Source organism: Rhamphochromis sp. 'chilingali' (assembly GCF_963969265.1).
Source record: "Rhamphochromis sp. 'chilingali' genome assembly, chromosome: 10".
NCBI classification, from domain to species: Eukaryota; Metazoa; Chordata; class Actinopteri; order Cichliformes; family Cichlidae; genus Rhamphochromis; species Rhamphochromis sp. 'chilingali'.
The window spans coordinates 22,028,808-22,100,896 of NC_137937.1; the positions used below are offsets into that span (position 1 = coordinate 22,028,808).

A 72,089-nucleotide genomic window follows, 5' to 3' on the forward strand; every position below is an offset into this window, starting at 1 on the left:
GTGACATTATCTAAGCTGCCCAACAAACACACTAAGGGGGAAGTTGGAATGTTACATTTCAGACACTTCGATAAGTCTTCACATATCTCGCGCCAAAACTTCTGAACTGGTGGACAGAACCAAAGAGCATGGATATAATTGTCCGGTGAATTGGTTTGGCAGTGTGAGCAGTTGTTGGTAGACGTAAAGCCCATCTTGAACATCCGATGACCTGTATAGTGCACTCTATGTAATATTTTGTATTGAATTAATTGAAGACTGGGATTTCTAATTAGATGAAAGGTTTTTAAGCAAATCTGAGACCAGAAGTTTAGGTCTAAGTTAACTGATAAATCCGCTTCCCATTTTGCAATAGGAAGTGATATTGATTCATCTGTTTTAGAAAGCATTCTGTATATTTTGGATAGTAATTTGGGGGTTTTAAGAGTAAGAAATTGAACCACACTTGGTGGTATTTGTAGTTCAACTTGACCCGGTTTAAATTTCTTTTTTACTATGGATTTAATTTGTTGATATTCTAAAAATCTTTTCTTGTTGATCCCATATTGTGTAACTAGTCCATCAAATGAAATAAATTCTGTTCCTTCTGGTATATGTTCTAAATATTTGATTCCTTTACCACTCCAATCTGAAAAGTTTATCATATTATTGTTTTGTAATATGTCAGGGTTGTTCCAGATAGGTGTACGTTTGCATGGGATTAATGAAGACGCCGTCAATTTTAGAAACTCCCACCATGCTGTCAGAGAAGAGCTGATGTTGACGCTTTGGAAGCATTCATGTCGTTGGATGTTTGAGCTGATAAATGGTAGGTCTGAGATCTCTAGATTATTGCAAAGTGCTTGTTCTACATCTAGCCAAGGTTCATCTAAGAGGGTATGTTTTAGCCATCCTGAGATAAACTGAAGCCTGTTGGCTAAGAAGTAGTGCTGAAAGTTAGGTAGTTCTAATCCTCCTTTATCCTTGGTCTTTTGTAGTGTTTTTAAGCTTATACGTGGGGGTTTATTTTTCCAAAGGAATTTGGACATACATGAATCTAGAGATCTGAACCAATCTTGTGGCGGTTTAGTTGGGATCATTGAGAATAAATAATTTATTTTTGGTAAGACCATCATTTTTATAGCGGCAACCCTTCCCATGAGTGATATGGGTAGACATTTCCACCTGGCCAGATCATCTTCTACCTTCTTTAAAAGTGGGATATGGTTTAATTTAGTTAGATCTGCAAGCTTGGGAGAAACATTAATACCTAAATATTTTCTATTTCCCGATTGCAGTGGTGTAGAAGAGGAATTATGGAGGGAGCAATTAATCGGTAAGACTGTAGATTTTGACCAGTTAATTGAGTAATTTGATATTCTTGCAAAAGAGTTTATCAATTCAATCACCCCAGAGATATTGGTTTGTGAATTTTGGAGAAAGAGTAACACATCATCCGCATAAAGGCTGATTTTATGTTCCACGTTCTTGCATTTTATGCCCTTAATTACTGAATTCTGTCTAATTGCTGCTGCTAGTGGTTCAATAAAAATTGCAAACAGCGAAGGGGAGAGTGGGCATCCCTGCCTGGTGCCCCTCAAGAGACAGAAGCTGGAGGATGTCTGGTCATTTGTTCTGACACAAGCTGTTGGGGAATTATATAATATTTTTAACCAGTTGATGAAAGAGGATCCAAAACCAAATTTGTGTAAAGTTGCAAATAGAAATTTCCAGTTAACTCTGTCAAATGCTTTTTCGGCGTCTAAAGAAAATATTGTAGTTTCTAGGTTTTTACTGTATGAGTAGTCTATCAAATTAAGTAATCTGCGTGTATTTGTTGATGAGTGCCTACCTTTTATGAAACCAGTTTGGTCAGGATGAATTAAGAGGGGGTTATTTTCTCCAGTCTCTTTGAGAGAGCTTTGCAGATTATTTTAAGGTCTACATTTATAAGGGATATTGGACGATAGCTTGAGGGATATACAGGGTCTTTGCCTGGTTTTAGCATGAGATTAATGTTTGCAGAATTCATATTTGATGGAAGTCTGCCCTTTTCTTTAATTTCCAACAACGTTCTGTAGAAAACTGGTGCTAGAATCGACCAGAATTCTTTGTAGAATTCTGCAGGAAAGCCGTCTGGACCTGGAGCCTTATTATTGGGCATACTTATCAGGGCTTCCTGGAGTTCACCTGGTGTCAGTGGTGAATCCAGTGCCATTGCTTGAGTGTCTAATAATTTTGGAAGAGTTATGTTGTCCAAAAACTGATCGATTTCTTTTTTAGATGGGTTTATTTGTGGTGAATACAGCGTTTTATAGAAATCCCTGAAAATGTTGTTTATTAGTATCGGTTCATATATTGTGTTCCCAGATAAATCTTGAACAGCACATATAGTTGTTTTTTCTTTATTTATTTTTAGCTGGTTTGCTAGAAATTGACCAGATTTATTACCATGTTCATAATTTTGTAAGCGTAGTCTTTGTACTAAGAATTTTGTTTTTTTATTAATTATCTCACTTAATTCTAGTTTTGTTTTGCGTATTTTGTTCAATGTTTCCTGATCTTGGTGGGACGCGTAGGCTTCTTCTAGTGATTTGATGTTTTTTTCTAATTCCTGAATATTTTTGTTTTCTTTTTTGTTTTTATGCGATGAGAAAGAAATTATTTTACCTCTCATCACAGCTTTCCCTGCTTCCCATAGAACAGAAGCTGATGTTTCGGGAGTGTCATTATAGTCTAAATATGAAGTCCACTCTTTTTTAAAATATTTAATAAAGTCTTCATCTTTAAGTAGTGATATATTAAATCTCCAGTTTTTTCTTGGCGTAGTATTATTCTTGTGCATTAGTGTTAAAGATACAGGACCATGATCTCTGACAGCTATAGGGTGAATCTCAGTGTCTGAAATGTCGTTCAGCAGTGAGCTGCCGACCAAAAAATAATCCAGACGAGAGTAAGAGTGATGAACATGTGAGAAAAAAGTATATTCCTTACTGGTGGGGTGAAGGGAGCGCCATGCATCGCAAAGACCAAAGTCGCTCATATACTGTTTGATTATATTTGTGGACTGCCAATTACGCTGAGTTCCCGCTGTATTGAGCCTATCCATGTCTTCATTTAGTCCAAGGTTGAGGTCGCCTCCAAGAACAATTGTGCCATCTAAGTGTTCAGAGAGTGCACTGAAAAAACCGTGAAAGAATGAGGGATCATCAACATTTGGACCATATACACTTGCAATACTTTTTACTTTTTTATCACGTATAGATAGTTTAATGATTAAGAATCTGCCCTCTGGATCTATAACTGTATCGATTACTGTGAAATTAATATTTTTATGTATTAAAATTGCTACTCCCCTTTGTCTAGAATTATAACAAGCTGAGAACACATTAGGAAACTCAGGTGTTTTAAGTTCATTCGAACCTCTAAGAGGTCTGTGGGTCTCTTGTAAAAGGACAACATCTGCCTGTAGTTTTTTGAGTTGGTTAAATATTTTTAACCTCTTTTCTCTGGAGCCAGCTCCATTTATATTCCATGTAATGAACCTCAGTGTACCCATAGATGTTTGTGTATAACTAGGGATGTATGCTGTGTGCATCGCTTAGACAGGTGGAGAGAATACGTTACTTGTTCATAAATAAAGAGAGGGAGGGAGAGAAAAAATGTGTGGCGAGATGCTCCCTGAGTCTGACTATGTGTTTGCATATTTACTAATATGAGTAGGCTTGGCTTAAGTGTGTGTATCCTAAACGACTGTGTGCGCTGTCTGGCTGAAGTAAATGTGCTGCCGTTGAGCGCATGGTGCGTATGTGTCGAAATAAAGGATGTTTGTGGATGAGTGTCGAAGCAGGTGATCAAGGCAGTGAAAGGAATAAAGAAAGAAACCAAGGACAGGGGTGAGCAGCATAAAACCAAGAGGGGGAAAAGAGAGGAGGAAAAAAAACGAGAAGAAAAAACAAACAAAAACAAAACGTAAACATTCCAATTAAATCACCGACGGAGAGTGACGGTGTTAATTCTGCTATGAAATCACACTTTAAGATGCGATTTGATACCGGTAAGTTAAACAGATGTTAATGCAAGTTAGTGTGAGTGGATAGGGAAAGGGTGCAGCTGATTCTTATCTGGTGTGAGGTTAATACAGCCACGGAGTGATGTTGGGGTCGCGGTGGAGCTGTCCGGCCACGTACAGCCGGGCCACAGCGATGACAGCGCGGGAGCCCTTCTGGATGAAGCCGCGTCGGATTGGGAAGAGGACCCTGCGTCGTTCCAAGATCTCTTTGGGGAACTGGTCGTTCACGCTGAAGTCCGTTCCTTTTAATTCCCTGCCGCGGCTTTTTACATGTTGCTTTTGTTTGAAGTGGCCGAATTTGGCCACGATAGGATGTGGTCTCCCGGCCGTAGCCCGAATGGGGCCGAGGCGATGTACCTGATTGAAGACAATGTTCTTCACAGTGTCCTCCGGCAGCTTCAGGTGGTTTTGATGAAGCTTTTTACAGTGGTCTCCGCGTCCTCTCCAGCGGCTTCTGGAATACCAGAAAATACCAGATTATCACGCATGCTACGAGCTTGTAGATCAATAACTGTTTCTTTTATTTTTTTATTTTCTCTATTGAGCTGTGTCGCGAAATCAATCAATGTAGAGCAGTGTCACAAACCACGGAGGCCCCAGAAAAGTGCAATCAAACGATGAGTTTATTAACACACAGGAGAAAACATCAACATATGTCTTCTGACCAAAATACATGTTGTGGATACTTATAAAGCAGTGGGGTACCCGCCCCCTCATGGCGTCAATGATAGATTAAAATAGGTTCCAGACATTAGTCACAGTTAATCGTACATCTTTAATAGCTATAAGCAGACATAGAACTTCTCTTTTCTATAACACCTTCCTACAAGGTAATAAACTTCAAGCCCTCAGGGTCTCTGAGGCTAATTATTGACTCTGATCATCTGTTACCAAGTAGAATAAAATATAGTAAGACACCAAATGAGTTGAGGCCTCAGGCCGGACACATTCCTAGATTATATGTATTATATGTACTGTAAGCATGCATTGCAGTTATCCTTCTATGTTCTAGTTTCCCTCAGCATGTATCACCTGGACAGTCACGCCAGTGAAGCTTAAGACCCTTAATGAACTGAACATCAACTCAAAATAAGCACAGATATGCAATGTGTATAAAATACTTCTAACCGTACTTGTAATAAAAGTTAACATAATGGAAGGATCCTCAAATGGACATCTTCAATAAACAACTGTAATGCAGTATTAATACTGTGAGAAATATTATTAGATGAAATAATGCTGTAAAGAATGTTATTAATGCAATTATAATGATGCAGATTATATGGCAGCAATAAAAGAATTTCTGTATCTCCACAGCTGGGTAACATTTTCTGTGAGACATTTCACCGACTCCCTTAGCGTGGCATTTTCAGCAGCAAGCGTTTTCACCTGCTGCTGGCTGAACTCCAGGGATTCTCGCAAGCATTTAAATTCTCGGTGAAGAATCTCCACCAAGGACAGCCTTGCGTCGAAACTGGACAAAAGCATTCAAATATAATAATAACCACAGCAGCCAAAAAGAGTGCCTGACAAGCCCAGTTGTATGTAAGTTAAACAAAACATACAGAGGGATGAATTAACCAAGAGGGAGGTGAAACACTGGTCTGCCCAATCAGAAGATCAGAAGCTACAGGACGCGCTCAATGATGTAGAGTGGGACATGTTCAGAGCATGCAGAGTCGACATCAACGAGTCTACGGATGTAGCAGTAAGTTTTGTTAGCATGCTGGTGGAGGAGATCATCCCAACAGTCCCAACAGTCATTTTTGCACAGCCGAGGAGCGTATCGGCACACATTTCACTGCATGTTGTACTTTTTCTTTCTTGGCTCTTGACGGAGGCAGTCGCACTTTCTCTTTCTCCCTCTCCCTTATCTTTCCTGCTTGGCTTCTCATGTCTTTTGTATAGTCTCGCTTATTCTCTAACCCTAAGAGAGTCTCCCAGACTTGTTCTCTAAAAACCTAAAGAATTATGGATTTGATCAACTGGTCCCTGAATGCAATTGACACCCTCCTCTCGACGAGAAGCCTTGGTTTGGGAGCACCTTTTCGGAACCATGATAACAGGGTTCTTGCTGATCAGCGCTGGCTTGGCCCTGGCTTATCAAAGGATAAAGAAAGCGGAAACGTGTGTTCAAATCCTCACAAGGCTGCCTGCTATGTTGATTGGAAAGATGGAGCAAGCTGTGGGTTCTCAGAATGGGCTCATCGGGTGCAGTACAGATGACATCTTGGAGAAGCTTGCGGCTGCTGTGAGTACTGTGACCATCTGACAACATCTCGGAGAGGCTCACAGCTGTCGTGAACACTCATGCCCTATGAGCAAACTGGATAACATCTCGGCATTGATGGATAACATCGTGGAGAGGCTCACAGCTCTCCAACGAGAGACTTGTGACCAGTGATGGACATTAGACAACTGTAAAATTGGAAGCAGTTTCTTCGCACTAACCAAAACAGCTACCATCTTCATTTCATGTGGCCCCCCTGGTGCCAGCTGGATGCTCAAGGCAAAAGCTGATGGGAATAACAATTCTCCCTTAAGACTGTGACTGACTGTGTTGTGACTTTCTCCCTCCTCATTCAAGGCCACCCGCATCGACCAAAGACTGTTGGCTTTTGCCTAATCGGGTGAAGGGACACTTTCTCTCGGTGGAACACGGAACACACTCACACGCACGCATATGCATGTAGACTGACACAGACCTACACTCACCCCCCATCCCATCCAAACGCCTTCTAAGCTTATATCTTCTATGTTGTGAGATGTGCTGATTCATGTGCTGTTTTTTTCTGTTCTCAAACTGATCTCCCTGTTGGAGCTCAGTCTGGGGGGAGTTATTTTTTCTCCTTGTCTTTCCTCATGTTGTGCATTTTCCATTGTTATACACCTCTGACCTGTCTTCCCCATGTGATGTTTGTGTAATGTATGTATGGTCGGAAGGGTAAGATGGTGCTGGCAAAGGTCGGCAGCCTTAACAACAAATTTCCCACGCGTGGGACTAATAAAGGTTATCTTATCTTATCTTATCTTTGTATAACTATGCATGTGACATAGTTGCTTGGCTCCGCTCAATTCCTTTTTTAAACTTTACTTTCCTAACCTTTCTTAAACCACCAGTTAGGCACATACCTGTATCCCCCTATGGTGCACTCTTATGGTTTCAAAATCGACTTCAAAGAATAAGGCAGGTAAAACAGACGACTCATCTCCTGACCTAATGGTGGACGCCATTGCTGAGCTGTTATCCCAACAAAAAGAGGAGCTAGCAGCAGAACTCAAGGCTGAATTTAAGTCTTCCTTCACCTGGCTGGAGACAAAGTTCGATCAAGTTTGCCTAGCTGTGGATGAACATGGCCAGCATTTGTCTTCGCTCGAGCTGGCAGCGGAAGATGCAGGTCAGCGGATCAAAGAACTGGAAGAAGCATATGGTAACCTTCCAGGGTCTAACTCCAAACTGGCCATCAAAGTCATCGACCTAGAAGGCAGCAGCCGTTGGAAAAATCTACGAATACTTGGCTTAGCAGAATCCACAAAAAGCATCTGCCCAACTGACTTTTTTGGCGCTGCCCTATGTGAAATCTTTTGCAATGATATACTGTGAATACCATGCCATAGTTATATCAGACCATTTCCCCTTTAATGGTGACTTTGTCTATTCCTGACTTACCTAGAACAGACAGGAGTTGGTGTTTTAACCCCACACTACTATCTGATAATACCTTTCTGGAATTTATAAATAACCAAATTAAACTCTTTTTTGACACCAACCTTTCCCCGAATATTTCTAGCCTTTTAGTTTGGGACTCAATGAAGGCCTATCTCTGAGGACAGATCATTTCATATACAGCTAATATGGAGAGGGTAACCTTAAAAGAAAGGCAAGAATTAGCCAATAAAATAAAAGACTTGGACCATCACTATGCACACAATAAGGACTCTGAGGTTTACAAGAAACATTTTGAACTTCAAACCAAATTTGAACTTCCTTCAACTCATGCTATGGAGAGGCAACTCTTAAAGAGTAGGAGTACATTTTTTGTGCATGGGGGGAAATCGGCCAAACTCCTAGCTAACCAAATAAGGGGTCTAAATCCACGTCAGTGTATAACCGCCATTAACTCAGATGACGGGCTCGTTACTGATCATGCCAAAATCAATGATGCGTTCAGGGAATATTATCTGAAGCTTTATTCCTCTGAATCTCACACCGACCACTCACTTATCACAAATTTTCTTAAAAGCTTGGATTTTCCTGGGCTGGCAGACACCCACAGATAGATGTTGGATGCACCATTTTCCAAAGAAGGGATTACCACTGCAATTTTCTCCTTACAGTCAGGGAAGTTCCCTGGCCCAGATGGCTTTTTGGTTTAATTTTTCAAACCATTTGCCCCAAAGCTTGTACCTCTACTCCACTTGGTTCTATCTGAATCATTCACACAGGGCAAACTGCCAACTTCCTGGTATGATGTTTCCATACCTTTAATTGTGAAAATGGGGAAAGATCCAACTGAATGTGCATCATACAGACTAATTTCGCTTTTGAATGTTAACTTTAAGATCCTAGCTAAAGCGCTGGCCCATAGGTTGGGAAGGCTCCTGCCAGCAGTCATATCTGAAGATCAGTCTGGCTTTGTTAATGGACGCTGAAGAGAAAATCTCCGTCCCGGTTTCCCTCCAAGGCGTGAGCACCGATAAGCAGTTTTGTCCTTTCCTTATAAGATTCCTAATTATTCAAAGTAACACTCAGGTATGCCGCTCAGCTGGGTTAGTTACGACGTCGGGAGTAGCTTGGGAGAACAAGGAAACACAGACTGCTTCAGGTTGCCTTCCCAAATCGACTCAAAGGTTTATTTAGTACATAACAGCTTATATAGAGGAAAAAAAAGGTTCGTGTGTCAGCAGGTTCTCAGTTCAAACCAGTACAGACCAAATAAGGAAACGTCTTCCTTCCTTGTGAGCAAAGAAGTATCCTTTGTGTAGTTTATCAGTTCAGCTACAATTTATGATCATCCCAGCAAAATACACTCCTAGACATAGAATACAGAGTTCTTTCATTAGTGAATTCTGAAACGAACCACCTGGCCTTTAACAAGCTCTTTTCTAAATCATAAGGAAGGGAGGATGGGAGTAAGGAAGTGGTCTCGTCTCTGTGGTATTTTCGACCTTGGGGTACCAGCCTGTGAGTCTTACACATCAATACATGGGTCAGAGAGAAAGAGAAAAACAACTAGTAAATGGGCCTTATTGAGTAACAGTTCTCCTGTATAATATTACTACAAAACAATATCCTGTAAATGCTAACCGTAGTATCAAAATATCACAACAGTTCTCTCCTTTTATCATGAAATGATAACATAGTATAAAGACAGAATGTAATAACATAATCTAAAGACAAATCATAAATGTGAAGTAAATCATAAATGTGAAACAAATCATAAATGTGACTGGTCTCGTCTTGGATAATCGAGTAATTCTCAATCTAATGCTCAATACATACATCAGGATCATCATTGATGACATCTGACACATAATCTGGGTCAATTTGTGCCAATTGCAAATACATTGAAGTAGCTGTACTAGTAGCTATACGGGTTATCATTGAACGTACACAGGGTACCACACAACAGACAATAATCATCAAAAACAAAATAATACATGCCACAATGGTTACAAAAGCTACAATTAGTTCCTTCCATTTTCCAAACGTGTCCTGCAGCCACTTGTCTAGCCACTGACCGTGACCTGCATTGGCTCTTAGTTCTATCTGCAATGCTTCAAGTTTATTCATAGCTTGTGTGAATGAACCGTTAGGGGCGGTGTTATTGGGAATGAAAGTACAACAAACATCAACGGTTACTAGACCACAGGTACCGGTCCAATTAACAGGTAAAGCTAATCTAAGGGTATTATTGCACATCCATTAAGCATGTGGGATTGGTCTGGTCAGGCGCAAAGCCGTATAGCCTTTTAATATGCCTCCCCAATATGAGTCGTTCAGTGCGTTGGGGGCACGCAAGGTTTTTACTGAATACTTACTAGCATATGCCTGTAAATAAGAAAACATATCTCTATCTTGTATCCTGTCAATACTCGCTGCTAACCATGTCTCGGTACAGCGTGCTCCTGGAAAGTTAGAAAAAAATGTATAGTTTTGCGCGTCATAATTTATGTTTTTAAGCTTTGGTTGGTGTATGCATATCATCGAGATATTTGGGTGATGGCGCACCTGTGTTGGGGGCGAAAGAGGTTCAGTCCGGTCTTCGGGGCGCTTTATGCAGGGGCAGGTAGTGTTGTCAATCATGCGGATATCTGTACCAGAGACTCGTCCTATGTATACGAGTAAACAATCTAAAGGACTTAGTTCTACTTGCACTTCCATCATAATTGCTGTTAAGGGCCCCTTTTTATCATTATTGAATAGTATCTTTGTCAGGGGAAACCCTGAGATTGGGTATCCCACTATAATCTGTTCTGGATTACCCTTTGAACAAACATAACAATTACTGTTTCCTAAATCACGAGCAGCTGTTCTAGCATTTTCATACCAAGAGTTAACTCCTGCTCTAGAAGGCGCATAAAAGGGTTTATTAGTGGCGTCTATGTTGTCATTTACTGATTTTAGGGAGCGTGAGGAGTACATTAAGTAGGTGTCTTGCAAAATAGAGCATGAGGTATCGTCAGCAAAATATGACCTGCAGAAATATGAACATGGTTGCAGTTTACAATACAAAATAGCAAAGAAAAATCCTAAGGTTAATGCGATAGATATGATAAATATATAAAAAAATATATAAGAAAAAACACAGTTCTTCAGTCGTCTCCTGGCCTGGTCCCAGGTTCGAGAGACATTGAATAAGTGCCGTGTGATGACAATGGGCATTTCATTTTCTCCATTATCAGGATGAAATGAGTCTGGCTTTATCAGTTTAGACATCATGTGGTACTCTTGGCTTTCTTTTCCTGCTGGATGTTCGAGTACCTTGTTTTTGTTCAGGTGAAGCATCAAAGAGCTCTCTGAGTCTTGGCTCTCTCAGGCTTTGTGTGTTAATCAGTGATTGCGTGTGTGTGTAGGTGGATTGGATCCGGGCGCTGGCTCGCCTGAGATGTCATCTACCCGTGTGTGTTTATTTGTTCTGGTTCCCGGCGCTGGCCCGCCTGAGATGTCGTCTGCTTGATCCGACGCCTGAGGTGGTCTGATTGGGCTGGTCTTAACCCTGCTGGCGTGTATCCACTGAGGTTGTCCGTCCGTAAGGATGCTGGTTCTCGTCACTGCCAGTACAGTCTGGGGGCTGGAAAACGCGGCCTCCCCGAGTGTCCTTGGTTTTAGCGACTTCACCAACACCGCATCTCCTGGTCTCCACTGGTGCGTTGGAGCTGTGGGGGGGGGGAGAGGCTGGGAGAGACAAACTTTCTGATAGTTATTATTCAGTGTTTCTACCAGATTGTGAACATAGTCGGACAATGCAGTATCTACATCACCTTCTAATAGCGGTGCCCCTCTGGAAGCTGACCATGGTGTTGGAAATGGTCTTCCCATGATTATTTCAAATGGAGATAATTTGGTTGCTGCAGATGGAGTCATTCTAATCTCGCAGAGGAAGTAATTTGATCCAGGTCATTCCTGTTTCTATCATTGCTTTAGTCAGGCGATTTTTTTATGGTCCTATTCATTCTTTCTACAACTCCTGAACTCTGAGGATGGTATGGCACATTATATTTCCAGTCTATTCCTAAAGTTTTAGCACACTTTTGAATTACTTCTGATGTAAATGAGGGTCCTCTATCACTGTTAATCTGGTGAGGTATTCCAAATCTGGGTATTATTTCATTGCACAACTTTTGACAGACTACTTGTGCAGTTTCTTTTGAGGTTGGATAAGCTTCTACCCATTTACTAAATTGATCCACTATTACCAGTAAGTACTTGATGCTTCCTTGTGCTGGCATGTGTGTAAAATCAATTTGTAATGTATGAAATGGAAAATCTGGTTGTGGTAAATGCTGATGTTTTGCTTTTGGTTTTCCTACATTAGTTCGTGCACATGTTAGACAGGTTGCTAATATGCTTTTTACTGCATGCAATGTTTTTTCAATTACAAATCTTGATTTTATTGCTGCAATAACCCCTCTTTGTCCGACATGACTCACGCCGTGAAAATGTCGGACAAGGACTGGCAGCAGGGAAGACGGGAGGGCAATCAAACCCTCAAGATTTTTGTATAAGCCATCTCTGTCATCTAAGGTACAGTCATTATTCTCCCAATAGGTGTAATCAGATGCAGAGGCTTGCTCTTGTATGAATTTTAAATCAACATTTGTGTCTAAATAGTCTGGGAGTGTAACAAGTGGCAGCTGTAGGGGCACAGATAATACTTCCTGTGGAGGTGGGAGCTGCGACGCAGCTGCAGCCTTGGCAGTCACGTCTGCTAGGGCATTACCTGTTGCTTCGTCTGTGTCAGCTGTACTGTGTCCTTTCGTTTTTACAACTGCAACGGCCGATGGTAGCTGTATAGCCTGCAAAAGTCTTTGCACAAGATCAGAATTAGAAATCGGTTTTCCATCAGCAGATCTAAATCCTCTTTGTCTCCACAATGTGCCAAAGTCATGCACAACGCCAAACGCATAGCGGCTGTCTGTGTAAATTGTCACACGCCTATCCACATGGAGCTCACAAGCGCGTATTAAAGCCATGAGCTCTGCTTTTTGTGCTGAGTGAAATGGTAATGAGTGAGCCTCTAGTATGATGTCAGGCAATGTCACTACTGAATAGCCACAAAGAAATGAGTTGTCATTCGGCCTTGAACAGGACCCGTCCACATAAACCGTGGCTGAGTCTGGGATAGGTGTTTGCTCTAAATCTGGACGTGGTGCTGTGGATTCCTGTATACGTGTCATGCAGTCATGAACGTCAAGCCTGTCTGAGCCATCCTGTCGGTCAGAAGAACACAGCATACGGATCAATAAATGTGCTGGCGAATCAGGTGTGCTGCTCGCTTTTATGATGAGGTTTGCTGTGGAGGTCAGTGTAGCTTCATAACCTGAGCGACGTTGTGCAGTCATATGTTGTGTAGTTGTGTTTGCTAGAATGGTCGTGACCTGGTGATTGGTGTGTAGAATAGTGTCATGTGAGAGTGTGAGCTTCTCGCAGTCCCTTATCATGATAGAGCAAGCTGCTACTGCCCTCAGGCAGGCCGGCATTCCCTGAACAACCACAGGCAGTACCTTCGAATAGAAGGCTACTAGACGGTAGCCACTGCCATGCTCTTGGGCCAGTACACCTGTGCAGGTTGTGCCGTTCTCTGTGACGTACAGATGGAATGGTAAGTGGTAGTCAGGCAGACCCAAACAAGGGGCGGAGGTCAGCGCTCCCTTTAATGCATTGAAGGAGGCAGTCATTTCTGTGGACCACAGTATTCGAGGAGGCTTGTCTTTTTTGCAGCATTCACGCAGAATGTGGTCATGAAAAGAACAGTCTGGTATCCACTGTCTGCAATAGTTCACCATGCCTAAGAAGGACAGCATTTCCTTCTGTGTAGTAGGCCGAGGGACGGAGGTCACAGCTTTGACCCTGTCTGCAGTCATGGAACGTTTTCCGTGAGACAGTGTGAATCCCAAATATTGAACAGAAGTCTGACAGTACTGCATTTTCTTTGCTGATGCTTTCGTGGCCAGTCTGTTGGAGGTGCTGGAGAAGCATGTGTGTAGCAGTTTGACATAGTTCCTCACTCGGAGCACAGAGGAGGAGGTCATCCACATACTGGATCAGAGTACAGCCCTCAGGAGGAGTAAAGCTGTCCAGGGTAGCACGGACCACCATTGAGAAAGCAGCAGAGCTGTCTATCATGCCTTGGGGCAGACGGGTCCAAGTGTACTGCTTATTTCTATGTGTAAATGCAAATAACGGCTGTGTGTCTTCATGCACAGGTACTGAGAAAAAGGCAGAGCATAAATCCACCACGGTAAAATGTGTAGCTGTGGATGGAATGCATGTCAATATGCTGGGAACGTCTGAGAGGTGGCAGAGGCCTAATGACTGCATTTATTTGCCTTAAGTCTTGTATGAAACGCCATAGCCAGGTTTGTTAGGCTTTGGCACAGAATTGACAGGAGTGTGGGCTTTGTTACTCCTGTAGTCAATAAATCTCCTATGATGACGTCTAGAGCTGCGGCTTTTTCGGTGGAAATGGGATATTGCTTGACATATACTGGCTTGTTGCATTTCATGAGCTGTGCGTGATGAGGCGTAAAGTCAATATAAGGTAGGTTAGATCTATGTGTCGACATGGTTTAGTTATGTCGTAACCTATGTCTGAGTTATGTGACAAAACCACTGTTTGACCTTCACTTGTGTGAGCAGTTATCATGTTGTTGAACAGTGTGAGAGAAACAAAAGTGTGGCTTGTTGTATTTGTACACGTTTTTTTTTTGGCACAGTGTGTGACATAGAGTACCGGACAAAAAGGATGTTGAGTTCATTCTCTGCTGAGGCGTCCAGCTGACACAGAGGCTGTTCCTTCTCCATCAGGTCGGTACATAGGGCAGAGAAAACATAAGCTGTTATCAGTGTCAGCAAACATTTCACCCTTTGTGTTAAATTAAATACACAAATTCATTTTTGCTCTGGGTGTCTGCGGCTGCTGGAAAACTGAGCTAAATTTGCACCTCTAGCTTGTCTACCTTGTGGATTGTAAGGCTGCTTAGATGTGGAGCCAGTATTGCGTGCTTCCCGTTGTTGCCAGTTACCTTGACTGGAAGAGCTCTGCTGACGCCTAGTGGCAGGAACTGGTCCTGTGTTTTGTGGTTGAGACCTATGTGCTGCTGATTTGCATTCCCTCCTCCAGTGTCCTATTTTTCCACAATAAAAACATACGTCTCTACTCTTATCTTTCCGTCCTCTGAAACTTCCTTGCTGTGCTGGAGCAGATCCTGCATACATCATTTTTTCACTTTCCTCTGAGCCTTCAACATCAAAATTCAACATTATCTTAACACTTTTAGCTTTTGTGGTAGTAGGAAAAAGGTCTGCACTAGCCTTCAGTTTTACTGACCTGTTTTCTGGCGATAATCGTTCGGGATAGGGCTCCGGAAATAAATTAGAATGTATTGAACTTACAGTTCTTAAGTTGTAAACAAAGTCAGTCACGTAAGTACTTCCGCATGTTCTGGTTACGTAATCATGGAAGTCTTCACCGATTCGCGGACGTGAGTTGCACGTGACCGGAAGTGGGAGGCGTACTGAGCCGTTATTTTTATATTTTATTTTTTTTGGTTTTACAGTTAATTTCGATTTTTTCTCGGACCTGTCTGTGGTCTTTGAATTATTCTGACCCATGTTCAGTGATTTCCAGAGGGGTTTACACGCTTTGAAGGATTTATGTTAGTATTTTGCTGTGGCACAGCTGAGGTTACTTTAAATTTATTGCTAGCAATTTTTGTTTGGGTGAGCAACTTCTCACTTAACGAGCAACTTCTCGCAATACAACAGGCAACTCCCTGTGTCTTTCTGCTTTTAATTTACTTTATTTGGGGACTAAGGAAGTCGTCAGTGTATCTCTCTGGATCACTAAGTGAAACTTCGTCAGCATATCCCGTTTTTATGGGTCGATCACTGAGAGAGGTATAATACGGTCTTTATATAAATATGAAAGACGCATATTTACCTTCGTCAGCGATCCCACTTCTTGACACCAAATTGAAGAGAAAATCTCCGTCCCGGTTTCCCTCCAAGGCACGAGCACCGATAAGCAGAGTTTTGTCCTTTCCTTATAAGATTCCTAATTATTCAAAGTAACACTCAGGTATGCCGCTCAGCTGGGTTAGTTACGACGTCGGGAGTAGCTTGGGAGAACAAGGAAACACAGACTGCTTCAGGTTGCCTTCCCAAATCGACTCAAAGGTTTATTTAGTACATAACAGCTTATATAGAGGAAAAAAAAGGTTCGTGTGTCAGCAGGTTCTCAGTTCAAACCAGTACAGACCAAATAAGGAAACGTCTTCCTTCCTTGTGAGCAAAGAAGTATCCTTTGTGTAGTTTATCAGTTCAGCTACAATTTATGATCATCCCAGCAAAATACACTCCTAGACATAGAATACAGAGTTCTTTCATTAGTGAATTCTGAAACGAACCACCTGGCCTTTAACAAGCTCTTTTCTAAATCATAAGGAAGGGAGGATGGGAGTAAGGAAGTGGTCTCGTCTCTGTGGTATTTTCGACCTTGGGGTACCAGCCTGTGAGTCTTACACATCAATACATGGGTCAGAGAGAAAGAGAAAAACAACTAGTAAATGGGCCTTATTGAGTAACAGTTCTCCTGTATAATATTACTACAAAACAATATCCTGTAAATGCTAACCGTAGTATCAAAATATCACAACAGACGCTACCCTTTTTCAACATCAAACTTGTTCAGGGTATACAAAGAGGTCAAACTGAACACAAAGTCTCTCTCTATGCTGATGATTTATTGCTTTTTATTTCAAATCCACATACTTCCCTACCGTCTGTTTAGCCAAGTGAACTAATACTAACCCTGGAAAGGGTTTAAAAAGAGGGGATTGTGTTTTTGACTGGTTGCCTGTGTACCAGAGGTCTGTTGTAGGGTTGTCATGGTGATGATTAGACCTGGCGTTTTGGGGGTGTACTGTCCCTTTAAGAGCCCCCGTAAGCCAGAGCACGCATGCACTCAAGTTTGTGTCACACACTGGCTGTGTCCCAATTCAGGGTCTGCACGCTTGAAGTACGCACACTACGCGTACTACGTACGGTGTGTACTATAAGTACGAGAAGTGCGGAAGTGAGAGGCTTGTGAAATGGGACGGTATACGCTTCGTCGCGCTGTTCAGGTTTCCTAGCAACCATGATACTAACCGCAAGACACGTTACATACAGCTTTGTTTGACAGAAATGAAGGAGGAAAATGTTTTGTTGGTCATTCATTTTTGTCATGACATCACTTTGATTAGTTGAGTATCTGAGGCTGAGACCACGGGACTGTAAAACATGATTGTTAGGCTTCATTTCTGTGCTGAACAGTTATTTAAGATTAGTTAGTAAATAACAATTAGTTAATGTTGTTCATGAGACTAAAGTCATCTCACTGTGGTAATGTAAATATAATATGGCCAATATTATTGTATTGTCAGATTATTATGAGATATATATATATATATGTATGTATACACACGTATACATATATCACTGACTTTCAGCTTGTTGTGTTTGTGGATATATGACTGACTTTAATTATTAAACATTCGCACATAAATAAGTGACGTCAAATTCAGTACTTTTGACAGTTCCAGCTGCTAACTTACTGGACGAGCTCCTTAATTTGCAACTATCAGGCAAAGGTGTAATATCTCGCATCTATAATAAACTGCAGTGTAACCCCAGCTCCCGTTTTAGGCCTCAAGTCCACATGGGAGAACGAGTTGGGTATCTGGCTATGTCAGATGACGTCTGGGACTCAGTTCTCTCTCTTGTAGATTCTGTATCACTCTGTGCCCGTCATTACCTATTACAATTCAAAGTAATCCACAGGGCACATTTGATAAAATTTGGGGTCTCTTTCTGAAAAACTTCTCTAAACTTCAACTTAAGGATGTTCCAGCTGACTAACGGATTTGCTTTTTTTTTTTTTTTTTTTTTTTAATTTAATCAACCGATTTGCACTACAACCTGGGTTTGCCTCTTATCTGTAGTTAATTTTATTTAATTTAATAATGGTACAGTACTTTGTTTATAGTAACCATTGTCCTTAATGTAAACATGTAAGAAAAAAAAATGTGTATGTTTCTGTTCTGTGTCCTGGGTACTGTTTGTTTGTATACGTGTCTTTCTGGCTGCTGTTACAACCAAATTTCCCCTTGTGGGACAATTAAAGGATTCTTCTTCATTTAAGAACGGGTTTGTCACGGCTGGGAAGGCGAGCCGTGTGGTGTGGAGGAAGGAGGACCCAAGATGCAAGCAGTGGATGAAAATGCTAGTGAAGTTTATTTACAAGGTGTAGTGGCAAACAAGCAGTGGGGCAAGACAAATAACTGAACACATCTAAACTGGGAGAACTAAAATAACAGATCTGGGAGCATACGACAAAGGGGTGAGAGGCAGACGATGAGCAGGACACGAGGAACACAGACAAACCTGCAACAGGCAGGAGAACACACAGGGCTTAAATACACACACCAGTAATCAGGGGATGAGAGACAGGAGAGCAACACAGCTGGGAGAAATCAGAGCTGATGGGACAGGGGAAATGTAAACTGAACACACTCACATCAGACAGAGACCTTCACAATAAAACAGGAAACTCAGACACGGGGAACCAAACAAGACACAGATCTAAACAGACAGCTTCACAAACAGATGGGGTGACACCATAGACAGACAGAGACACAGACGCAGACTCAAAGGCAGACCGAATATAACGCATAGAACTCAAACAATAATAATAATCATCATCATAATAAACTAGAAAATGATAATAAACTAAAAGTGCTGGGTCACCGACCCAGGACCATGACAGGGTTAAAGATACCTTAAATACAATACCTTAAAAGGAAAGATAGAAGACAATAAATGAGGAAGAAATTGTTTTGAGCGAAACTGTGTTTGACGTATAGACGAAGGTGATATCAGGTGTTTGCGTGGGTTCCCTCCGGGTACTCCGGCTTCCTCCCACCGTCCAAAGACATGCATCTTGTGGGGATAGGTTAATTGGATAATCCAAATTGCCACTAGGTGTAAATGTGTGAGTGAATGTGAGTGCGAATGGTTGTCTGTCCCTGTGTGTTGGCCCTGCGACAGACTGGCGACCTGTCCAGGGTGTACCCTGCCTCTCGCCCTATGACAGCTGGGATAGGCTCCCGCGACCCTGAAAAGGATAAGCGGAAGTGAATGGATGGATGGAGATTTAAAATAAATTAGATTTTAGACATTTAACAGGCTTATACTAAAAAAAATCTTGGAAATGAAGGGAAATGAATACTTTTATCCATAAAAGGAAAAATACTTTAAAAGGGCTAGAAAGAAAAACTGACTTGGCCTTTGTTTTTAATGAATCTAAATCTTCAGTTGCCCCGTTTGTGGTTACAGTACACAGAGTGCTAGGTAACAGTGAATGGAATGTAGTTAAACAACAACAGCAGATGTGTTGTAAACCGGTTTTATTCAGCGGGAGACCTCGGTGCGAACTGTAAGGAGGCGCTATCTAACCTCTGAAGTGGCTGCAAATTTTACCAGGGTTTTAGACGAATGCCCCCCTGTGATTTTACCTGCACCCTGCGATTTGATTTTTAATCATTTCAACAGCAAACTGAAGAAAAGCATTGACTCCGTTGCTCCACTCACCACCAAAAAGATTAACGTAAAACATGCATCACCCTGGAGAAACGAAGAAGTCAAAAAACTCAAAAGAAATTGCAGGGCAGCAGAAAGGAGATGGAGGAAAAATAAAAATACTATCAACCATCAAATATTTTGCGAGCAACTTAAAATGTACAATAATACATTAAGGAACTCAAGAAATTCATACTTCGCCAAAATAATCAGTAATAACAAAAATAATCCCAAGGTCCTCTTTTCCACCATAGATCATTTATTTAACCCTGATTTTAACAGCTCCCAAAGAACCCCCACAGACTCACTCTGTGAGCAGTTTGCAGACCACTTCAGGGGAAAAATCAGCGCCATCAGATCTGATATTTTATCTAATCGCGATATGTTTGTAAACACATCTGAGGGCTCGATTGTACCTGAGGAGACACTGGACAGCTTTGTCCTGGTTAATGCTGAGAACCTTCAGAAAGTTTTCTCCACAGTGAGACCCACCACATGTCTTTTAGATCCAATCCCTTCTTCACTCTTTAAAACACGTTATGGATTTTTCGAGGCTGAGCTTTTATACATGATGAATTGCTCTCTTCAGTTGGGTGTCTTCCCTGCTGCCTTTAAAACGGCGGTGGTGAGACCCCTTCTGAAGAAGAGCAATTTGGATTGTAATGATTTTAATAACTACAGACCTGTATCCAACTTACCATTTTTAAGTAAAATCTTAGAAAAACTTGTTTTTACTCAGATTAATGACTTTTTGAATGATAGACAGATCCTGGAGATATTCCAGTCTGGATTTAGGGTGAACCACAGCACAGAGACGGCTCTCCTAAAGGTTTTAAATGATCTTAGATGTAACTGGGACTCCCAAAAGCTCTCAGTCCTGGTGCTACTGGATCTAAGCGCAGCCTTTGATACAGTAGACCACGCTATTCTTTTAAACAGACTGAAACACATGGTGGGCCTCTCTGGTGCTGTACACAACTGGTTCACTTCCTATCTCTCTGACAGAACTTTTATGGTGAGTATGGATACATGCTCCTCTAAGATCCATAAAATGACATGTGGTGTGCCTCAAGGGTCGGTTCTAGGCCCTGTACTTTTTAATTTGTATATGCTCCCTCTCGGTGGTGTCATCAGGAGGCATGGAGTGAACTTCCACAGTTACGCTGATGACATGCAGCTGTACATCTCTGTGTCTCCTGATGACACCAGACCAATGGATGCCCTTTTTAACTGTATTTTAGATATAAGATCTTGGATGGCAGAAAACTTTTTACAGCTTAACCAGGACAAAACTGAAGTTTTAATCGTCGGTCCTGAGGCTCAGAGAGAGAAACTCTTGTCTAAATTAGAGGCATTTTCACTATGTCCTTCGCTACAAGTGAAAAACCTGGGTGTTATTTTTGACTCTGAGCTTGGTTTTATCCCACATATTAAACATATAACCAAAATTGGATTTTATCATCTAAAAAATATAGCCAGAGTCCGCCCTATTCTCTCTTGGGCCAACACAGAGATGCTGATGCATGCTTTTATTACCAGTCGCATTGATTACTGTAATGCCCTGCTCTCTGGTCTTCCTAAGAAGAATATTTCAACTTTACAACTTTTGCAAAACTCGGCAGCTCGTGTGCTGACGAAAACCAGAGGGCGGGCCCACGTTACACCGGTTTTAGAATCGCTGCATTGGCTCCCCGTGTGTTTCAGGATCGATTTTAAAGTTCTTTTATTGGTTTTTAAATGTCTTAATGGTCTTGGGCCTTCTTATCTCTCAGATCTGCTTTTACCATATTGTTGCGGGAATTGCTGTCTTGTGTGTGACTGGGTGCAGTAAGGAGTGTATGTGATGTGTGTGTGAGCATGCGCGTGAAGGAAACGCGGGGAGCGAAAGAGGGAAAAGAGAGTGAGAAAGTGTGTCATGGGTAGAGAGGGCGACCGGGAGCAGCGTTCTAACGGGCTACAGGCTATGCAGTGTGTTTCCGAAGTGTGCAGTACTGTTATTAAAGCCTCATCTCTTCAGTACTCTCCGGTGCCTCGGCTGATTTCTGTCTGTCTCACTACTCCACAAAAGTGAAGGGAGTTAACCCCGAAGGAGGACAAACTTCGGCCCTGGAGGAAGCATCTCCCCTCGTGTCTCCTGACCACGGTCAGGGGACTGACGGCGAGGAACGGTTAACACTGGCGACCACGAAGGGACCCTCTCACGTTGTCAAAGGAGCCGAGTGACCGTAATTACAAGTGTATTAGCCGTAGCTAAGCTAACTAGCGATGGCCGCTGCTCGCCATTCTCGTGAAAAGTACGGACTTGAGACCAATTACTCCAACCCGTTCATATCGCTGACCAGTGTCTCCGAGGGTGCCGCGAGCATTAGGGAAGCTAACAGAGACAGAGCTGTGACTAAATGTGAACATATGAACCCATTCCTGTGTGCCGAAAGTTGTGCTAACACACACGCTAATGGAGAGTGTGTATTCGCGCCGCCCGATGGTCCTGCCCGGCCGCAGTTTTCCCGCACGAATCCCTTCGTTGATGCTGAATGCCGCAGCTACGGCCGTGAGAGAAACACAGGCAGCAGCATGAACTATTATCCAGCTCCTACTCCCCAAATGAAAATCCACTATCCAGACTCAAACCCATTTTCCTCCGCTCACATGGACAGTTTTGTACACAGCACACCGGCTCAGTTTAACGCAATGTTAAATACACCCATGCAATGTATGCCTTCCAGTAGCCTTAATGAAGCCATTAGCTATGGGGAAATCACTGCACAGCATAAACCCCGCTCGAAACCAGGCAAGACCCGCTGTGTGCCCCGTCAGCCCCCATCTGACAGTGAAGAGGACGGTGACACTAGAGAGAGAGTCCCCACCCTACGTCCGGGCCAATATGACGGCACCACACCGTGGAAGGAATTTCTGCACAGGTTTGAGAGCTGCGCTGAAGCCAACTATTGGTCAGAAAAAACAATGACAACTCAGCTTAAATTCTGCCTAGTTGGAGCAGCAGGGGCCATTATCCACAGAAATCCCCGCTCATCCAAATGGGATTACCGCCGCCTGGTGGACGAACTGGAAACTGCATATGGCCCTTCTTCTGACCATGCAGCTGCTGTTGCTGTAGAACTGAGGCAGCGAGTGCGTAAACCTGGTGAGGCCCTGCATGTTTTCAGAGATGACATTTATGGGAAAGTGGCTGTTGCATATGGTAATAGAGCAGAGATTGAACAAGACTCTATAGCTGTTGAAGTTTTCACCAATGGGCTGGGTGATGCAGAAATAGTACAGAAGTTGCTAGAGAGGCACCCAGCCACACTTGCCTGTGCATACGAAATAGCCCACCGACACGAAACCACTAAAAGGGCTGCATCTTATGTAACCAGTGCCATGCAGCAAGGAGCCCGTAACGCAGCTGAACGCCGGCCCCGAGCTGCCGTCGTCAGAGAAAAAGACAGAGATGAGACTGTTGCTGAGCATGCACCTGCAGCTAGCCCCTCACCGAATCGTTTTGCCCCACACACACCCTCGACAACACCGAACAATCACAGAAACTTTAAAAGGAGTGGGGTTCGCTGCCATAACTGTCAAGGTTGGGGCCATGTCCAAAAGCAGTGCCCTTCCCCTCACAAAACCACCAAGGCCTTAACATTGAACAGTAGCCCTTGGGACAGCCCAAAACCCACTGTGCTCCACCTTAAGTGCCAAAGCCAAGAAATGAGTATCCCCATGCGCCTCTACGAAGTGGAGGTATGTGCTGTTTTGGACAGTGGAGCCCGGAGGAGCGTGCTGCCGCTGCCCTACTACAACTCCATCCACCCAGACGTGAGACCACCACTACAGCCCTCAGTTGTTGAGACCTTGCTTGGTGTGGGACCTGGGGACGTGCCGGTGCTAGGTGAAGCCCAGATAGAGAGTGATATTATACCCCTTATGTCAAACTGAGTGATTTATGGCCCCCCTAATTGATTTATGACCCCTAATAAATTATTCATGAGCTCCGGAAGTAGGAAGTAATTAAGTAATAAAAATATGATACTCATAAAATTATGATATTCATAAAAATATGATATTCATAAAAATATAATTGATTATTTAGAAAGTTTCTTATATATCAAAATAGCATTCTTTTATTTCTTTAAGCAATTAAATTTTTTTTTATTTTTTTATGCTCAAAAAACGCCATCTGGTGGCGGGTCAGTGTGTGTGTGTGCGCGCGCCCGCCCGAGGCTGTGTGTCTGGGCGCGCGGGGGCGCGCCCGTGTCTCCGGACCGTGCTCTCTCGGGCTGCGTGCTCATGTGTTTAAAAATGTATTAAACCATATTAAAATTGTTTAGTTAAACTTGTGCTTTTGTAACGTTCAGTATGGCCACAAACACATGCTGCATGCCTTGGGGGAAAACTTTATTTCGATTTATATGCATTTGTAGATTTAGAATAAAACTCATACTCAGAAAAAACTCGCGATCCCCTAACCCTAACCCTCCTTAGATACATAAGCAGGGAAAACTCCTTAAAAAACCCTCCGCGTTTTCTCCAAAACCCTACAATAACTTGTTAGGGTACCCCCTCTATTCCCAAAACCTTATATTCGATAACAGGGGAAATCCTGAAAAAATCCTTAGTCTTTTTTCTCAAATTCAGCGCCCCGCGGCTCCCTTCATGCTCAGCCAAACAAAGCCAAAACTCCTTTAAAAAAACATTTCTCCGCGATTTCTCCAAAACCCTAGAATAACTTGTTAGCTACCCCTCTATTCCCAAAACCTTATATTCGATAACAGGGGAAATCCTTAGTCTTTTTTCTCAAATTCAGCGCCCCGCGGCTCCCTTCATGCTCAGCCAAACAAAGCCAAAACTCCTTTTAAAAAATTCTCCGCGATTTCTCCAAAACCCTAGAATAACTTGTTAGCTACCCCTCTATTCCCAAAAAAAAAAGCGCTATAATCCAAAAACATTGGGAAAGCTCCTCTTACTAGCAAGCTCTAAAATTCAACCCACACTCTAAGTTCTACCTCGCTCTTAATCTCCGATCCACAACTTCTTGCAGAGTACAATTTTTTCCTGCTTGTTCGCTCCCCGCTCTGCTCCCGAATGCGCTGCTTACCTCGTTTGAAAATTCCCCCCTTAGACCAACTCCGCCTCACTGCGCCCCGCTGCCAATCACATAACCCTTGCACCGCTCCCTTTGCACCCCGGTTAGCCAATCGGCTCCAGGTCTGATTTTACGATCTCCCGCTGAGGTTAAGACTATCGTCGAACCCCCAGAAGACATCTGACTTCAGACGTATCAACAACTGGCGCCGCTCAGACTGCTTGCGAGTTCGCATAGGGAGCGGCCGATTTCAACAGCAACTTGCGTCTCTTTCCTTATCCGCATATCATTCGGTAAGTGTTAATCTTCCTCTCTAACTACATTTTTGCATTTTCCTTTTTACCATTCTGTCAATCCTTTCATTTAAAAAAATAAATAAATATCACAATGGTTTGTAACAGGTACAATACACCATCCATCCATCCATTCGCCTCCACTTATCCTTTTCTCAGGCTCGCGCGGTGCGCTGGAGCCTATCCCACGTACAATACACTTTAAAATATATATAAGCTCCACTTTTAACTCCCGTAAAGGTTTATACATTACATGTCTACATCACCTATCATGGCCTCATCGGGTATCTCATATCATCTTGTTATTGTTATGTTATGCTCCTTTGATATTTTGCTAGTTTGCGTGTTTTAAAACTCTTTTTGTTTTTCTTTATATTTTTAGACCCAGATGTGTTAACCTGATCCCTGCGAAACACCAGCTCTGCGTGGATTTTGACCGCGAGTGACCGGATGTTGTTTCCGGCCTGAGGTTGCCTGAAATGCCGTGAGGCTCGTTTGAAAGATTGCGCCCGAGACCAACTCCGCCTCCAAGGCATGCCTACCTTTAGCTGCCACCAGTGAGATATCAGAGCCGGGCTCCACATATCCAATCAGGAGCACGAGCAAGACAGCTTTTGCAGACTCTCCAGAAATATACAAGTCCTTACCAACTGCTCTGCAACCCAGTGTTTCTGGTCCCCTCACTAACATCGCTTTTTGAGATATTTTTTATGAACCACCAAAAAAGCAATTTTACCCCACAGACTGGGTCTGAGGGCAGCAGCGGGGACAAATGATTGTAATGAAGCGACGGACATTTCATGGCTGGTCTTGCATAATCGTGAGTTATTATGTCATATGGTGATAAGTACATAGTTTTGCAAGAGGCATACAAGCACTGTGGAAAAAGTAATCATAAAACTGTTTTTGTGAACACCCTACGTTATGCTTTAAAAAATGTGATACATGTAATGTGATCATCAAAGAACATGATTTTAAAAAAAAAAACTTTTATTCTTATGCTTTTAAAGTATGTCAGATTATCTTAAAACACTTATTTGTATGTTATAATGTTTTTCTTACACCATGTGTAATTTTTATAGACACCTTATTCATTGTATCAATGTGTAATTATGTATCTTTGATAAATAAATAAAATATTTAATCTTGTATTTGTGTACTTTCTGGTGATTCAATAAAAAATTAGTCACATATCGCTCTGATAAACACAGATGGCTGAAAGAAATGTTTGATGGAACAAAGGAAACAAGTGTCTTGCTGCTAAACTTTTAAGTCACCATGGTTTAAATGAGAAAGTCTGTATGTAAAACATGAAAAACTCCATATCAGTGATATCTACAAAGGTGTACTCATTTCTTTGTAATGGTACTTTACTGTTCCAATGAAACAAAAAGAAAATCTCATTTTTAAAGTACATTTTTCGGCCATCCTGACCTATTTTCAGGGGCAAGAATGTTGATGTTAGACTGTGTTTTAAATCAGGTTGTGATCTTAAACTAACTATCACAGCACTGATTTCAGTTGTAATGTCAATTAGAATCCCAATTTGGCTTTTCTCCAGTCAGTGTTATGGTGAAATTTAACTTGTTCTTTTGTGTAATTGCACATGGCCCAGCAAAGGACCCCTTAGTAAACTGTACAGCATAAGTTTTCAATTCACTTTTGTCAGAAAACTTCACAGTATGAGAAGTTACAGCACAGTTTCTCCAAACGTGTGGTTCTTTTTCAGCCAGCGTGCTTTTAGAGCATCTACATTAGCTCATGTAGTAAAAGTACAATCAGTAAGTGTACTTTAACATTTGAGATTCCGAGTCACTCTTGCTTAGATCATGTGAACTATATCATGAACCTTTTTTTGTATAATGCATCAAACGTGTTCAAATCAGTTTATTTTCAATTTATTTTAACTAATCTAGAGACAAGCAACTCCTTTTTAGCTTCTGTTATGTATTTACCTCTCACACCTTAATCTAGATGTTAGTGTTCTCAGAGTTAACATGTCTCATGTTGCCATGTTGTATTTCTAATACCCAGCCTCAGTGTTCGCCCTGTTGACCCTCAAATCCAAACACCAATGATCTAGATATTCACAACATTCATAAGGAGATTCTTAAGGTCTTAAGTTTTGTTGTTTTTATGTTTTACAAAAAAAAAACTTCACATTTTTTATATTTTTAAACGAAAGTGACATGCAAGGATATTTTTCTTTAGTGATGTTGCTTCAGCAATCTCAAATACTAATTATTCTGGGAATTTTTATGGTCAAACTATGTGATTTTCCAAATGTGTGTGTGTGGAGTAAAATGACCTTGTTCTTATGATGTTGTCACCGTGAATCATTTAGGATTAACAACACAAATTGTATCGATAGCAGAAACAGTCTTATAACTTATAATTCTCACACGTTACCGCTAGTTTTACAAACGCAGTCTTCTTCAGCTCTGTTTATGTAGCTTTTATGAAACTGATTTTCCATAGTACAAGTAGAATTTAATTTTTCTTTGCTCTCCAGTATAAATGCAATAATTTGCAGGCTTTTTACTGAAACTCTCACAATGCAACACTCAATGCTCAGAGCTTCATATATCAACAGCTCTGAAAATATCTTCTTTTTTAAAGTAATGTAGGACAGGATCTCTCACTCTCTGTGTCTCAAAAAAAACCCAACTAAACTGGCAATCACCACTAAACAAATGAAAGTAGTTTATGGCTTTTTTATCAGCTGCATTTCTTTCATTTATGTATTGATCCCATTGTTTATTGGTAATGCTTTTAGGTCACTGTTTTAGCATGTCTGCCTCACACTCCATTTAAACAGTTTAACAGATAGTGGGGTCTGGTAAGGAAGTTGGGGGGAAGCAGACAACTCCACAGGAAGAGTCTTTTTGTCTTTTCTCCACTGTAAAAGATAGCAAGGCAGTGTGAAACTTTCTTTGCGGGAAAGACAAAACTGAGAGCCATGCTAGGCTCAGTGAGAGACTCTGCTCACCCTCTGCCCCAGCGATGGCAGTCCCTCACCAAGCTCGATTTCTGTTCTTTGTCTTGATTAAAGAATGTTAGCTACCGCTCATCGCTTGTCTGCAGGCTTTATTAAACGGAAAACTTCCACAACAACCTCTAAACAGTGGTTTATGGCTTTTTGTCACCTGCAACACCATGTAACACTTGGATGTTAGATTCTTTTACCAGTCAGTGTTGTTAGCCCCAACCCCCAGGCTCCAGGTGTCTGAGCTCTAACCCTGGCTGCCAAATGTCCCCCTGAGGCCTTTGTGCCTTTTACCACCAGACTAAGTTTGTAGTCCTATCTACTAATATTATTTTATTTTTTTATTATAGCACAAGGTTCAGTTAGGTTACTACTTTGACTTCCTCAATTTGAGCACATTTCTGACCCGATACTTTATCAAGCTTTTACTCGAGTGTTTTTGACACTAGCAGCTGTACTTCTACTTAAGTGAAAATTGCCTGCAATTTTGCCACCTCAGTTGCCACTTTTCTGGAGTTTGTACACTTTTTATATTGAAACGTTCAACGCTTTACGTGTTATCCTTGATCACAGTTCTAAACAAGTTAACTTTCTTCACTTCAAAGTAACCCAAAAAAGAAACTATATTTCCAGTTCTCTTTACTCCAAACCTGGTTTAAGGCTATGCTGTTGTTGTGATATGGCCATACAAATAATATTAAGTTTAATTAATCTTAAAAAAAAATGGCTGCTTCATGGCTACCTGTTCAGAGAATTTGCAGACTTTTATGGAAACTGTCACAATGTAACACTCTCACTGTCAAAACATGGTTGATCCATGTTTCTATGAACACTGATTAATATATCAACAGCTCTGAAAATCCTTTTTTTTTTTAAAGTAAAGCAGAACAGGATCTCTGTATCTCTAAAAATCCCAACAAAACTGGCAATCACCTCTAAACAAATGGAAGTAGTTTATGGATCTTTATCACCTGCAACACCATGTAACACCTAGATGTTAGACTCTTTTACCATCACATTTGCAAGGGTTTATGTGTTATCCTTGATCACAGTTCTAAATAAGTTAACTTTCTTGACATAAAAGTAGCCCAAAGAAGACAAATATATGTCCAGTTCTTTTTTACTCCAAACCTACTGATCGGAAAACATTATGTGATGCTGGAAGTTTTCATCCTATCCACCTGCAAAACAAGTTTACCTGTAAGCCAACACATTAGACGTAAGCAAATTTGTGAAATTCCTGAACAATGTGCTTTGTGGAGTAGCAGTAGTACTAGAACTAGTACTAGTAGTCCTAGTATTCTGCAGCAACCAGGCTTCAAGAGTGATCACTCTTCTGGCTTTCAAATGGTGAAAACATGTCACAGTCTTAACCGCAAATCAGAAATGTTGGTAAATTTAAAAAGGAATTTAAACGTCAGCTTTGACATAGACACAGACTTTATTAATGCCACACTCAGGAAATTCACATGTTACACATGATTTAGCTCACCTGCTAAATCCCCAGAGCAATAACCACATCAGCATCATTAGCCTGAGTGTTGATCCTCCAGGTGAGTGAGTGGAGTTGAGTGAGTGAGTGAGTGAGTGAGTGAGTGAGTGAGTGAGTGAGTGAGTGAGTGAGTGAGTGTGTGTGTGTGTGTGTGTGTGTGATCAGAGGTGAAGCTGCTTTCTGCAAAGTCTCATCAACAACCAGGAAGAGTCTAAAAGCACTAAATATGAAACAGACCATTTACCATACCCAACACTGAGCTCCTGCACAGTCAGATGGAGTGAAACATAATGTCCCAGTGGTGTTCTGTTGGATTTAGCAGGTGAGCGTTGTTGCCAGTCAAAACCTTTTTTTGGAAACTCTTTACAAGAATCAATGTAATTATTTGTTTTACTTGAATCAAATGTATTGGTTTATATACCTGAAATAAAACTTTTTTTTGGAAACCCGTTACATCAAATAAAACTTTCTTGGAAAAACTTTACAAGAATCAATGTAATTATTTGTTTTACTTGAATCAAATGTAATGGTTTATATACCTGAAATAAAACTTTTTTGGAAACCCTGTACATGAAGTAAAAGGTTTTTGATCTTGTAAGTTCTGGCTTTAATATTTTCAGCTGATAAAGTGAACTTCATACAAACTCTGTGTTAGAAAAAGGGGATAGTTTACTACATGCTATAAAAACACAATCCTTAATCTTTTATTTTGCAACTTTATCTTTCTGTTCTGGTTTTGAAGTTCACTTTATCAGCTGGTATATTTTACCACCAGACTAAGTTTGTAGTCCTATCTACTAATATTTTTTTATTTTTTTATTATAGCACAAGGTTCAGTTAGGTTACTACTTTGACTTCCTCAATTTGCGCACATTTCTGACCCGATACTTTATCAAGCTTTTACTCGAGTGTTTTTGACACTAGCAGCTGTACTTCTACTTAAGTGAAAATTGCCTGCAATTTTGCCACCTCAGTTGCCACTTTTCTGGAGTTTGTACACTTTTTATATTGAAACGTTCAACGTTTTACGTGTTATCCTTGATCACAGTTCTAAACAAGTTAACTTTCTTCACTTCAAAGTAACCCAAAAATTTTTATTCTATTTTATTCTACTGTATATAGTATATTATTTTATTCTATTCTGTACAGTTGTGTACTGTATTTATTCTTATTGTATTCTAATTTTTGCGTCATAACTTTTGCACTGTCCACTTCCTGCTGTGACAAAACAAATTTCCCACGTGTGGGACTAATAAAGGTTATCTTATCTTATCTTAAAGGCCTCAGGGGGACATTTGGCAGCCAGGGTTAGAGCTCAGACAGCTGGAGCCTGGGGGTTGGGGCTAACAACACTGACTGGTAAAAGAATCTAACATCCAAGTGTTACATGGTGTTGCAGGTGACAAAAAGCCATAAACCACTATTTAGAGGTTGTTGTGGAAGTTTTCCGTTTAATAAAGCCTGCAGACAAGCGATGAGCGGTAGCTACCATTCTTTAATCAAGACAAAGAACAGAAATCAAGCTTGGTGAGGGACTGCCATCGCTGGGGCAGAGGGTGAGCAGAGCGGGGAGCGAACAAGCAGGAAAAAATTGTGCTCTGCAAGAAGTTGTGGATCGGAGATTAAGAGCGAGGTAGAACTTAGAGTGTGGGTTGAATTTTAGAGCTTGCTAGTAAGAGGAGCTTTCCCAATGTTTTTGGATTATAGCGCTTTTTTTTTGGGAATAGAGGGGTAGCTAACAAGTTATTCTAGGGTTTTGGAGAAATCGCGGAGAATTTTTTAAAAGGAGTTTTGGCTTTGTTTGGCTGAGCATGAAGGGAGCCGCGGGGCGCTGAATTTGAGAAAAAAGACTAAGGATTTTCCCTGTTATCGAATATAAGGTTTTGGGAATAGAGGGGTAGCTAACAAGTTATTCTAGGGTTTTGGAGAAATCGCGGAGAAATGTTTTTTTAAAGGAGTTTTGGCTTTGTTTGGCTGAGCATGAAGGGAGCCGCGGGGCGCTGAATTTGAGAAAAAAGACTAAGGATTTTTTCAGGATTTCCCCTGTTATCGAATATAAGGTTTTGGGAATAGAGGGGGCACCCTAACAAGTTATTGTAGGGTTTTGGAGAAAACGCGGAGGGTTTTTTAAGGAGTTTTCCCTGCTTATGTATCTAAGGAGGGTTAGGGTTAGGGGATCGCGAGTTTTTTCTGAGTATGAGTTTTATTCTAAATCTACAAATGCATATAAATCGAAATAAAGTTTTCCCCCAAGGCATGCAGCATGTGTTTGTGGCCATACTGAACGTTACAAAAGCACAAGTTTAACTAAACAATTTTAATATGGTTTAATACATTTTTAAACACATGAGCACACAGCCCGAGAGAGCACGGTCCGGAGACACGGGCGCGCCCCCGCGCGCCCAGACACACAGCCTCGGGCGCGCGCGGGCGCGCGCACACACACACACTGACCCGCCACCAGATGGTGTTTTTTGAGCATAAAAAAATAAAATAAAAATTTAATTGCTTAAAGAAATAAAAGAATGCTATTTTGATATATAAGAAACTTTCTAAATAATCAATTATATTTTTATGAATATCATATTTTTATGAATATCATATTTTTATGAATATCATATTTTTATTACTTAATTACTTCCTACTTCCGGAGCTCATGAATAATTTATTAGGGGTCATAAATCAATTAGGGGGGCCATAAATCACTCAGTTTGACATAAGGGGTATAATATCACTCTCTCCAGATACCTGTCAATATCAACAATCGACAGGTGGATGTTGATTTCTTGGTGGCAGATATAGCAGGAAATGAGGTGCTGCTTGGGCATCCCTTCCTCACTCAAGCTGAAGCACGTCTTGATTTTGGCAAACGCCGCATCATCCTTTTCGGTGAAGAGGTACTCTACTACCAAACCGAAGCCAGTACAAAGTCACACGCAGTGAGAATAGCTAGAACTGTGGTGGTGGAACCGGGGGCAAGAGCAATGTGCATCCTGGTGCAGCAGCTCGAGGTGACATGATGCTTAGTCCCACCAAAGGTTTTGTTGAGAAGCACAAAGTACTTATCGCCAGAGTCCTAGTCAACGCACAGCCTTCTAAAGCTGTCCCACTTCGCCTTTTTAACCTTGGCAATAAAGCAGTAACAATTAAGGCGGGATCCATTGCCGGGCTCCTCCAGCCAGCTGAGGCCGTGGAACCCTCCATGGTCTCCCCAGCTGCAGACTCTCTGACCAGCCCTCCTGTGGTTCCTCTGCACCTGCAGGAGCTCTATGCCCAGAGCTCCACAGACCTCAATGACTATGAACAGCTCCAACTGAAACGCTTGCTTTGCACTTATGGACATGTGTTTTCTACAGGGCCTGCTGACCTGGGCCGAACCAGCCTTGTGCAGCATGACATCATAACCCGTCCTGGTGCCCCAGTCAAACAAAATCCGCGAAGAATGGCAGGGGAAAAGCAGCAAAATGCTGATCAGCAGATCTACGACAGTCTACAGAGCGGTCTCGCCCAACGCAGCTGCAGCAGCTGGGCCTCGCCCATCGTTATGGTGCGTAAGAAAGATGGGACATACCGTCTCTGCATTGACTACAGGGCTCTCAACGACCGCACCATAACAGACGCCTACCCGCTGCCCCGCATCCAGGACACGCTGGACACACTCTCAACTGCCAGATGGTTCAGCACATTAGACCTCGCATCAGGCTACTGGCAGGTTGAGCTGACGCCTAGAGCACGCAGGGCCGCCACTTTCTGCACTAGGACAGGCCTCTTTGAGTGGAACGTCATGCCATTTGGACTATGCAATGCCCCGGCAACGTTCCAGCGGCTGATGGACCGCGTCCTGGCTGGCATGCAGTGGGAGACCTGCCTGGTCTACTTGGACGACATCATCGTGCTGGCTAAGGACGTGTCGGGGATGCTGCAACGGCTTGGCCAGGTATTCTATAGACTTCAACAAGCTAACTTGAAACTGAAACCTGCCAAATGCTGCCTCTTTCGCCGCGAAGTTGCTTATCTTGGCCATGTGGTATCCGAGCATGGTGTGGCTACCGACCCCAGCAAAGTTCAAAAAGTTCAGACGTGGCCCACACCTACGTCCATCCAGGAGGTCAGACGCTTCATCGGCCTGGCCTCATATTACCGCCGGTTTGTGAAAGATTTTGCCTCTATAGCCGAACCCCTGCACAACCTGACCAAGAAGAATGCACATTTTCAGTGGCATGCTGAGCACCAAGCAGCTTTCGACAAGCTGAAGTGTCGACTCACCTCTGCCCCTGTTCTTGGCTATCCACTTGACCATGGAGAAATGACACTAGACACTGATGCCAGCGACACTGGCATCGGCGCGGTGCTGTCACAGATGCAACAGGGCGTGGAACGTGTGCTGGCATATGGCAGTCGTAAGCTATCAAGAACTGAACAAAACTACTGCACCACACGACGTGAACTACTAGCCGTCGTGGATTTCACGTCCCACTTTCGCCAGTATCTCCTTGGACGGCCTTTCAAAGTGCGCACAGACCATAGCAGTCTACGGTGGCTAACAAAAATGAAAGAGCCAGAGGGACAATTTGTCAGGGCTCTGTGTGCGGGCAGGCGGAGAGGAGGATCCAAACGCAGGACTCAGACACAAACGTGAAACTCAAAACCTCAGCTTTATTGCTGGTACAAAAACAAAACCTGAAGTGAACACGGAATATGGAGAACAGAAACACACAGGCATAATCTGAGGGTACGACGTGACACTGACACAGAGAAACACAGGGCTTAAATACACAGATGGCAGTAATCAAGGAATAAGAGACAGGAGGGGAACACACCTGGGAGAAATCACAGCTGACGAGACAGGGGAAACGTAAACTGAGCACACTCACATACGACACAGACCTTCACAATAAAACAGGAAACTCAGACACATGGAACCAGACAAGACATTGAACTAAACAGACAGATTCACAAACAGACGGGGTGACACCATAGACAGACAGATACAGACGCAGACCGAATATAACACGTAGAACTCAAACAATAATAATAATCATGATAATAAATTGGAAAATGCTAATAATAAACTTAAAGCGCTGGGTCACCGACCCAGGACCATGACACAATTAGCTCGATGGCTCGAGAAGCTTGCCGAGTACAACTTTGAGATCATCCACCGTCCAGGTCGAGTGCACACCAATGCTGATAGCCTCTCCAGAAGACCCTGTCGCCAGTCCTGTCCATGCAGAGTGCAGGACCCCCCCAAGCATCTCGGGGGGGCCAGTCATCAGGCAGTTCAATGCGAGTTGGACTCTGACACCAGCTCCCTGTTGCTGAGTCCGGTGAGGGTGGAGGGACAACCGGCTACTACAGCGGTGTGTCTAGTGGGGGTAAGTCATAACACCACCACACCAGAAACAAAGACTTTAGACCAAACTGCTCTTACAAAGTCAGACATTTTATGTCAAAACACTCCTATCAACACAGACATCTCAGAACAGACAATTCACACTAGAACAGACATATCACACCAGAACATGTCCACTAATACACACACTGTAAAGCTGACTGAGAAAGTATATGTGGCTAAAACCCTTGATACTGCTTCTCTGTTTCATGGCTGGACCATGGGGGAGCTGAGCCAAGCCCAGGACGCTGATGCAGACATTGCACCCATACGCGCCTGGATGGAGGCCAGCAGTGAGCGCCCCCCATGGACTATCGTTTCACCATGCAGCCCAGCCACTAAGACATACTGGGCTCAATGGAATCGGCTCTACTTCAGAGATGGAGTTCTGGTCCGTCGCTTCTACTGCCTTGACGAGACCCAGTTCTATCCCCAAATCGTACTGCCACGCAAGCTACAACCAGAAGTGATGGGCCAGATGCACGAAGGGCCAGTGGGTGGACATTTTGGTGTCGAGAGGACTGTGGCCAGACTACGAACCCGATTCTATTGGTATCACATGAGGGAAGACGTCGCTCTTTGGTGCCGTACTTGTACCAGCTGTGCATGGGGTGTAACAGTTTGGGGGGGGGGGGGGGGGGGGGGGGATATGTGTGTATTCACATCATTTATGTTAATGAGAGTGTGGGGAGTGAGTTGGAGGGTGGGGTGGGCTGCTTTTAACTATGTAAAGCACTTTGTGCTACATTTTTTGTATGAAAAGTGCTTTATAAATAAAGACTGATTGATTGATTGATTGATTGATTGATTGATAGAACAAATAAGTCTAGAGAGTTTTATGGTGTTAAAACTACAGAGATTCTCACATATATGGTGTTGCCTGATATTTCAACATGTCATTATTATTTTCTAAAGTTCTTAAAATTTTAGAAGGCAGAGTTTGCAGAAGGGATTTCAGATCAAACAAAAAAAAAAATCGACCTTGCAGAAAGTGTTAGAGGTGCTCTTTAACATATTTAGATTTTCTTATCGCTTTATGTTGGTTTGAATTTGATAGGGATACTACAGCTAAAAAAAAGTTAGCGATTGCTAATTTCTTACTCTTGTTACTACTTTAAAATGTTTTAAAATGGCCAAAAATATAAAAATTACAGGTGCATTTTAAAAAAGCAACAAAAAACCCCAAAACAAACATGTTGTAAAGGCTCACCTTTCAGCACATTCACTTCACCAGATGCACCTTGTTTCTTTCCTCACCTTTGATTGGGTCTGGTGCTTGGCCTTAAGGACTGCACTCACCTGCAGCTCACTCTTTCCTCACTCCCACATGGGGCGGCAGCTGAGAGATAGCAGTCCATGTGTGTCTTTCCTTTACCCATTATTCAATAAAACGACAAAACCTGCAAATGATTGATGACTGCTTATTCTCATTCTAATCGGATGAGCCCATGATGATGACTACTTAAACCCTGAGCCTTCTTTCCTCCAAAACAAAACATATATTTCTTTCCTACTAACTCATGTTCTCTCATCGTTCCAGGTGCAGTGATGGACAGACTAACCAGCATACCTTCGTGAAAGTAAACTTATCTATGCATTATTAAATATTGTTCATTATTATTTTATGGCACCAGAAGTGTCTGTCAGACATTTTAGCAGCTCTCACACACTTTAATTTTATTATATTCGAGATTTGATTACTGTAAATAATGTGGTTTCCAAAACGAGGCTGGCGGCTACAATTATTGCAGTTCATTGCTGTACTGGGATCACTGTGGATGTTTATCCTACTTAGTCAATTGAAAACAGGCAGAAGTGCTGCCTACATCCTCAGGTATCAATGGCTAGAGTATACCGATGATGATGAGAGCCCAGAGAAAGTTTGCAACTGCTCAGCAATCCTGCAGGGAGAGAAGGATGAAATACAGCAAGCCAAATTACTGACCATCACCAAAGACTTTCAGAAGAGTACTCAGATTCCTGATGAGTATTATATCAATGCAACCAAAGACTGCAGGTTTGTGCTTTAAATCACAGGTTTCACTAATTACCTCTTAGTAACGATTTAAATATATGGAATTTAAAAGCAACATTGCGTCTTCAAAATTCTGAATTTACAGTGAATTCAAGATGAGGAGGAAATATATAACTTTCCCATTAAGCAAGGAAGAAGAGGACTTTCCACTAGCTTACTCTATGGTTGTCCATCACAAGGTAGGTATTTTCTATATTCAAAGTTTACTGAAAAGCTCAGCAGCAGGTGTAAAAAATTTTAAATTACTAATTGATACATTCAATTAAATTCTTTTTATTCATAGGTTCATAGCTTTGAACGACTACTGCGAGCTATCTACGCACCTCAAAATATTTATTGCGTCCATGTGGACAAAAAAACACAGGCCTCAGTCTTTGCTGCCATCAATGCCATTACTTCCTGTTTCCCAAATGTGTTCATGGTCAGCAAGACTGTGGATGTGGTCTACGCTGGATGGACACGTGTACAGGCTGATCTTAACTGCATGGCTGATCTCTATAACACCAGTACAACATGGAAATACTTCATCAACCTCTGTGGTCAGGATTTCCCTCTAAAAACTAATTTGGAAATTGTGCAAGCTTTGCGTTCACTAAAAGGAGGTAACAGTTTGGAGTCGGAAGAAATGTCTCAAGGAAAGAAGAAGAGGGTGATGAATGTTTACCAAGTAGTTGATGGAAAAATGCAGGTACTTCTTTTGGATATTTTTTATAATGTATGATGTAGCTATTATCAATTCTCTTTGCTATTCTAAAAACCTTCAACTCAGACTGACTCCCCATCATGTTAACCTTTCAATTGTCCCAGCCAATAGGAAAAACAAAGGATCCAACTCCCTTCAATCTCCCTATACTATCAGGAAATGCCTACATTGTGGTCAACCGAGGTTACATTCGCAGTGTGTTGGAAGACAAGCGAATACAGGCCCTCATTGAGTGGGCCAAAGACACCTACAGTCCTGATGAGTTTCTGTGGGCAACAATACAACGAATGCCTGGTGTTCCTGGTTCAACATGGCCCAACAGTAAATTTGGCATGACAGACATGAATGCAATTGCACGGATGGTGAAGTGGCAGTGGCACGAGGGGTCAGAGGGTTCTCTGCAAGCAGTATACCCAGAATGTAAAGGCCACCATGTCAGATCAATATGTGTGTATGGTGCTGGAGACCTGCAGTGGTTGACTGAACAGCATCACCTTTTTGCCAATAAGTTTGATGCAGACAGAGATCTCATTGCTATCTACTGCTTGGAGAAATATCTGAGATACAAGGCACTGACTGAGTTAGTTTAGGTGAAGTGTTTATTAATTATTATGAAAGACAATACTAAAAGATAAACTATAAACAGATTCTTCGGTAGTGTTGGGTCATGATTGTCAAAGATGTGTTATAGGTGTTGAGGAGATTTTAGGAATGTACAACAGTTTCTTTATATCTGTTGCTTTAAATGTGGTGTCAGTGCTTTCCTGAGTTGAGGATAAATGGGGTTGGCTGCCCCTATCTCCGTCGGCTGCTGGGGATTGTTATTGTGATTTATACATACAAAAACACTTACACATAACAGGATTTGTTGATTTGTGTATCTATCCTTTTTCACTTTTTTTTTTCCTGTTTCAGGTGCTGTATGTTTTTTTTCCTTACATGTGCAGCAGTTGACAATCCATCACACTTTTCTATTTGTGGTCTATCCTTTTATATTTTTGTCTATTTTCTCCCCTGTTCATTTCTTTTCCTTCTTTTTTTTCTCTCCTGCATTTTAAACATTGTCATATTACACATACACTGTAATAGCAGAAATAGCACTAATAGAAATACATAAATAAAAGAAACACACGAACAAGAAGAGCCTATAGAGTATTTATAGACCTCACCCTGCAAAAGCCTATGTGTTTGAAATTCAAATCATAAGTTTATACTGGTGTTTTTAAAAGTTATGTTTGAGTTTATGACTTTCTGTGTTGTTTCTGGGATGCTTAGTACTCATATTGCACTGCTGGAAATAGTTTGTTTTGATCCACATGCTGGTTTTTTTTGCAAATTTGCATTATAATGTTTATTTTCGTTTTTCCTGCAGTATATAAAAATTGGTGTATTTCAAAAATAAAAACTATGAAGACACTTAAAATAAATTTCCTGTGGTGGGAAACTATTTTGTGCAACTTTTTTGTATTTACAGTTTTGAGGGATAAGCCTCTTAAATTTCTCTAACTAGAAATATATGTTAAAAAAACAAAAACGATTTTAAATTTTTTTTGTAGTTTATTGCACTTTTTTGCAATTTATGTAATTACTATGCACTTAATGCAGACATATTATTAAAATTTGGGCTATAATGGTTGTATTGATGTATATCAACTTGAAATGCTCCCAAAAATGGCACTACAGCATGTAAAAATATAATTTAAGCTCTGGTAGACTTGGTTCTGTGGTAGGTCTTAAAGGGTTAAGTTCACTTTCATAGCATTTGTTTTGTGTCTCACTATCGGAGAAATACTGACTCCCGGATTGCCAGACATGCCTGTTAAGAAGACAACTGTCCCCAACATCACTTCACAGGGGAGAAGCTCCCACCTGGGAAGAACCTGCACTGAGGACTGAATGCGCTAGGTTAGGTGCTGTTACATCTAACCTGTAAAACCTAGCAAATGTGTGAGGTGAGGCCCAGCATGCAGCTGCACACACCTCCTGAATAGAAACTCCCCTAAAGAGAGCCCATGAGGTCGCCAGACTTCTAGTGGAATGCGCACGCAAGCCAGCAGGAGGCTGAAGGCCCCTGCTACTATAGGCAGGGCAATTGTTCCTACTATCCAATGGGAGAGGCGCTGTTTAGACACAGGCTTTCCCATGTGTGGTTGAGCCCAAGACACGAACAGCTGGTCACTTTATCTGACACTCTGGGTTCTGTCCATATAAATGCGCAGAGCATAAATGTTTACAGAGTCTTTTGTTAACATGAATGTTCAAGATGTTCAATAAAAATGTTAAGTGCGTATATTCTCCCATTTTCTGTTTGCTCATGCAAAATAAAATGCGATTAATATAGAATAAAAATGAATGATATTTAATCCTGATTAATCAAAATTAATCCACAATAACCCTGTGATGAATCTGATTAAAAATTGTAAGCCATGTGGCTCACATAGATAAAAACAGTGGGAAGAAAACATTTCCTTTTAACAATAAGAAACTTCTGAAAAGAGGGGGTGGTAGAACATTCCAGGGAGAAATGCTCCTGCACTGAAAAAATGGGAATTGGGAGGCTTTTGAATTTGCACAAATGAATTTAGTTAATGCTACACAAGCCTTTCATGTTTCTCTTATTTACATGATTAAATAAAGTACTATTTACTTGATTATAAACAATACTGAGACTACTCATTTTTCTTGCATTGATTTAAAGTGACTAAATTAGAATACTAAAACCATTGTAATCATGTTTGACCACAACCGGAAATGATGCAATATATTCAAAGACAACAACTAAATATGATTGGATAATAAGACCTAGAGTCTTATCCAATAAGACAACAACATAATTTAAGAAGAGCGCAATTGACCGCCAGATTCTGGAAGACTGTTTAGCCACATGCAACCTTTGGCACCGAGTCAGGCATACTGAGAAGGTAAGTAATTTAAATACATTTGTTTTAGTTCGGTACGTTTTCACAGAATTGTTGTAGTGCATGCATGCTATATAAAAAGTAGTCTGTAATGCATCTACATGTTGTTTTTACAGTGCTAGCTAAAGTTGGTATTAGCTTTGTGGCTAAAGCTGAAAAATAGTAACAAATTGCACATAGTCGGGAGAAAGCAGCTGTTGTCGGTCAGATATGGAATTTATGCATGTGACAGAGAGCACTGACGTTTTTGATGGCTTAGCAAGTTAAAACGTCACTGAGAGAGCGCAATAGTGTTTGTGTTACTCGTGCTAGCTATGGCTACAGTGGGTAATTAGTCTGGCTGTAACCGTCAGAGTTTAAGAAGCTGGGAGCACAGTGCCATACCTTAATTCTTGCTGAGGACACACACTCAAGTTATAATAAGGATCCTGCCACCTTAGACGTGGGTTTAAGAACCTGTGCCCATAAATGCCAAATCATTTTTCCATTTAGTCATTGTTTTAGGTGTAGTGTCACTTGACTATTCTATCGGTCATGCCCAAATAATACAGCAGATATCTACAAGGAGATAAGTTTGTTCAACAGAGTATGTCTTATTAAGTGATGTATTGTGAATTTTCCAACATTGTCCTAACAAAAATTAGGACCCTTTCCCCCGCTTTTTTTCTACTTTGTGTAGAACATATGTGAGCTGCTTCTCAAAACATTATGTATAAATGAGAGAAAGATTGGTACTTTAAAGAAACCATTGATGCTCTTCTGGACTGGAATATCTTTTTTCAATTAAAATGAATGTTTTTTGTGATGGTGGAATTTTTACCTTTATGATTACAGAAGTCAAAACATCAGATGATGATAGCTTACCATCTAAACTCCCCATCTCTTGGCAAGTCTGAATTAGAGGTCTCAGCTGTATCTGCCTCTCTAGTAGATTTGCTTAAAGAGGAGATAGCTTATTATTATTAGGTACATATTCCCTGACATTCTAGAGGTCAACCTTGCACAGTGTGTGACATTAAAGGGCATAACTTATAGAAATGGAATGGTACTGGCCCAAAGGGCAGCAGGTGGATTGCCAGAATACTGAAAAACCATATCTGCATTGTACCACAGCATATTCTACATTGTCAGAGAGCTTGGTGGCTGGTACAGAGAGCACGACACAGCTTTTGAGCTCAGCCCAGTATCCACAAGAATATACACTCTGTGAACTCCTTGATACTTATCCATTGGTTGGCTATGAGATTGGATCAGTCCACATTGTAACTTTAAAAAGGCATATAGAATTAAAAGGTGTTCATATAAGTGTAATAGCTTCAGTAGCATGTATTTCATTAAATAAATTCTTCTTTTTTTTATGTCTGATCTTTATAACTTTGAGTATTGGGTATGGATAGCTTTATGAAAACTAAACTGAAATGATTCTTTCTGAATGTCTGATATTTAATTCTTTTTTTCCTACAGAGTCCTATGGGGAGTCCTATGGTCCTAAAGACTGTTTTGGCTAACGGAACCTGTCGAAGGCTCGCTCTCTAATGGAGCGCCTGAATCAACTGAGGATCTCATCGTTGAAGTCAAGAGACAGTGTTGTCTTCAGGGCAGTTTCAGACTTCAGTTTATGGATTTCTTGCTTGGGAATGAGTTTCCTAACCTCACCTCAGTTTCAGAAGTAGCAGACAAAGGGACTCTTAAAGCTATTGACATGTCAAAGCCCACCACATGGACATAAAAAAAGAGTAACAGAGTTGGTGAAACTCAAGATGGAAAAGACTTTTTCATACAGAAGACATGAAGTTGTTCGTGATGCACCAATGGTGGAGGCTTTCATGGCAAGATGGCCTGCTCTAATTGATTTCCATGAGGTAAGGTTTGCCTCATACACGGTGTTCTTGTGGTATTAGCCTAAAATGGTTAAGGCACAGTTGTTATTTGACAGCCCATTTCTTCAGCATGAGTGATTGCAGCCTTCTTCCAGGTATTAAACCTTTGAAGCTCATTCCTCTGTGCTCATGTTTTCAGATCAACGCTGAGTTTAAGAGAATTGCCACCATCCCCCCTCAGACAAAGTTCGTGGCTCAGCTGGCTCTCCACTTGGACAACCTGGTGAAGTTGGTCAACAGAAGATGAGAGCTTGGACTAATACTGAAAATAATTGTGGCATAAATGGATAATGTAAGTGATAAAGCCTCAACATTCACTTAACATGATCCTCTTTGGATGAAACTTTACAATTGTGGAAGATTTCAAATGTTTTCCCATGATAAATTCTCTCATTTTGTATTTTTACATCTGCTTGTTTTTTTAACCTTCACTTTGTCAACTTATTATTAATTGCCAGTAAACCTATTATTAATTTGTGTGCCTTTACTTTAAAAACATTCATGTAAAGTACACTAGTAAAACTTAAATGAAGGACAAGGGCTGAATGAAGATGCTAATTACATACATTTCATTTCAGTGTGAAGATGTTGATGCTGAGTGTGTATCTACATGGGTGAAGACGCTGGCTTATCCAGGAGTATGTGGTATGTACTTGTCTTTTTTTTCCTCTTTTTTCGGACTTTCCACAGTGTCATATTACTTACTTGGCATGAAATGACTAACATGGCTTCTTTTTTACAGGGCATGGAAGAACGTGCCATCAGTGAGATTGTTGAAGACACCACTGTTTGAATTTATCTTCTTAAAGAGCAAGCTTCAGCAGATAAACAAGAGTTGTCCTTGCAGGCATCAGGGTGGCGAAGAATTTGGATAATGTAGCATTTGCTGTGATAATGCTATTTGGACTCATGTATGCATTAAACCTTGCCTACCCTGCGGACCTTCGCTACAACTTTGATGTTTTCCAGAAGGTTTTCATGGAACTGGATGGAGCTAAACTCTCTAAAGTTCTTGCTTTAAAAAACCCATCTGTTTCATTGAGAAGTCAAAGACTGCACTTCTGCAATTCTTTGCAGTTTTTCATTTTGTGTTCAGTAACGTTATACTGCTTATGTTTTTATTGCTTTCCCCTCATGTGACTGCAATGCAGGATGATTTTTCCTTTTGGTATCGTGTTGTAAGAAATTTTTACTGACGATTTTTAGCAATATGTTCTAAATCAACCTTAATGTCCTGCTTACATGTTAAAAATGAAGATTAAAATTCATGTAGGTGTTTGGTATTAGTTGTGTAACAATGTCATTTAAGGCTCAACTTAGTTGAAATCTTGTACAGGTAAATACTTGTACAGAAGCTGAAACTGTTGTCAAATAACACACAAGTTATATTTGTGTAAATCTGTTTATTCATAAAAGCGTGTTGCTTTTTTTCAGGTAGTCTTAATTTAGTTTACATTTTCAATTGTGTAATTAATACAAATGTTATATGTAAGAGATGACAGGATCATCTATAAGCACTTTCTTTTATTTGCTGCTAAGGTCAGTTTTTTGTGAAACATTTGCAAATATATTCTCAAACTAACTTTTTCTTTTAGTTATTTCTGCAGGCTATCTTTAAAAATGTGTTAACAAGTTTATATGGATGCGATTTTGGACTTGTTCATGGCAGAATTGCTGCTTTCACTGCTGTTACAGTTTAATAAAGGTGTATTGTTCAGTAGCACTCAGTCTTTGCCTTTTTTGTCAATAATGATCAGTTAATATTTCAATTGAAAAAATTAAGTAGGATTTAAAGCCATAATTTGTCTTGCAAGAACATAATTGTAATTGCAATGTGTTTACATTACGTAATATCATTGCGTACCACTGGCAAATAAAAATAAGTTGGTGTTAAATATTAAAATATATTGACATTATGCAATACATTGATATTATGATAATAGATTAATATTAGTACATCAAACATGATTTTTTAAAGTAATCTGATGTAAATAAAATACTTTGATGTGACAAGCATTAATTACTTGAGGGAAAGTGGAAAATTGGCCCTGGGTGAGGGACCAGACAAAGAGCGATTCATAAGACCCTTATGAAAAGGAAACCGAGGGAACAGTTTACCCTGCCCGGGATAGGGTTACCGGGGCCCCGCCCTGGAGCCAGGCCCGGGGAGGGTGCCCGAGGGCGAGCGTCTGGTGGCCGGGCCTTAGTCCATGGGGCCCGGCCGGGCACAGCCCGAAGAGGAGACATGGGCCCATCCTCCCGCAGGCCCACCACCCGCAGGAGGCGCCATAGGGGTCGGGTGCATTGTGTGCCGGGTGGCGGCCAGGAGCGGAGGCCCTGGCGGACTGACCCCCGGCTGCCAAGACTGGCAATAGGGACATGGAATGTCACCTCTCTGGTGGGGAAGGAGCCTGAGTTAGTGCGTGAGGTTGAGAGGTACCGGCTAGATATAGTCGGGCTCACCTCTACACATGGCTTGGGCTCTGGAACCAGTCTCCTGGAGAGGGGCTGGACTCTGTCTCAGTCTGGAGTTGCCCCTGGTGAGAGACGGCGGGCTGGGGTGGGTATCCTAATATCCCCTCGGCTTGCTGCCGGTGCGTTGGGGTTTTTCCCGGTGGACGAGAGGGTTTGTTCCCTGCGCCTTAGGGTCGGGGAACGGGTCCTGACTGTCATCTGCGCTTATGCACCGAGTGGCAGTTCTAAGTACCCCGCCTTCTTAGAGTCCCTGGGGGGGGGGGGGGGGGGTGCTGGAGGGTGCTCCACCTGGAGACTCTGTTGTCCTGCTGGGAGACTTCAATGCTCACGTGGGTAGCGACAGCGAGACCTGGAGGGGCGTGATTGGGAGGAACGGCCTCCCTGATCTGAACCCGAGCGGTGCTCTGTTATTGGACTTCTGTGCTAATCACAGTTTGGCCATAACGAACACACTGTTCGAACATAAGAGTGTCCATAAGTGCACGTGGCACCAGGACACTCTAGGCCGTAGGTCGATGATCGATTTTGTAATCGTATCAGCAGACCTGCGACCATATGTTCTGGACACTCGGGTAAAGAGAGGGGCTGAGCTGTCAACTGATCACCACCTGGTGGTGAGTTGGATCAGGTGGCGGGGGAGGTTGCTGGACAGACCTGGTGCACCTAAACGCGTAGTGAGGGTGTGCTGGGAACGTCTAGCAGAGGCCCCAGTCCGCGAGATCTTCAACGCACACCTCCGGCAGAGCTTCAACAGCATTCCGAGGGAGACTGGGGACATTGAGTCCGAATGGACCATGTTCAGCGTCTCCATTGCCGAAGCTGCTGCATTGAGCTGCGGCCGCAAGGTGGTTGGTGCCTGCCGTGGTGGTAATCCCCGAACCAAATGGTGGACACCAGAGGTGAAGGGAGCCACCAGGCTGAAGAAGGAGAACTATCGGGCTTGGTTAGCCTGTGGGACTCCGGAGGCAGCCGACAGGTATCGACAGGCCAAGCGGAATGCGGCTCGGGCAGTGGCTGAAGCAAAAACTCGGGTGTGGGAGGAGTTCGGAGAGGCCATGGAAAAAGACTTTCGGACTGCCTCGAAGAGATTCTGGCAAACCGTCAGACGTCTCAGGAGGGGAAAGCGGTGCTCTACCTGCACTGTGAATAGTGCTGGCGGAGCGCTGCTGACGTCGACTGAGAAAATTGTCAGGCGGTGGAAGGAATACTTCGAGGACCTCCTTAATCCCACTGACACGTCTTCCGAGGAGGAAGCAGAGTCTGGGGATGAGGGGAATGACCCGCCAATTTCCGGGGGCGAGGTCACTGAGGCAGTTAAACAACTCCTTGGTGGCAGAGCCCCTGGTGTTGATGAGGTCCGCCCCGAGTTCCTGAAGGCTCTGGACGTTGTAGGGCTGTCCTGGTTGACACGCCTCTGCAATGTTGCGTGGAGATCAGGGGCAGTACCTGTGGACTGGCAGATTGGGGTGGTGGTCCCCATCTTTAAGAAAGGGGACCGGAGGGTGTGTTCCAACTACAGGGGGATCACACTCCTCAGCCTCCCTGGGAAAGTCTATGCCAGGGTGCTGGAAAGGAGAGTTCGTCCGTTAGTCGAACCTCGGATACAGGAGGAACAATGCGGTTTTCGTCCTGGTCGCGGAACACTGGACCAGCTCTTTATCCTCTCCAGGATACTTGAGGGTGCATGGGAGTTTGCCCAACCAGTCTACATGTGTTTTGTGGACTTGGAGAAGGCATTCGACCGTGTCCCTCGGGGTGTCCTGTGGGAGGTGTTGCGGGAATATGGGGTGTCTGGCCCATTGCTACGGGCCATTCGATCCCTATACAACCGTTGCAAGAGCTTGGTTCGCATTGCCGGCAATAAGTCGGACTCATTCCTGGTGGGTGATGGGCTCCGCCAGGGCTGCCCTTTGTCTCTGGTTCTGTTCATAATTTTTATGGACAGGATTTCTAGGCGCAGCCAAGTGGCGGAGGGCTTTCGCTTTGGTGGCCTCAGAATCTCATCTCTGATTTTTGCAGATGATGTGGTTCTGTTGGCTTCATCGGGTGAGGGCCTCCAGCTCGCACTGGAACGGTTCGCAGCCGAGTGTGAAGCAGCGGGAATGAGGATCAGCACCTCCAAATCTGAGGCCATGGTTCTCAGCCGGAAAAGGGTGGAGTGCCCACTCCGGGTCGGGGATGAGTTCCTGCCCCAAGTGGAGGAGTTCAAGTATCTCGGGGTCTTGTTCGTGAGTGATGGGAGAAGGGAGCCGGAGATCGACAGATGGATTGGGGCTGCAGCTGCAGTAATGCGGACGCTGCACCGGTCCGTCGTGGTGAAGAGGGAGCTGAGTGTAAAAGCGAAGCTCTCAATTTACCGGTCGATCTACGTCCCTACCCTCACCTATGGCCACGAGCTGTGGGTAGTGACCGAAAGAACGAGATCGCGGATACAAGCGGCAGAAATGAGCTTCCTCCGAAGGGTGGCTGGCCTCTCCCTTAGAGATAGGGTGAGAAGTTCGGCCATCCGGGAGGGGCTCAGAGTAGAGCAGCTGCTGCTCCACATCGAAAGGAGCCAGCTGAGGTGGTTCGGGCATCTGACAAGGATGCCCCCTGGGCGCCTCCTGGGTGAGGTGTTCCAGGCATGTCCCACCGGGAGGAGGCCCCGGGGCAGACCCAGGACACGCTGGAGAGATTATATCTCTCGGCTGGCCTGGGAACGCCTTGGTATTCCCCCGGATAAGCTGGAGGAGGTGGCTGGGGAGAGGGAGGTCTGGGCCTCTTTGCTTAGGCTGCTGCCCCCGCGACCCGGCCCCGGACAAAGCGGATGAAGATGGATGGATGGATGGATGAAAGTGGAAAATTAAGTCAGTCATACTTATTCATATTATGTGGGACCGATGTACACAATAAAATCAAGTAAATTGAAAGAACTTTTTTTTTCAGTGTGTAAAACATGTTAAATCAGCCAGCAAAATTCTTTTACGTGGCTTTTACGGGGCGATCGTGGCTCAAGAGTTGGGAGTTCGCCTTGTAATCGGAAGGTTGCTGGTTCGAGCCCCGGCTTGGACAGTCTCGGTCGTTGTGTCCTTGGGCAAGACACCTCACCCGTTGCCTACTGGTGGTGGTCAGAGGGCCCGGTGGCGCCAGTGTCTGGCAGCCTCGCCTCTGTCAGTGCGCCCCAGGGTGGCTGTGGCTACAATGTAGCTTGCCATCACCAGTGTGTGAATGTGTGCGTGAATGGGTGGATGACTGGATATGTAAAGCGCTTTGGGGTCCTTAGGGACTAGTAAAGCGCTATATAAATACAGGCCATTTACCATTTACATGTAATTAATACCAATTTCCTTTAATATCACTGTTTTCTTTTATTGATCATTTTAATTATTAGTAAATTATTAGAAAAATTAGAGAAAACACTGTTTGAGAGGAACATATTTTTAATGAACTAAGTAATTTTACATATTTTACAACACATGAGTACCATGCAAGCCACAAATAAACAAACATGTACAAATAAATAAAGCGATATGGTCTAACTTGCACAGTGGACACTTTCTACAAAGTATCTCATTAAGTAATATAGACGGTATTTCCTCACACACACACACACACACACACACACACACACACACACACACACACACACACACACACACACACACACACACACACATAAATGTACTGTACCAGCACAGTGCTCCGCTTTTGGGTGTGTGTGCATGTGTCAGAGTAATTTCAAGCTAAAAGCATGCAACACACAACTTCTGTTACAGCACAGCTCTTCTACTTTATTCTCACAGTGACACATGGGTTGTAAACATTTCATATAAAGATTGACTGAGGTGCTAAATGAGATGTTGACATAATGTCAATCCTTGCTTTAAATGGAGCGGCCCAGACCTTTGAAAACTATTACAAATTGGGTTGGCCCTTCTATTTCCTGTCAGTGTGGACAGGAGGGATTTATGTGTGCAAACAAAAATGTTAGCAAACAGACGGGATGTTGAAGCATTAACTGAAATAACATGCAGAATTCATGTTTTCTACTCATTTTAGGACTACATGTATAAAGACAAATACTTCATGTGTACTGAATATTGATTAGCAAGTGGCATCCCGTGCCAGAACGCAGATCTAGTGTCTAACACAGACTGCTGCGTTAGCTTCGTTTTACCTACTGTGACATAATTTAATTTGAAAATACTTCAATAAATGTCTTTAAAGTAAATTACATCTCCTGTAAGCTTAGTGTGCCTTCGCCTCATTTTTGTGGCTTTTTTTAGATGGGATGCTAGTACTACTCAAAAACATCACTGTGGCTTTTGAAAATACGCTACTACAATAACCCAGAGTTAATTATCAATACATGATTGTTGTTAATACATGTAAGTTACAAGCCAATAACAAGTACCCTTAAAGGCAATCTATAATATGAGTTGCATGGTAAACAAAAAAGTTGAAGTAAAAGAAAACAAATGGAGAACATAATGAAGTGCTGAGAGTACTGTATTATAGTATAAAGCATTTCCCTTCAGCACACCACAGTACAGTCTCTGCACCACAACCACAGTATTACTGTATATTCGGAACCCTCAGATCTGAATTAGATTTTTCCTGATGTATTGCACCACAGCATCATTCTCTCTGAGTTACATGTTGTTGTAACAGCTCAGCATGTTTTATACTACAGGCTGGCTTCAAATTCAGAGATGCTGTCCTCAAGTACAGCATAACACGGGGAGGAGAAGAAGGGCAGCAGCCAATTATCTCGTCACACAGCAGAGTTCCCCTTGTTGACTCTAAGGGGAGAGATAAGAAGGAAAAGAAATGATTGCAACATATCCACTTTACAGTAAAACATTTACAGTAAAATAATAGCACAAAAACTACATCCAACTTCCATGTCACAGGTCAGTAGTGTAGAGACGTACTACCTCAGACTAACCAGAGGTGGAAGGAACAGTTTATCTTTGAGAAAATGTGGTGTTTTTAAAAAATTCACCTCCCCCAAATTTCTGATTTTGCAAAAACTAGGTTTTATAACACAGGTCAGAAACAACCATGATATTTAATCAAAATACAGAAGCCTAACCCGTTGTGTTTGGATGTTCTACCACATTTCTACCATACTTGAGGTTTTGCATATACTAGCATTGGAATATTTCAATAAATTTCCCCTTGTTTGTCTCTAACAGTAGTTAGAGACAAATCAGTACTTTCTCAAAAGGACCTGGGCAGGTTTAAAAGCTAACAGCCTAGTTGATCATTCTGGGAAGGATCTGCAAGGCTGGTTCTGGAGGAGGAACTACTTCAAAAGCGTTTTGGCAATCTGTTTGACTGGAATGTTTGTGAATGGAGTGAACTGGGGTGGGTTATTTTTTTTCAAACATTTCCTGTTAAGATAAGATAAGATAAGATAACTCTTTATTGTCATTGCACAGTCATACATAGTACAGTAGTACAATGAAATTGGAAAACTGTCCTACGTCGGCACTACATATAACACAACACGACACGATATGACACATCACAACGCAACACAAACAACACAACACAGTATATTAACTTAGTAATAAAAAAAGAAGAAGAAGTGTATGTGTATTGCACACTGTTATTATTGCACAAACGGTTAAAAGGGAGCAGCAGAGTACTTACCACTTACTCTGCTGCTGTGTCCTGCAATTCTGTGTCCAGTCTGGTTTAGCATTAGGTTGAAAGTCAGAAAGCAAAAGTAAGTGACGGATGTTAACTGAGCAACTATACTGTCAGTAGACATGCAAAAGCTGGGGATCAGTAGCCTATATCGACACTTGCACTGACAAATGAATTGATAAAAATAAAAACAAGCACTGGTGCTCAAAGGTGAGAGTATTCAAGGTCAAAGCAATGTACTGCAATGCATGGGGTGTAACAGTTTGCCTCAACATGAGTCAATATTTCAATCATCAAAATGCTTTTTTTTTTTAAAATGTGCCTTTGTATTGGATAAGAAGACAGTCAAAGGTTAGTCTCAGCATGAGAAAATTAATGAAGGATTTTCAGGGAGAATTAGACATAACCAACTCATAGAAAGAGGCAGATTAAGTGGTTTACCTCGTGCATGCAAATTTGTTCAAACTCCTCTCCTGGTCATACCTTTGGGCAGAAAAATTTGTAAACATGCCTAAAGCACTTAAGATGACAATCTGCACTGATTGGTTTAAATTTTTAAGGAAATTCAGTGAATTTCCTGAGTAGATTTGCAAAAAACAATTTGTCTCTAAAATGCAATTACAGAAGTAAGAGTATTTGAAGACTTAGATAAATATTCAAACATAGTTGCAACTACAATAATGGTTGTAAAATGCCACATGCACCACACATTAAATATATCGTTGAGGACTTTTATTCTGCACTAGGGGTGTCAAACTCATTTCAGGCTGTGGGCCACAGAACATCCAATTTAACCTAAAGAAGTCAAAATTGCTTAACAACCAAAAAAAAAACAAACCAAACCTGTAAATTGTTTCCCTTTCTTTTTATTTAATGAAGTTTAACTACAAATTAATTAAACGATCTAGTTTTAAAAGTGATGATTAGCAACTTGAGGTACCTGAAGAAAAAATAAGTGCAATCAGTTTTTCCAGAAAATCTGGTATACACTAGTAAATCAAAGGAACCCGTCAAAACAGCTCTCTGGTCTTACACATTAACAAACAAAGGCATGAGTACAGAAAAAAATAAATCATACAATTAAAACAGAGTAATATCTTTGTTTTTAAGAAGGCTTTAAAACTTCTGATTTTTTACTGTATCCAATAGGCTGGAGTGGATTCGTTTCAAGGCCAGTTTTGGGAAAAAGTTTGATTGACTTGTTTAGAACAGGAATGTCAGAAACCAACGGGCTTTCGGTTTTCACTAGATGAAAGAAAGGTAAATTTAATTACATAGGGCTGAACACCAGTCAGGTAAGTTTAACACCCAGAAACTTCACAACAATGTATTATGTGCAAGATGTGGTTCGGTTGTGGTTTGTTTCCCCCGAAGTCCTTGGCTAAATGCCATGATCAACCATGATCAACAACCAATGGCATTTATATTAATGACAGGCTGGCTCACCTGACAATGCTGTGAGGTATATGCACATACTCCATAGGAATGATTTCTCCGAGCTCCTGCAGACTATGCACATACTTGATCTTACTGCTGAACTTGGAACTGAAGGAAATAGAAATCAAAAAGAGTTACAGCAAAAAATGGTTTTGCTAAATGCTACATGATAATCCTTTCTAATGAAGATCTCCATGACTTTGACTGCAATTAAATTATAAATGAATCTGAATGAATTTCAATAGCTGGGAGAGTCGTGCAAATAGCAATTACAACTCTGAGACCTTATGAAGGGTCTGGTAATTCCTAGCAAAGTCCGTATGAACCAGGATGGATGAACAATGATGAACATCTTTAGGTTTTTCTTCAGTCTGCGGGACAAAACAGTCAGGAATTACACAAAAGAGGAGTACAATTGCACTGATGACTATAGCTTATCATTGATATCTACTGATACAATGCTTTTCAGACCGGAGTCACAAAGCGTTTTAAAGAAAGTAATCTAAGATTATACAAAATACAAGAAAACAAAGACAAAACAAACATTTTGAAAGAAGAAAATGGAGTACATTAGCAACAGGATTAACAGCAGGAAGATCAGACTGTTTCTTTCACATTTGCACAGCGTTTTACATTTTTTCTTTTGCTGTTTCTTTTAATGGCCGGAACACGAAAAGAGAGAAAAGCCATGTTCTGCAATAATAAATCATATTACTCACATGCGGGTTTGCTCAGAGAGCCTCCTTATTATATAAAGTTTATTTACACTACTGAACTTATAGTCCACCATTTTATTTGAGTTTGAAATATTTGCATCAACAAAGCTACCTTCTTACAACATTTAGATTTGGGAATGAAAACTGCATTCTCCTTAGAGTATACACAACTAGAAATACCGTAGAGCAGGGGTGGCCAACACCAGGCCTCGAGAGCCGGTGTCCTGCAGGTTTTAGATATCACCCTGGGTCATTACCAGGCCTCTGGAGAACTTCAAGAAATGTTGAGGAGGTAATTTAACCACTGAAATCAGCTGTGATGGATCAAAGATACATCTAAAACCTACAGGACACCGGCTCTCGAGGCCTGGACCGCTCGAGATTCACGTGAACACGCAGAATCTCGAGGCATGGACGGAGAATCGTTGGCTGTCACCCCCAATGGTTACGTCACCAAATCATAGCCAGTGCATTTCCAGATTGGAAAACCTCCACGTTCAATATAATTATACAGAACTAAACTGATTACAGCACATAGGTTATTTCAATATGGGAAATATTAAAGTAGTGGCTGTTTTGCAGCAGTGAACTTTCATGGTTTACAGCCAACTACCTAATCACACTAAACTACTTGGTCCTTACATCTATGACTGCATTTTTTGTCGTTTTCATTTTTCTTTTATAATACGTTTATTGTCAAGACAGATAACAAAAGAAACCAGAAAAGGTAGATTATAAAAAAAACCCTCTAACATCTATTCGACATGACTTTGGCTTAAAAAGGCTTTTAAAATGTTGTTAAAAAGGCTTTTAAAAATGTTTTTGTCTGTGTGTGTGGTTTGTTTTGGTTTCGCTATGATCGAAAATGTCCAAGCTTGAGTAGTGCGCTGCCAAAGTGTAAAGGTTAATGACGCCAGAAAAATGGTTGCTGCACTGCGGGGATTTTAAACTAAACTACACTAAACCAGACTGAATTGAAGTTTCAATTTAATCAGTTCACTATATTTTAAAGGTGTTTTTTAGGGTCAAGTGAGTTTTTTTTTTTAGAAATCATAATACACACTATCAATGAAAACTTAACATGCATATAATCTGTAATGAAATCACATGGTACATATACTACGGCATTACATTTGCAATAAACATATCTGTGTTAATATTACCTTCTGTCTATCATTTGGTAGCACCTTTTCATCCAGGTAAAACCAGGCATTCTCCTGCGAGGTGTGGCACCATTTAGATATACAATTATGTAATCCTCAGCCACCATTAATTCCAGTGTACTTATCACATATCTACAAAGAGAAGGAGAACAAAATACAGTGGATTAGACATGTTTATTTATTTTAGACATTGTGACTGTAGCAAAGTTTTCTTTTCGTCACTTCAATGACATGTGAGAAGCTTTGGTTAAGAGATGAAACACGGGCGTGATGTACATAAAAACAGAGCTACACACAGAGAGCAGCGGCAGAAAGACACGCCAGCGTACGCTAACCCAGAAGCACGGTCATTTTTGAATGTACTTACAGAAAAAGGTTTTCCATGACATAATTGTAATTGTCACAGTTGCTCTCTGGTAGGAAACATGCAGCAAACACAATGATGGCTTTCTGTTCAGCGTAATAACCTGAAACATGAGAGACACAAACATGACTATCACGTTACATATCAATCATAATACAAATCATTTTTCTAACATTCTTGTCCGGTTTATAACTAATTCAAGGCCTATCAGTTAAAAAAGCAATTACTATTATTATTTTTGTGGTTGACACATGGGTCAATGTGAGTGGGACTTTACCCTCACTATTAAACATTCAGTCCCATCAATAAGAAAGAGTCCTCTACTTAACCCCATCACATATTTATACTTCTCACACTTTATATACTTTTTCAGTCTCAGCCAAACAAGAGTCTAGTCTGACATCTGATAAACTCTGATTACACAGCAAAGTTTTTGGTAATCATCAGAAACCCCAACACACTTTTCTAAACTAGTTTTCATTCTGATTTCAGATCTGATTTTAGTTTTCTTTTCAGTTACATCAACTTTTTAATTATGTGTAATATCAGTTTGCAACGGACTTGCATGCGGTTTTTATTAAACGGCATGCACCAATCAAGTAATTGTTTCAATATTTTCAGTGCGAAGTCAGATAGACACACTGTGGCATAGATATAATGATCCGCGTCAGTCGGCTACCACTTTTTCTTAGGTTTTTGCTGTCAACAGAAAGACTGATAAAACAACAGCATTTTTTTATCAGTCTTTATCAGTTTTTATCAGTTTTATAGTTTAATTAATTAAATGATATTAAAATGAAGACAGAATCTTTTTTGCCTCCACAGACAAGTAAAACTATGCATTATTAACATTATTTATTAACATCTACACCATCATAACGTCTGTTTTATTCAGCAGAAAAAGTTGTATCAAAGCACAGGGGAAACTTCAGAGAGGGCTGATATTCTCGCTTTTCGTCATTGCAGCCACCACACACACACACACACACACACACACACACACACACACACACACACACACACACACACACACACACACACACACACACACACACACACACACACACACACACACACACAGTTTAGTTGTATGATTCAACTAAAAAGATGAGAAACAGCAAGATAACTGCAAGGGAGGCTCATCCAATGCTATCAACTGAAAACTGTCGTAGCTGTGTTTACGTACCTCCATGAGAAATGACTCTTTTGTAGGGTTCAATGCACTTCATATCAATGCGGTGCTCCTGCTCTCCGATCACCACGCTCCTCCACAGCCTGCTTTCCTCTGCTGCTCTGTGGCCTGGATCTCTTGATGCCGCTCCGCCACCCAAAACGGACTCCTCTGAGTCCCCTGAGGTGACATAAGATCGAATCAAATACATATTAACAGTTTGATTTTAATTTAATAGACAACATATAGTGGAGAGCTGATGGGCCAGTAGTTTTGACACGAGGCTGACAAGCTGTGTCTTTACTTTTTTCACAATTTACCCTTAACTCCTATCTGTAAAAATTGCATGCTGTAAAAAACCTGTAAAATAGTCTTTGTATTTTTTAATTGTGGCTGTTCCAATGAGAATGTGTCTGCTGTCACCATGTTTATTAAGTTCCAGTGAGTCGGCCTCGTCAGGTGTGTCCAACTCATCTAAGTTGACATCCAGGTCATCCCCAGTATCCAAGCCGTCATCCTCTGTATCCAGGGTGTCTTCTGAAAGAAGAGACCCCTCACTGTGGTCCAGGGACACGTTCATTGGTGGAGCTGCCAGCTTTCTTCTTTGATTGGACCCGCCAGATATATCAGCTGAGGAGGGCTGGTCTGTGCAGAGAAAGTCATTTGTTTATAACTTTTTTTTTCCACTTTCATTTTTTGATCATTTAAAGATTATCATATGAACACCTTATGAAAATAAATGTTTTTATTTATTTATTTTAAATCAACAAAAAATTCATTTTAAGGATCTTTGGTAAATCCTCCTAAATGAAGAATCCTTTTGATTAAAATGTCTGTCTGTCCATCCATCTGAATGGGCACTCTCTTCAGGCTGAGAACCATGGTCTTATTGATGGCAATGCTTTGGTTGAAAGTGATTAAATGGCTTTTAGCATTGAGCCAGATACTCTATACTCCCGAAACACCCCAAAAGGATATTGCGTGGGACGCAGTTAAATGCCTTTTCTGAGTCAACAGAACACATAGATTGACGAGGAAGAATGCGGTGCTCATTGTGGGGGTGGAACACTGAACTAGCTCTTAAACGCCTCGACAATATTTGAGTGTGTGAGAAATTTTTTCCCAAGCAGTCTGAGGTTTGACTAACCGACATACTCTCCTCTCTAGTACCACATCATTTAACAGGTTATAAGTGATTCACCTTGCTGGCACAGAATACCATTTTAAGCCCGTCAAACTTTGTTATTTAAAGAAATGGGGGCAGATTATGTACCTCTGTGACAGGGCTGCTAGTAACAAAGTAATGAAGACATCATTTAAATTGAATGATTCAGTCAGTGTTAAGTGTTAACAAACAAACAGTTCCTGTGAAAATGATGAGGTACAATGAGGGGACTGAAATTAAGTGAAAGTGCAGTGAATGTCCACAGATGTTTTCAGAACTACTGTTTGTCTCCGCAGAAGTAAAATATAAAGAAATGCAATTGTGCACAGTACAATCAAATTTATAGAAAATCACGCAAACAATGCAAACGTTTAACTTTGTGTTTAATTACCTTCTTTGTTTTCCTTGTCATCTGTAGCGTCTTCATTGGATGCCATCTTCATCATCATCCCAGCTGCACCAACTTCCTGTTGGGAGTGTCTGCTCACAGGCTCAGAAATACAATAGTGAGCCACAACATAAATTATCATTGCTACAACCACTGCCACCAGAGGCACAACTACACAAAGTATTGGGCCAAACAAGCCAAATACAATCATCTATATAGTGAAAAGCACTAACTGTTCCCATGACACTGAATCCGAGCGAGTGTAAAATGTGTTTGTTTGACTCAGGACATGAAATAATTTAGAAGTGACAAAGCAGACAGAGAGAAACGCACTCACTGCTTCATTCCCAAGCTGCACGTGTGGGCTGAAGAAACAATGCTGAGCAGTGTTGGAAGCTCCCCCCTCCCTAAACTAAAGCCCCTCTAACAGACCCTGATTTGAATAAGGCCTCTAACAATAGAGAGAAGCAACATAGAGAGAGCACTTACATATGATTATATGCACAGATGTGCAAAAGGTTTTCTTTTTCCCTTTAAAAAAAACCTCCATCTTATGGGCTTCTACCTTTCTCTCAACCTGTCTTCTCTGAACACGAGTGGCTGAACCTCTCTCCCCACTATCAAGTCACATGACCACTTGATTATTGAAAAGCCTATTGTGTGTGTATGGAAACTCACAGGCACACAAACCAAATGAAAGACAGGGGAGAGCTGTGTATCCCAAAGAGGCCGCACATTATCAGAATTACAAAGTGGAGCAAAACACAAACCATTATGAAAAATCTGACCTGCAATAATCACACACATACTCAAATGAACAGGATGCATGCACAGCCACATGTGAAACACATGCATACAACCTAGAGACTGATTACACAACTTGACTTTTGTTTTTTTAAAAACATCACATCAAAAACCCTTGCAGGTATATTTATCTACATATTCACTACTATATGTACATAAAGGACTATATTTTGCTAACTGTACATTAGAAATGACCCCATTTCTGCTTATATAATCATTTTTTAAAATGTATAAAAATCTATAATATGGTGCAGTCCCTCTTTACATTGGAACTATTATGCTTTCCGTCCTATGGATAATACAATGCAATGTCCTTGATCCTTGTAATGCCTTATACAAGTGCAGTGGAGTCAGATTTGGGTTCTACGTAGTAAACAAAATTTGAGACCACTGGACCATTTTCATTTTCCAGTTCTTATGGTTTTTAGTGCAAAAACACATTTAGCCTAAAACATGAGTAAAGAGAATGATGAGAAGAATATGAGCCTTGCTGCTTTGACCACTAAAAAAAGAACTACAAGATTGATCTATGCTGCCACCTTGTGGTTCAAAACAACATTGCATGTGATTTTTTTCTAGTCTGTTTAAAAAGACCAGTGATAGAAAATCTTTACTAAGCAAGGGGTAGACATAAGAAGGGTCTGACTCTTAGCTAATGAAAGTAGTACAGCTTAAATTCCAGAAAAGAGTAAAAACTGAGGTTTTACACAGTGAATAACCTGCTGTGCTGACTGAGTCTATATAAATGAAAGCTCACCTTGACAGGGGAAAATGAACATATCCCTCCAGCACATACCGTGCATGATCCTCTGTCTCAGTGTGGACATCTGATTGATAGAAAGGCTTCCCTTCAGACTGATAATGAGCATGGTCTGACTGAGACTCATACTGACCCTGGCTGTTAGCTGGATATTGAGAGTATTGGAAGTCAGAAGTGCACAAAGAAGTGGAGGCAACTATATACTGACTTTCAGCTGTGTCCTGACACCTGAAGTGTGTGTCACTCAAGTGGTTTGGAGATTTATCTCCAGCTTCAAAACAGTTCTCAGTCTGCTCGTATCTGTATTTTGTAGCCGTGGCATCAGTTGTAAACTCGGCATAGACGTCAGTGGCATCCTGCTGTCGGCTGGATTTGCTCTCTACAAAGGCTGGATAGGTGCACTGGTTTTCAGTTCTTTGATCGATGTGATGATAGTTATAGCCATACTGGGTTTGACCCTGAGTTGTGTTCTGTTGTCCGGACCACTGGTATGCAGCATTTTCTTGAGCAGGGTGGGACGACACTTGTGATGTTATGTCTTGGTGTCTTCTTTTAAAGGAAAAAGGGGATAATTGAAGAGAGAGTGGAAAAATATTCAGAATTAATACACACAGAGTCACAGTTATACTTTTTTATCTCTACAATGTTTTTAGTCTGTCCATTCATAAACCAAACACCTAAAAAGTGGAGTGATAATATATCATTAAGAAAATTTGGGGCCCTTGAAGGCTACATTACCCTTTTTTGTTTGTTTATTTTTCTCTAAACGTGCAAAGACACAAATGCATGTTCATGGGTACCAGGGTGACAAGATTTAAAATTCAGCCATTTTTCTACCAATCAACAGGTGGCGGTAATGTGCCAAAAAACACAAATATGTCTCTGGAAAAGGAAGGAAGCAAAGATGACAATAAAAACTATAGAATAAGCAGAGAAAAATCCAGTTGTTCTTTTTTTAAGATGTATATTTGCATACATTGATTAGCGCTTAAGGACATTTACATTGTGTTTTGTGAAACTAAACCTAACCCAACAGGACTATTTCATCAGTGTTTAAAATCAGCAATAAAGAGAATGAAATAAAATGTCTTCAACATTGTAGGCCAAAGATATATTTGTAATTCTCTGAAATACAGAACAGGCTCCACTTCATAGACAGTATATTCTATTGATTTATTTACTAAAGAACTATTGAAGCTAAAGGTACCAGTGCATGAATGAACACACGCACACACACACACACGCACAATGCCAACACCTTGCAAGAGAGCTAAGGGAGCTGTTTCCATTAGCTGTGGTGGGTCTGCAGCTGTAATGAGGCAGGTAATGCATATCTAATGAGGCATAAACAGATTTATAAACACACTCAAAAACACACAGAGCTGCAGATCAAACCAGGCTGCTAAACACATGAGATATGCATCCATTCACACGCAAGGCTTGCTTCTTTCTCACTCACACTCACATATTATAAACAAACATAGTCCCTTCAGGCTCTTATCCTCTGTCAGTCACTCATCCTTCCATCCGTCCATACACACACCAGACTCTGGTGCTTAGGTGTTCCTTCTGGCTCGTGAGTTCAGTTATGTTCAGTTATCTAAAAGACTTCATTGAGAAAACTTTTGAAACTAAAAGAATTAAGGCAAAGTGAAAGGAAGGAGGGCTGCCTGTGTGTGAGTTGCGTGTGTGTGAATGAGAGAGAGATACAGGTCGGTGTGCGCAGGCATTTTCATTTATTTGCCGTTAGCAGCCTGAGAATAGAAAAGTCTATCAAGTAAAGAAGACAGAGTGCTGCAGAATTACTTCTATATCTTCTCTACTCAACACAAATGAAGTCACCACTAACTCCGGAGTATTTGGAAAGCATATGCATTTGGATTGTGTTTCTTACCTTAAATCAGGTAAATAATTATCTTGTGAAGCTCCAGTGTCTCCAGGCTGTTGTCCAATAGACCATTTATCCCAATCTTCAGTCCTTATAGGTCGTCCATCACGGTAATCCACTCTGCTCAGTGGAAACCCATCTCTCTTTGGCTCATGTGTTTGTAATCCTGCTTGCTGAAATGAAGACCCTCCAATTAAGTCATCACTAAAGCTCAGCAGGTCTGAAGATGCAAACTCTTGTCTTTCTTCCCTCTCTCTTTGCACTTCTGAAGTCCATTTTGGAAGGACAGCATTCTCTAGTGTGTTGGTTTCCTCATCCTGCTCCTCAACGTCATTTTCCTCTTCCATTAAATCTCCAGAAAATGGTAATCCTAGTCTTTTGTCAATGCAAACACTTGTTTCATTTACTGGGGTGCCAATCAGAGAGCTGGCATGAGAGGCCGAACTGTTGGTAAGCACAGGGGATTGTGGCTCCGACGTGGTTTGGGACGTGTCCTTTCTCCTTAACTGAGCCCCCCAGACTTGGAAGTCACCCAAGGAAGCAGGACATGGAGAAGGAGCGGGTGGCGTCTCCCCGCCTTCGTCTGAATCTTCCATTGAGATCTGTGAGTGGACATAAACCTCCTCTCTGGTTTTCAAGAAGTGATCTGATGGATATCTTAATGATGGAGACACACTGCGGGGCACAATGCTTGACTCACTGTCATAATTTCCCTCTGACTGACTGGAGCTTGTTGGTCTTGAATCAGACTGATGAAAAGCTTCCGAGTCATTTTTCGATTGGCTGGGACTGATAATTTCTGGAACCACGTGACAGTCAGTTGCACTATCATGAGTTGCTTCGTAGGGAGTTGATTCGACAGGTTGATTTTGGTCTGCATTGGGAGCACTGTCAGTTCCTCTGACTTGGTGTAACTTACTTGGCAGTGTTTCTTTGTTATAATTTTGTTTTGCAGCTTGGGCCTGACGTTGCAGTACCGAGGCTGCATATGACAGCATGCTAAATGTCTCCAGGGACTTTTTTGTTGCCTTTGATTGCCTTTCACTCCGTTTAGGTCTGTCAAGGCACTCTCTTGTAGCTTCTTTTACCGTGCCAGATACGATGATGTATTCCATTTCTAGGCCAAGTTCATCTGGACTATCTGTGCAACCACTGTCTGGGTTTTCCATTAGGTCCTTCTCTCCACCAGGACTGGAGCTCAGAGATACAGTTTCTGTTGTTTTTCCATCTACATGTCTTCTGCTCCCATCTGTAGCTCCCACCTGACTTTCTGTGGCATGCTCACCTTCATTGGTCGTCACATAGGCTGGGAATAATGTTTGGTCAGCCTGGATTTGTGGTTCAGCAGCTTCCTCTGGATACTGTGAAATTTGCCGAGTGCCAGTGGAGCAGTTGACCAGAAGAAATGGGGAATGATCTCTGGGTTGCTCTATCCACTCAGTCTCCTCTGATCCTTCTCTGCTTCGGCCACCCATCTCACTGGCTGCCTCAAACAGAAACACTTGGTCGTCTGGCTGTTCTTTATTTGTGATATCTACTCTCTGATCTGTCAGAATGGGTTTGCTCACAGCTATAAAAGGGCTAGACTGCTCCTCAAGCTGTATCATGTCTGCTACAGGGCAGCCAGAGGTGTCAGGGGAGGATGCCAGGCTCCATGTACCTGCTCCTACGTTGTCATATTCAGAGGTGGAGGTCACCATGCCACAGATGGGTAACTGCCACACGTCAGTGCCCTCATAGGTGGATGTGTCATCGTCATCATCTGCAGAGTTCTTGCGACTCTGAGCACCTTGTACATCGATGCCTTCTGTTTCTTCACTCTGCATTGTGCCCTCTGCAGCCTCGATGACTATTTTCACAACTTCAGGCGTCTGCTTAAATGCTTCACATGGATCACTCTTCTCTTCTAAATTGTCTTCTTCTTCCTTTTTGTTGGCATGTGTCCCAACAGTGTCAGTGGCATCCACTGAATCCATGTGACTAAGGTCCTTTCCATTTTCAGGTGCTTCTGGAGTCGTCATTGCGGAAGAGCTGTCTTCCTGTATGGTGGTGTTCCACATCTCCATTCCACCATCTGAGTATCCCAGTGGATTTTCTACAGATGTTCCACCCTTGATATTGGTGTTCAGTCCACAGAAAGAACCAGAGTTTTGAGATAAGTTCTCAGGGGTTGTGAGAGGTGATAAACTGTCATCCCGGATTGTCATATTCCACATATCCAGCGATTCGGGGTAAGACGTGGTGGTCCCGCTATCAGATTTAAGAAATCCTTTCTGTGCAGAGTACGTCCAGAAGTCTAAAAGCTCCATCTGTTGCTCCCTTTTTTTTCTGTGGACCCCCTCGTCCTCTTCTTTAGATGTGTCCGGTGTTAAAGTGTTCAGGATTGTTTTCTTTGTGGCCAAAGCTGCTCTTTCTTGTGCTCCAATAATAGCAGGTTTGCCTCTTCCAGTTAAGTCTTCCTCTGGTGGCGTCAGTTGGAGATCATCCAAAGTAATAGGTTTCCACTCATCCTTCCAGTTTTCATAGCATTCAGTCTGCTCTGTGATCAAACTAAGCTGAGGTTCAAGACTTTTCCCTTTGTGGTGGGAATTCTCTGACTTTAAGATCTCTTGTCTGCTTTCCTTTTCTGTCATGTTACCCACTAAGTCTTTGCCTCCAACTTCTTCTAAAATATTAGGTGGGCTCTCAGAATCTTTGGGTCTATTCCACATGTTATTATCACTTGAGGACAATGCTCCTTGTGTGTCAAAGCCCAGTTCATCCCAGGTCTCCGACAAAGAAGATGACACACTGTCTTTATGCTGTAGGCAATTGATCCTTTCAACAACATCTTCCGGAAAGAACCTGACGCCACAACTGCTGGGTGGGCGGCTACCAACCAGGCTGTTGACCGGGGTTGGAGGGACCACGGTGTCAATCATCTCGTTCCCATGGCTTGAACCGCGGCGATCAATTGAACAATTTCCACTTTCCAGACCTCCCACTGAGTTGGGAGCAGAGAAATCAAGAAAGCTTAGCTCATCGAACTCTGACAGACTAGAGCTCCCTGCTCTTCTTTCATCTTCATATCCTGTTTCTCCAGAATTTGCCACTTCTCCTCCTACTGGCGTAGACTGGTCACTGCTATGCAGCGGGTCAAAATGAAACAGGTCAAAGTTATCGCTCCTGTGTCTGCTCGAGCGGTGTTTCTTCCTCTCTGGTGGGACAGGAGGGGAAAGAGATAACAACCCCAAAGGAGAGGGGTTTCTCAGAAAGAGTCCTCCTGGCCCTGCTGCTGGACCACCACCAGCTATCACCTCACCCACCGGACTGTCATCACTAAGGAAAATCGAACTCTCTTTGGAGGAGCGGCTGCTACGAATGGTGGTCATTCCGCTGTCAGGGCTCACTAGCTCCCCACCGACATTGACTCCTGCACCTCCTGCGTCCTCTTCACCATCTCCCATTACCCTGTTTGCAGGAGATAAAACAAAAGTATGAGTGAACATAATGTTTTCTCTAAAAACTGTAGACATTCAGACATTCTACCTTGCTATTGCCACTGTGTCGCCATTGCCTCCTTCTGCTCTCTCTATATCAGAACCATCCATGTCATTGATGCCAGACGATCCCTGGGAGAACTCCACACTGCCTGCTACTCCGTCTGTGGAAGAAGTCCTACTGCTGGGGTGGCAGGCTAAAACAGAACTACGCCGGTCGACAAAGTCCTTAAGGATGCCCTGGATCTCCTCCGCGAGCAGTGGTGGACAACCAGAGGATGCAGAGGTGTTCAGTGGAATATGATAAACCTGAAGACTCTCCAGAGCCTCCAGTTCACCAGAAAGAGACCAGCTGGAGGATTCTTCAAGCTCGGAGCAGATCTGCAATGAGAAGCTTGTTTAAATATACCACCTAATCCTTATTTGATTTAGTTCATCTTTTTGAATGGTTTGATTACTAGAGTGAGGCCATATCTTACATATCTGTCTAGTTTCTAGAACAAGCAGTTTGACTACTATGCTTTTCAGTGTTGCTGTTGTATGAAGGAGTATTAGGGCCACATTAAGAAAAAAAAGCATTATTAAAGCATTATTGGTCCTTCTGACCAGATGCAGTTTTAAGCACCCTTATACTTACCCACGCTGTGTTTATGTGCTAAAAGAGAAATCATTTCCTTACAACTAAAGCCGAGTCATTAAATCTTCTACACAAGGCATTTTGTAGAGGGTATAGGAGCCGTGGCAGTTTGCCTTGAAACAACTGTAATCTCCACATTTTGACTTTAGCTTAGTTCAATGTATATGACATAAAACATATCCTAGCGTAATAAGAAAAGTAAAAACAAAACAGGCATTTTTGGACCAGCAAAATTAAAAGGATGAGATGCCAGGTGATTATACACTAATGCTGCACACATTTTAGTTAATAAAAAACTTGTTTCCGGTCTCCTTCATAAGGTATTTCTTTTGACACATTATTTTCAGAGTCAGGGAAATATTTAAAAAGAAATTAATATTTATTCAATTTACTAAAGACACCATTACAGAGCTGTGAGTATTTAAGAAGCACTTTATGCTTCATTCCTGACATATGATTGTTTGTTGCTTCTGATGAATATTTTACCTGTTTCAGGATATCTGTGTTGTTTGAGTAGACAGCCACCTGCTGGCGGGGATGGTGAACTGAATCACTGATGGATAAGAGAACCACAATACCATCGAACCTATGGTGGTGACTGAACGATTTAAGCACATCCAGATAATCATGCCAGTCCTGAAAGTGACAAAAAAGGACAAACATTAAATTTTTACTACTATGTAGAAAAAAAAAGTGTTCAAATTAATGATGAACCTTTTCTATTTTTATATACAGCCACATAGGAAACTTTGTAAGACTCTGCCTTTTATTGCACATATGATTTAATGTAATTTAGTAAAACTTGAGTGGTTTCAGAAAAAAAAGCCCTTTATCTGTAGCAATGAGAGACGAAGCTGTCAAAGCACACAGAGGGGTAGAGAGACACTTTGTGATTTATTGTTTGGAAATTAACTGTTTGCTCTTAAAACAGCCACCATGCACAGATTATGGTAATTCAGTGACACACACAGTGATTGATGGATGGAAAGTTGCATTAATTAATTGTTTTGTTTGTCAAGGGAACTTGTTTTTTTCTTTCTCTCTGGAATGATTAACAACAATGTTATGGGAACCGTAATTTGCTATGCTATAAAGTGTGCAAAGTGATACTTTTGAAAACATATTTGCTTGATTAATCTAGATTTGCTGTACAACTGTTTGTTTTGTAAAGTTCTCAAAATTGTTGCCGTGCTTATTTAAGTAGAACTTTTTAAACAAAAGAGATATTTAGAGTAAAACTAATAAAGGAAGTTTGACTTTCGTGTGTGTGTCTGCTGCAGACATGAAAACCTATTTCTTCTCGTGTTGCCAGATCGTGTCAGTCCAATGATGTTTCAGCATATGCATTTCTTTGCTGTGCAGTCGGCAGTGTGTGTGTGTGTGTGGTCCGTCTCACTACTTAAGCCTGTGCACGCGAGTGTGTGTATTTGTATCGGACCACTGAAAGTGATTGATGAGAGCTTCTGGCGCTGTATCTGCCCAGGCTGTGTCAATATTAACCTGTGAGGATGAGGGGGCCACAATACTCCTCCCACTGTTCCTCCCTCCATCCCTCCATCCTTCTCTCGCTCCACAATATGGCTGCTGTCAGACTCGGGCTCATCAATCCTCACACACACACACACAACTGTCACTTCACTGACACTGCCATTTCTCAACACTGATATCCTGATGAGTGCAATGAAGCCTCCCAAGATTCGTTAAAACACACATATTCACTCACATAAGTACAAACACACAAGCAAACGCGCACGTGGCACGAACGCATGCAGACGCACACATGAGTTCACCTGCGCTCGTGTGCTGTGATGCAAGTTTAGGAGCCGACATGAACTGGTGTACGCACATGTGAGATCTAGGAGAGCAATAAAGGCTTCATCATTTATGGTACAATATACACAGAAATGATCAGATGATGCTAGTGAAGCTAAGAGCCAACTGTGTGCATATGCACTCAAAACTACACACACACACAGACACACACACGGAAATATAGTCAGAAAACGAGCAGAGTGCGAATCTCTGCGATAACACGCAGGGCGACAGTCTGTCTGCCATTTGGCTCTTAACTGAGTAAATTACTACTCATATTGCCTGCCCCTCCTCTTTCTCCCTCTGCCACCTCCAGATACACAGATTGCCTTTTCTTATAAATTATCAACATGTTAGATATAAAAACCACTTGCTAACTATCTCCATGAACCTTAGGATATGGACACAGAAACCTGTATTTCATTTGTTGCACTTACCGGTGGCCGCCTTACCTCGAGAAACCTAGTTACTTTAAATCCTTCACTTGACTTGCTTTTAATTTGACTTTTTAGTAACGTGTTTACCAAAAGGTGAAAGTCCTTGTTCTTGTATAGATAGTTTAAATTCACAGTCCTTGCTGTCACTTAGCATCAGTGAGAAAACTTACTTTACATTCTGAAATGTGAGGTGATCTTAAAATGATGAGCTTGGAAAGTCAGCAGGCACTGAGATATTTAACTGATATTTACGGCCAGTGTTGTGGCTTTTTACTACATGCTTCACTGCAGTTCATTGGGTCATTTTGTATGCTCCTTATTCTTAAGTTCCAGCAATAGACAATTGCACTCAGTGGCACTAAAAGCTCAATGGACTACAACTTAAGAAAATATAAAGCAAAGGCAAACTAAGAAAACTCCAAGCAAAACTCCAATTCTGCAAAAGGAGAAAATACAACAAAATACCATAAACGTGCAGGAAGCACAGAGGGCTATTAGGAGGCACAATAAAGTGATGAAGATAGCTGGGAAAGGACTAATTGTTGCCAAAGTGCAAAATGAGCTTAAGTGGGTTGAATGCTGTTATTTTCCTTCATTCATTATTATTTCATTTAGGCTTCTGTGCTGTTAACTCTGAAGCGTTTCGCAGTGGAGTTTTCTGTATTTGCAGCATGATGCTTTTTTGTGTTTTCCCTAAATGCTGATTATATTCTGTGATGCCGGCAGATCTTTTTGATTATGATTTGTCTATTTGCCAGCATCACATCGAGCTCTTAAGCGCAGAAGAAAGAAAGAAGGCAAACAACACTTACACCGACAACTGAAGGAAAAATTATGTTGGCGATTGTGTGGTGTCAGCGTAAGCTGTGTGAGCTCCTTTTTTGGTTTAGACCAGCTGTAACATCAAAACTTTGATGACTACTTGTCACACCGTTGACCTGCAACCATTACTATGAATAGCCAAAATAGGGTTGAACCCACGGTTGACACAACATTTTTGAGTACAATTTCTATGCTTTTTAAAAAAAAATAAAAATACTTTTTCAATAAACTCAAATGTGTTTTTCTCTCTTTCAACTGTCCTCTTACTTTTTTTGCATCTTAACTCTTTACATCTTGTTCTCAAACTGTTTATAGGCATCTGTTTCTCAGACTAGGCCTTTATCCACACACTTTTCTCTCTCTCACACACACACACACACACACACACACACACACACACACACACACACACACACACACACACACACGTTCTCTCTCTCATTGGCTGTCTTTGCTCCACAGGTAGCAAGTCTTTAGCGGCTGCTTGCAGTTCTCCCAACCTGCCGTCATTATGCACAATAGCCTTAGGTACAAAACTCAGGCCTCATAACTCACGCCCCGCGTGCGTAAATTCCCGTGCAAACACAGTCAAAGCAAAAACACATTTCCTGCTGTCGCCAACATCTCCGGCAAAGAATTAATCAAGCGTTCATCCATTTAGGCTCTTTGCATACCCTTTCCGTCAGAACACAGAATGCTAAGAGAGTTGCGAGTTCTTCTCAGGCGATCGTTTCGCCACCCTGATGAATCCATCAAGCGAGGTTTGATTTATACATCTGTCTGTGATCACAGCGGTACAGCTACAGTAAATGGGGTGGCAAGGAGCGAGCTGACACCTCCCTGCTCAAACACACACATGCAAATGCACGCACACATGTGCAGTATATACCACTTGCCAAACACACACGCATTGCTGTGTACTTGCATACTAACAGCCATTCACTCTTATTCACACTCCTGCTCACACATGCGTACACAAGAGTATTACTGCTTATGAAGTTTTTGGAAAGACAGAGGGGAAAGGGGAGGGTGGTATGAAAGTTTGCAGAGGAAGAAACCCAAATGTCTTTCAGTCTATCTCATATGGGCCTTCTCCGCATGCTTCATTCACTCAGCTCTAAGTGCGGGGATTTGGGGGCCAAGATGCGAGCACTGAGTCTATAAATGTTTTGTTTTGTTTATTTGTTTGCCCTCAAAGCCTGAGGAAGCCACAGGGGGAGAATGAAAATGGGGAAGAGAAAGATTCAGAAGATTCTTCTTCAGCAGAGATGAGGAAGAAACATCAGCGTAAGATGCTGAAGATGGAGCGGAGACTCTTGTGCAGCATCAAAATGGTTTCAATAAATGCCATATTTTTGTACATGACACAAACAGTATAATGTGCACTGTAGCCAAACAAATTTACATCAAAATATGTATCTTGGAATCTTGTTGATGTGTTTATACCACAAGAGTATTTTTACTATGTAAGAAGATGCAATCTAACACTTAAACTAGTTGGGGGAAAAAACAAAAAAACCATCAAGAAATCCCAGGATACTGTAAATAGAATGCAATCTTTATGCATTCCTTCTTAATATAGGGATGTTTCACATGGCTACAGCACTATGTGCTTTATGAGTCTGCTCACCCAGAAAATCACTACAGCGCAAGAAAGAAAGACACAGAATCCCAGAGAGTAATAGAAAAATAGAGGGGGTGGAGGGGCGGGGCACCCTGGCTTCCTGGTCTTCAATCTTAGTCCCTGGGAGGCCCACCCTGCACCTGCTGTCTCCTAGTGCGTCTCATCAGAAAGGCATTTACTGAGTGCCGTGGCTGCGGGCCCCTTCATTAGCGAGCATAATTATTTGTGCAAGTGGCGTAGGGCAAAACTGGCCCTGCATAAACAAACAGAAGGGCCGGAGGACTGCGAACAAACAACACATTAGAGACAATCAACGTTGCCAAAATGAAACCTAAAGCGCAGCTCAGATGGAGATGGACACGTACGCAAACACAATCAGATAGAACAGAACAAACAAATCTACCTCAACAACACAAAACATCGCATAAATGAAAACAGGAAAAGTAAACAACATCCAAAATAATGCTAACTCATCGGCACTACTGTGTCAGCTTCTGCGGATGTGAGGCGCTGAGCTGACATCTCGCCATGTTTTTGTTGTTCATGCATTTTTAATTGCAAGTATCTGACAAATAATAACAATGACAACAATAAAATGGCTTTCTGTGTTAATACTAAAGACAAATTCAAATATCTTATTCATATGCTGCACTAATAAGCAGATATCTGTGTATGAAGCATCCAACGGGCCTATGGATGCTACTGGTGTTTTCTGATGAGTCATCATGACACCCTTTCTTCCAAATATGGTCACACCCAAGATGGCATCAGCTACAATACTTAAAAATCGAGGCTTCAAATCAAGAGTTAAAAAATAGTGGGTGATAACCCGGTAGTTATGTCCATCTTTTATATACAGCCTTTTCAGGGCACACTGTGCTGACTGTGGAGCTGCTGTGATGAGAGTCCATGGTTCTGTTCTGATTAACCCCACATTGCCCACTTCAGGTATAAGTGAGTTGCTGTCCCCAGTTAACCCTATAAGGTCTAACCACCTCTTCTCTGAACATAACAACAGCCTGATGGCTTAACCAGAGATTTTATCAACCAGTCTAGCATCTTTTACTAACCCCAACCACAGGAGACGCATCAAAACAATTTTGTTTCACTTTATTTTCCCATCAAAACCAAAAAAGTACATTCTCCAAAATACAGGGTTTGAGGACTCATACCTCAAACCTTGTTCATAAGTTAAGGTAACCTGGAATTAGTGAAACTCTTACCCATGGTTACAGATATACACTGTAAAGACTAACTTACTGAACCTTCTGCCACTGCAGGTTGGAAAAATGACAGAAAACAAATAGAGATATAGACATCAACACAATAACAAACACACACACACACACACACACAGTTAGAGTGGTCACGCGCACACAGAGCATAAGATGAATGATTTTGTTTGCCGCACAGAGAAAACAAATACCATCAAAATAGTTATTGTATCTTGGTGTAACATTAAATTACTGAACTAACATGCAAACTTTTCCTGATCCTCCGAGAAGCGGAAACAGCTTTAAAAAAAAAAAAGAAAAGAAAAGAAAGAAAAAGAGAAAAAAAGACGAGGAACTCTAAAACACATTGTACTTCTCAGATATCCATATTAACATATGAAAAAAAAAATCACATTATTCGCATATTCTCTGAGCGAGTGTACGTCTGTGTGTGGCTGTGGGCTCCTGTCCTTCCCACAGTTCATCAACTCCACAGCATGACAACTCTTCATCTGACCGAAGCTTCATCTGCCAGCGCTAATTTCTGAGCTGTGAAAAGCTCAAACACACACGTGCTGGCATGAATATGCGAATAATGCGTCTTTAGTGGGGGGGTTTTGTGTTCATCAATTTGAGGTCAATGTAAGTGTTACACAAAACTTTTCAAATGATCAAGGTGATGATGCACAACAGCGACGTGCCCTTGAGCAACGCCCTTGACCCCTATGGTGCTGCACTGCTGTGGTGCTTTTTTTACTAGTTGATACAATGCATCTACCACAGAGCATGGAAGCTGTAATGGATGCAAACACAGCATCTCATAAGGAATCTGTACAGCAGGGGTTCTCAAAAATTTGGGGGCTATGGACCTCATACAGGGGAGAAGATTTTCCAAAGACTCCTTCACAACGATCTTGGTAGTCTGAGCTCAGAGTCACTTTATGTTGTGAACTGACTCAAATGTTAATGCTCATCAGCTAACTAGCTGTCTAATAAAGCAAGCTACTGAACAGCTGGAACATCTCGCTATTTTGCAAAAGAAGTGAGTGACAGAAGTGACTGATGTGGTGCATCTGGATCAGATCTGATTTTTTTTTAATAGTCTTCAAACAACACCAGAGGGAGTAATGGACACAATATGCTCTTTTTATTAGGGTTAATGATTCCTATTAGAAGTTAGTAAGGGTTTTGCTAAGACCTTTGCTACTGACTGTACACCCCACTCAGAACTATTGTGTTATGTGGGATTTATTGGTGTTCAGTTGTGCAGGTCTTTGGCTGCATAATGAGAGAGACTGTGGGAATTTAACTAACGTAGAGGCTCCAAAGCATGTAGCCCTCTAAAAAGCCTACAGAGCAGGAAGAAGCACAAAAATGTCACATCATAAAGAAAAAACAAACAAACAATGGCAGTGGAAAGTTTTAACTGTTTTTAGCACTTGATTCACACTTGGTTCCAGTGGTTGGTGGTGGTTTTCTCACCAGTACTACCAGAGATGTCTTTCTGTTAAAAGGGAGTTTTTCCTTCCCACTGTCACCAAAGCTCTTGCTCGTTGGGGGTCATCTGATTGTTGGCGTTTTCTCGGTTTTCCCTGCATTATTGTCAGGTCGTTATCTTACAATATAAAGTGCCTTGAGGTAACTGTTGCTGTGATTTGGTCCTATATGAATATAAATGAACTAAATTTAACTTTAGTATAATTTTTTTTTCCTATTGTGTCATCCATGTTCTCCACAGAACGGGCTGAGCTAGTTTTTTTTATTTATTTTTGTTTTGGTGCTGACCACTAGTGACAGTACACAGCTATAACATGGGGGGGTTTTCAAAGATTTACATTGCTCCTCCTGATTCCCAGAGCAGCACCATGCTTGGTGCTTTATAGTACACATCACGAAGAAACTTGCTGTCATGCAGAAAACTAA

General features: G+C 41.7%; 3 protein-coding genes across 12 annotated transcripts in view; 2 read left to right on the forward strand and 1 right to left on the reverse strand.

The window, feature by feature from the left end:
• Positions 1–21,165: 21,165 nt before the first annotated feature.
• On the forward strand, positions 21,166–35,265 carry LOC308403656 (uncharacterized protein). Of its 2 annotated transcripts, none has more exons than XM_080893278.1 (2): positions 21,166–23,283; positions 31,993–35,265. In XM_080893278.1, exons 1-2 carry the CDS (start codon positions 21,660–21,662, stop codon positions 32,028–32,030), a joined length of 1,662 nt encoding a protein of 553 aa, XP_080749404.1. In that variant the 5' UTR covers positions 21,166–21,659; the 3' UTR covers positions 32,031–35,265. The 2 variants fall into 2 exon arrangements, 1 of the variants encoding a protein (XP_080749404.1); XR_013972944.1 differs by lacking the exon at positions 31,993–35,265 and adding an exon at positions 25,153–25,919 and having other exon boundaries at positions 21,167–24,770.
• A 138-nt stretch (positions 35,266–35,403) lies between these two features.
• On the forward strand, positions 35,404–39,278 carry LOC308404041 (beta-1,3-galactosyl-O-glycosyl-glycoprotein beta-1,6-N-acetylglucosaminyltransferase-like). The gene is made up of 4 exons (XM_080893878.1): positions 35,404–36,657; positions 36,761–36,854; positions 36,959–37,363; positions 37,483–39,278. Exons 1-4 carry the CDS (start codon positions 36,350–36,352, stop codon positions 37,966–37,968), a joined length of 1,293 nt encoding a protein of 430 aa, XP_080750004.1. The 5' UTR covers positions 35,404–36,349; the 3' UTR covers positions 37,969–39,278.
• Positions 39,279–48,210: 8,932 nt separating this feature from the next.
• The window catches only part of LOC308404807 (uncharacterized protein), a 41,000-nt gene continuing 17,121 nt past the window's right edge, over positions 48,211–72,089 (reverse strand). For 2 of the 9 annotated variants that reach the window (XM_080895036.1, XM_080895034.1), the window contains exons 7-20: positions 64,744–64,893; positions 63,670–64,001; positions 60,148–63,591; positions 58,251–58,802; positions 56,693–56,781; positions 55,560–55,781; positions 55,152–55,316; positions 53,969–54,068; positions 53,602–53,733; positions 52,007–52,093; positions 51,732–51,830; positions 50,727–50,768; positions 50,289–50,328; positions 48,211–49,432 (exon numbers count right to left, since the gene is read on the reverse strand). In XM_080895036.1, the coding sequence (XP_080751162.1) occupies positions 50,292–50,328; positions 50,727–50,768; positions 51,732–51,830; positions 52,007–52,093; positions 53,602–53,733; positions 53,969–54,068; positions 55,152–55,316; positions 55,560–55,781; positions 56,693–56,781; positions 58,251–58,802; positions 60,148–63,591; positions 63,670–64,001; positions 64,744–64,893 (5,451 nt within the window). In that variant the 3' untranslated portion in view covers positions 48,211–49,432; positions 50,289–50,291. Of the gene's footprint in view, positions 49,433–50,288; positions 51,531–51,731; positions 51,831–52,006; positions 52,094–53,601; positions 53,734–53,968; positions 54,069–55,151; positions 55,317–55,559; positions 55,782–56,692; positions 56,793–58,250; positions 58,803–60,147; positions 63,592–63,669; positions 64,002–64,743; positions 64,894–72,089 lie in introns of those variants that run through there. The other 7 variants (XR_013973200.1, XR_013973199.1, XR_013973201.1 and 4 more) reach the window with 7 other exon arrangements.

Coding starts and splice junctions, on each gene's coding strand:
- LOC308404041 (XM_080893878.1), top strand. CDS start 36,350: ATGTGGTTTCCAAAACGAGGCTGGCGGCTACAATTATTGCAGTTCATT. Junction 36,658..36,760: donor AATGCAACCAAAGACTGCAG/GTTTGTGCTTTA, acceptor CTGAATTTACAG/TGAATTCAAGATGAGGAGGA. Junction 36,855..36,958: donor CTATGGTTGTCCATCACAAG/GTAGGTATTTTC, acceptor TTTTATTCATAG/GTTCATAGCTTTGAACGACT.
- LOC308403656 (XM_080893278.1), top strand. CDS start 21,660: ATGGCCGCTGCTCGCCATTCTCGTGAAAAGTACGGACTTGAGACCAAT. Junction 23,284..31,992: donor TGGGGACGTGCCGGTGCTAG/GTGAAGCCCAGA, acceptor CACTCTCTCCAG/ATACCTGTCAATATCAACAA.